Source organism: Cephus cinctus, unplaced genomic scaffold (genome assembly GCF_000341935.2).
Source record: "Cephus cinctus unplaced genomic scaffold, Ccin1 Ccin1_scaffold0153, whole genome shotgun sequence".
In the NCBI taxonomy this organism is placed as follows: domain Eukaryota; kingdom Metazoa; phylum Arthropoda; class Insecta; order Hymenoptera; family Cephidae; genus Cephus; species Cephus cinctus.
This window is the reverse complement of record NW_014332881.1, coordinates 949,568-1,019,827: the sequence shown is the minus strand read 5'-3', so window position 1 is coordinate 1,019,827 and position 70,260 is coordinate 949,568. Positions and strand designations below refer to the sequence as shown.

Below are 70,260 nucleotides of genomic sequence, written 5' to 3'. Positions count from 1 at the left end.
GCCAGGTTTTGCGGAACAAAAGAGAGACCGTAAAAGAATAGACAGTTCCAAGCGATTTTATCGTGGTGCTCGCATGGGAACCGGGCGTGCTTGAAAATTTGTAGGATACTCGGAATAGTGTATGGATAGCAATTGTAGCGACTGGATACGGTCATGGTGATGGTGGTTGCGGTATTTGATGATGGTGGTACCACTGCTGCTGGTGGGAAGTGGAGAACAAATGATTTAATGAGCGAAGGGGTGGAAGCCCGGCAGTGGCAGCCAACCGGGAAATGAGGGAGCGAGAACGCTGTATATACGATATATACATGTACATATATACGGATACGCACGCCCGTCGAAAAAGCAGCAGCCGTGAAAACTAAAATAACGAAAATTTAAACTCCAACGATGCCGGGCGTCGGTACTTTTAATTCGGAATAGCCCCTCTTCCGCTACCTTCAATTTCATTAGATGAAAACTTCATGGCTTCTTAGCTTCACGCTATCACTTTCGCAACCACGAGAGGAACCCTGTCCACCCTGGAGACCGCTTTCCTACCGATGGTATGTACTAGTTGAAACCTCAGTAGGAACAGCTTCCGGAGGGTCGAAATCGCAACGGAGCTAGGCAAGGAGAACTCGGGATGCGTGGTAAGTCAGGGAGACGAATGCCAGGGCATTACCGGGACTTAGTTCCGTGATAGAGGGCAGTTCCTATGGGCACTGTAACCGGTGTTATTTCCGTAAATTATGTTCCAGCGTTGTACGACGTTCCTAGTCACCCGGTGATATACGCTGCCCAATTAATGGACTCTCCGGATCTACGGAAATTTGTCAGCTCCAGCGGAAAATGGATTTAGATTTGGCAATCGACGGAATACATGTGCTCTTATGTGTGTATATATATATATATATATATACATGTATATATTTATATATATAGCGTACGTACGCCTATGCACAAGAAGGAATAGATATAAATTACCCATTCATCGATGCACAATGAATACGTATATCATGTATAGTATATATGTATCTATGTTATATATATCGTTATGTGATACTATAATATAAGACTGGATCAAGCAGTAGAATATTACGCGGGGTAACACCCGATGATATGCATGTTGATATCCGACGTGTCGTTTCTCAAACTAATGGGAAAACTAACGTCGTGGGGTTTACGTCAGTAGATTAAAATATGCAAATAACATGAGGTTTCCCTTTTTCAGGTATCATCCTGTGCGAGCTCTTAGTATCCGTGGAAGGGAACATCCCCTCTTCCTTTTTGTACTGTCTCGTGTTCCAGTCCTCTCTCCAGGCTTTCATCCCCTTTACGGAGGAACGCTCTTTTGGCCTTTGCCCTGTTCCTGTTGGCGTTACGTTTTAAAGGGGGTGCAATGCTCGGAGATTACGAGAACGAGATGCACCCTTTGGAATGAGATTTTAATTTAATTGCTAAAAAACATAGGAGTCGGCTCTTTTAGGAGGGTCGTTGTTTTTGTTTTTCATCCCCCTGAATTTTTCGCAGCACACGAATTAAATATTATCGACGTGGTGAAAGACTTTTTTAAACAATTTTTTAGTTATTTGGGCTCGGTAAAGGGATGTATTAGTGACTTGTTTTTTACAGCTAAAAAGTTAAAGCGTAAAAGATTATCAAGATTTGGTACAACCCCTTAATTCTCTTTTTTTTTTCTGTAACGCCCTTCGTTTCTTTCGTTCCTCTTTCTTAGCCTTACCTTTCGGTAAATACGTCAAGTTCCATTTCCACCCGCCAGAAGGGAACGTTCGACGAATTGAAATTGGGTAAAAAAGAAGGAAACCTGGTCTGATTTTCCTCTCGAACAAAGACTTCGATTAAAGGGATGGAAAGATTATGGGGAGTGAATATAGGGGGTAAAAAGGAAGAAGCTTTTTCTCCATGCTCAACATTTTCCGCCCCTTCTCCTCCATGGGTTTACCACCCTTAGTCTTCTCTGTTCTCCACTAGAACCCTCTCGGACCTACCTAGACGTACATACCTACCCTTCAGTTCTACTATCCAGGCAAACCCCCCCAACTACCCTCTGTAGACTCCGGCAGGTTATACATGCCGCCTACTTGCACTATGTTGCTATACAGACCCCAGTACCGTTGTCGGGGGGTGGACACGCGGAAGGAGTTCAAAGGGTGTCATAATTGCCAGGAGTAATGGCTTTTCTTTTTTGCCCTTTACCACGGCTAGCCAAAGCTATCTTGCATGACCGGGCTTACCTATGTAAATACATATAGTACATACAATCTTTCTGATAAATCAATATAATACACACAAAACACTGATACGTGCATGTCTATACAGAGTGAAATAATAATGACACGTGTTATTTACCTCCCCCGGCAGTTCAGCCAATAATACAACAATAACCACACATCGATACTACACTTTTATTTATACCTACAATAGCAATAAAAATTGATAACCTAGATTTTACGCTTAATAATTTTTTCTCTATCAATATCATTTTCATCTTTATCTTTCCGAGATGCTGTATTTTTTTTTCATCTAAATTGATCTTATCTTCGTAATACAACAGCCAATTCCTATTTTTCATTTTCATCGACTCGCGAATCGCGAGAGGTTAAAGACAGGTCCAGTGGGTAGATTGATTCATACAGCTACCCAATGAACAAGACGGGGATGCTGGGGCCTGGGCTTAACAACTTTATATTGTTGTGATGCTGATGCTGCCGGTGCTCTACCGTCTGCAAGCCCCATCTTTTTTATCCTCCCTATCTAATTCCCACTTTCTCTTTTACTTTAGACTCTTCAGAGACTCGCTCTCTTTGCCTCTTGATTTTCACACTCGTACCTACCAGCACGCTCTTTGTCCTCGTGGCTCCGTTAGGGAGCGAGCGAACGGAATGGACGCAATGCCTATATAGAGGGTGGCGAGAAAGAGACCGAGAGAGAATGGGTGGTACACGTAGATAGGTTCGCAGACCAAACAGGATTATTGGAATGGACGGGGAGAACGTGCGGACGGGTAAATGGTTTCGCGAGTTCGCAATCGACATATATTGGTTTTTATTTACGCCTTCCCTAATTGACCGAACCCCCCTCGATGAGCCGGAGCCCATAAAAACTATTGGTAAAGATCCTCATTCCAGACAGGATACTCCATGCATGCTAGATAGGGTTGGAACGACGAGACGGAACCCTAACTAATGTGATTTTATTGTGATCAAATCGAGCGCGCCTCCAATTCTCTTAAGTAGAACTGGGCCGTCAGGGTCAGACCGGTCGAATGTATTCATTCCTGTACCCCTTTATTGCAATATATGCGCTCGAGTAGGCGCCAATACTAATACAGTATAGCACAGATAGGAGTATGCTTGGGTAAGCAAACTGTACGGTAAACGTTAGCGGGAATCGATGCTTCTCCTATAGTACGTTTGGTTAAACGATAGGTTTATCATTTTCAAATATTACATAACCACCCCCTTATGAGATATCGGTTATAGATTGCTTGAAAATTATTCGTAAAAATCAGTTTTCCCGTATACTTTTTTTTATCTTTTTTATTATTCTTGGTTAAGTACAGCGATACGGAGTTATGGATGGGATCAAATCTCCTTTGTTTCTTTCTTTCGCAAAATTGTATTCTTCCTTGCTCAAAGTAAATTAATCGCGGTGGCGTCTACGAGAACAAAGGGAGCAACGAGAGGGTTGTTTGATCGTCACCCGCTATCCTCTAAGCAATCGACTTACCCCTGTGTAGTGGTATGGCTGGTGATTCTCTTGTTCTACCCGACGGACTAGATTTTCTTTCTTCTCTCTTGATTCCTCTTTTTTTTTAGCTTTTTTCTTCTTACGATTTTTTCCCTCTTCTTTCATATCTTGTGAAGCACTCGCGAATACTCAACCGCAGGCACTCTTTATTTGACGTTCTTCTTGGCTATTCTGATTGCGGTAAGGGTTACAGGGAGTATCGGAACGGTAGGGAGGAAAGAAGATTTTTATCAAATAAAAGAGAAAAAGAGAAAAAATAAGTATCGACAGAATCATTTGGGTATACACGGTGAGAAATCACCTTCGATAAATTTCTTGTCTCTTTTTTTCTTTTTTGATTTCCGTCGTCGAGGGACTTAAACGTGGGACGATGGATTTGCATCTCTTAGTCAGTCATCGTCCAATCGGGGATGGGAATTATTTTTATAAGGGTTAACGTCTCGAAAACCTCCTTGCAATAATTTGGATACCAGACGAATACTAACTGCATCCCTTTGTTGGGGGATGCAGGACGGCGAAATGTACAAATTTGTGCACTCCTCTTAAGGGATGAACGTACGCTTGTCGACTACGATGGAATTGGTCGCGATGCCGATTGGAGTTCAAGTATCACGAGGGGGTTGCTTTCCCTTAACCTTACGACCCTCCCTTACGAACGCGGTGCTGCAACTGAGCAAAAGACTTCCGAGTTGCGCCCTTAAAGTTGCAATTCCTGGTTTCGAACCCAGGACCGCCGCACAGGGGTCGAAGTCCCGCGGCAGACTGCAGGGTGTCACCCTTGCTCGCACCCTCGCACCGATTCCCACCCTCGCTCTTCACGAGATACCCTTTGCGCATGTCTATACGAATTCAACCCCTCTTGTACGCCACTGGAGCTACACTGTCTCCCCTTCACGAGTATACAGGGTGTTCCATTTTAATATCGTTCAACAATCATCCTTTAATTGAACGAATACCTTAAACCACATTTCACGTGGAAATTCCAGAAATTTCTGATAATAATAATAATATTATTACGAGTAAGAGGTCTCGCGGAACAAAATTATCTAACTTAATTCTGATGGATACAAATTTATCATGCATTTTTACTCAAAGCATTTCAAATTTTAAACAATCGAAAAAAAATTATGACTCTCCAGCAAAGCGTAAAAAATTATTTCGATCTGATTAGTCCAATCGATACATATGACACGTAACTTAAATCTCAATAGAGATTTTAAAAAACTGTGGTCTTTTTTAAAAAAAACTCCCTTACTCATCCACTTTGATTTATTAAAAAGTGCTTATTAAAACGCCAAATCGGATTAAAATATAGCATTAAAAAGCTGTCAAAAAGATAAAAACCTTCTGTGTCAAAATCTTCCAACATTTCATATCATCCATTTCCGACATAGTATCAGTTTGCAGTTGTATACAATTGCCCAGGGAATTTGAAACGTTATACCCAGCATGCATATTTGCACATAGATGAACGTAATGCGTACATAATGGACACAGCAGTCACAGAAACTCTCGAGAACCCGGACATACGTTTCCCCAGTAAAAAACACCTCGACCGAGGCAGCACTGCCCATTAGAATCTGACAAACCTGGAACTCACACAAGTGTGATACCGTAGATTTCCAGGTGGCGCTGGGAGGTTCTGCGGTTTCCGCAGAGTGCAGAAGGTGTCAAGTGCTGGTATGAGTTCCCTGCGGTGCATGAGTAAACCTTGTAGTTGCGTGTGTACACACCTGCAGATACGTGCAGCCGAAGCTAACCTAACCTAACCCAGCCTAAACCTTTGCGACGAGGAGGTTCACTAGGTAGCTACTACGTGTACCTACAGGGCTCCGCCACCCCTTTCCCCCCAGCAAGCCTGACCGATCTGTCGGCCGACGGGACTCGAGCAAATTAGCAAACGTGTGCGCAAGGTGTTAGCTGGGAAAATTGATAGGGTGGAGATAAATTGATCGGTAATCGATATGCCATGCGGCGTCTGGTTGATGTAAAGATGGTCGACGTAGAGGGTTCGAGAGGTATTGGTGGGAATCGATGATTTTTTTATGACGTTAGATACATTCAGATGAGATTGAGATAGTTCGATAAGGAGATGAGCGTAGAAAAGTTTGTCTGACTTCTCATCGGATTCATCCCCTTCTTATGTCTTTCATCTCTTTCTACGGCCAACGACAAACCGGAAAGTATTCGATTTACCGGATACCTTTGTGGCTCCTTCAGGACTCTCCCCCCCCAGGGAGAAAGGATGCGAATTGTTAGGAGGACCTATGGGGTTGGCAAGCAAGGAAGGGTAGTAACTCGTAACACGCATATAAGGATCGATGGTTAGGCGCGCGCACAAGACCTCGTAACAGCGTTACACTCGCGGCATGGTTTTTAAAGGGTGGTTTCTATAAGATCGGTCGACGGTGTCTTTAGAATTGGGATGGTTTAAGTAGGGGGTGAAAATGATGGAAATATTCACAGGGCGCTCGAGCTTATCCGAGCTGTCTTTCCATTTTTCGAATTCCTCAGCCCCCTTTCTACATCTTATCCTCGTTATCATTATATTTATCCTTATACGTCTTTACCCTCTCCCCCAGCCTCCACGTACCTCCCACCCTTCTCCGATCCTTTGGTGACGAAAAAATTATCTTTGAGAATAATTTATGCGCGAAAATTGGATACGCTCCCGATGACACCCCTTACGACGAGAAAAACGTAGGATAAGGGGGTGTACGAAGAGGGAATCCACCCACTAGGGGGTACCTAAAATAAGGGTGCAAGAGGACTACTCGCGGCTTTTCCCAGTCGGTCTCGTCAAGAGGAATTAAAATGAGCTATCTCAACCCTTGTTTCCCTAGCTACCCTCTACTTATATATATATCGAACCAGGCAACGTCAGCCATCCGCCATTACCGAGCGTGTCCCAATAGCTTTCGCTGAGCGTTATAAACGCGCTTCGCCATTTATTTGACATCTGCCTCGTTAATTACGCCGGTATAAGCGTCAATGGCGAAATGAAATGTAGACAATCAATTTATCCGGTACGCTTTCCGTTTTACTGCCCGAGGAGAGAATCGTTTCCAATCGCGTACTCACACCCCCTATCCGTACTTCATCCCCTTTCGATTCCCTCATTTTCCATTCATCCTTTTTTTTTCCTCCCGCGATCCTCTTTCCATATTCTCAACTCGATCTTCGTCTACGCACTCTATTCTCTTTCTCTCTCACTCTGCTTTTCATCCCCCACTTTATCCTGTAGAGGAACCTTATAACACGCAAGCTTCCATTCTTACCAATCCTCTACAACTAAAATCCTACAGTAATGTCTTCAGTGCCATTTCCCCCTTTAATTGTGTACGCTGCTCCATGATGGAGGAACGATAAAATAAATACAATCGCTAAATAAAAGGTTGCTTTTTATCGCTCGGCCGTTTATTGCCTCGACGTCACGCTTCCAGCATAGAATCGCGTCGGGTAACACTGCCGAGAGATGAGGGAGAGAGAGAGAGAGAGAGAGGACAGAAGAGGAGAGACAGGAAGACGTACGAGGTATCAAGGGTTGTACGGACCTTCTTTAGGGCGCAGAGAAGTCCAGAACGGACAGACCCGTGTATGGTCAGGAGCGCATCTTCTTTCCGGGCGGAGCCACGAGGAACCGACTACGCAGCAAAGGCATACGCGACAAGCACGGGCTTTGCCGAATAGATTTAGTGGAGGGTAACGCGACGAATAGCGCGGAACGACGTAACCGAAGCCGCCTGGAAAGGATAGTCGGAAGCGGGTCTAAGTTTGCGTATAAATTCCAGGGATACGAGAGCAACGAGAAGGGATGAAAGGGGATGGTCGGAATAGGGGTAGATTCCGCCAGTGGAAAAAGGGAGTGACTATCTCCTTCTCTCTTTTTCTTCGGCTCTACGGTTTTCTGCCACTCCGCAAACAACCCCTGATTGAACGGCCTCTGTCTATTCCTTCGGCTTTCTTTGCTTTTATCTTATACCTACTGCCAACGATTCCCTAAGACGCTGTAAGGCACCGGAAGATCTAGTATCAACTTGTGAACCTTCCTAGGTACCTACAGCTACGCAGTATAGTAATACTGCTTTTTTTTATATAGGGGATAATATCAGGTCGCGCCTTATCGATGTTCAATGTTCAAACAGCAAGAGCGGTAATAAGGGTGAACCACGTGACCTTGGTTATTTTATCAAATCGGAATTTATTATAAGGGTTCATTTCCATACTAATCCATAATCTATTGATTTTATATGCTCTCTCTCTCTCTCTCTTTCTCTCGTGAATTCATAAACTCTCTCTTCCTTGTTTCTTTCTCCTTATCATTTATCGACGCCCTCAACTATTGCTCCCCATAATCTACATCATGACGGGTTACGAAGCCCTTTTTTAGTCTTCGTAAAGAAAATTATGGTCCAGTGGTGATTTGGAATTCTTCCAAAAAAATCTGTGTGGTTATTCCGTCTAGATCATCTCTTTGTGTCTCTGCTGCTTTCCTTTATCGTTTAATCTTTTTTCCACGTTCCACCATGTTTTGTCTTTTTCTTGCACTTTAGCTCCGCCATCCTCACGATACGTCTTTCCCAACGCGAGACTAACGTAATTATTTTTTCGTCGATAGGTCACCGACAGAGACGCCGGAATAGGAAGAGGAGTGAAACGACGCCCTAATCCCAGCAACCTTTCGAAGCCCCAAGGATTCCATCGTGAAGCAGAAGGACGCCGGACGCCGCGGGAGGAAGTAAGACTTTGAGTAAGATAAATCAATTCCGCGAGATTTCCAATGGCGATACCACCACCACCACCACCAGCAACATGGGGAGCAGTAGTAACAGTGGCAGTAGTAGCGGCATCGCCATCCTCTCATTTGAAACACAGAAGAAACCTTCTAGTGAGGAAGAAAGACGGAAGAGGGATGAAACTGCCGAGTTTTACTACCCTCTCGAGTGCCGATTGGTCTTCGCGCCTTGAATCTCACCGTTTCTCTGCCAAAGCTCTGGCTAGTCTCCTGAACCCCCACCCGAACCACCCTCCGACCTCACTCTCTACTCCTCGACCCGCGGATCGCACGCACCTCACGCACTTCCGCCACACAGCCACGGTCGTGTTTTACGAGCGTTTTGTTTATCGAGGGGCCAAAAGAAGCGGCTTCCAAGCCGCATTCCGGAAGCAAAATATCCAAAGCTATGTTGGCTCGTTACTTTCATTTCTTCTTCTACTCTAGTCTTTTCTTTCTTTTCTATTTTTTTTTTTCTCTTATATCGTCCTCGTCTTTGATCCTTCTCCTAGTAGGATCTTTTTTACAGAATTTATGATCCGGAAGGAAACACCTCAGAACCCCGCAAGCAACTACCTTCTATATGGAAGCGTTACTAGCACAAATCGTAAAGCTTCCTTGGTTTTCGCTACCCCGTTGTAAAGGATCCTACAAGTTTTCCAGGATACCTATCAGGAAGTGAATTCGTTTTTCTCTCTTTCGCGAGCAACGATACTTCCACTCAGATATTTTTGCTATAGGATATGGAACTGGAAATTTTTAAGTATACCAGCCACATGGAAAATATCCATCGTACTCCTCCATACATTCTACACTCTGTACTCTCCTATACTTTATCAATTACTTTTATACTAATTCTCTGCAACGGATGAAGAGATACATAAAGTATACATTCATTTAGTTAAAAAGACAGTGCTCCAAGCGATTCTAAATCTTATGACTTTTTCCTCTGTCGCATTGTTTATTAATTGACTTAAGACCATAATAAATATACAGCCCTCTCTCGCTTCTTCTAATTCACTTTGTCGAGTATAAAGAAGGGGTGGTTTCTCTGAGAGCAGTCCATTCAAGAATTATTTACCAAGCCCAAGCCTGACCGTAGGTAAAACTGATCGTGCAGATCAATAATAACCTGCGTTACAAGGTAAAAAAGAGTCCTTGTTCGAAGGCCGATCGTTCGATTCCTAAGTAGCTAACACCCTAGGGAGTCAGCACGTCACGTAGGATACCCATTCGAGCCAGCAAGGGTTGCTGGTTTGTTGGGTATTAGGCGCAAATGAAGTTACGGGACTGCGGTTTACCCAGGCTGTGCCATAACGACGGATGCCTCTGTGTCGTCGGTTGCTCATCTTGGTCTTAAGGCTGTAGCCTACGGCACTCGACAGGCCCTATCCAAAACAGGCTTTAGTACGGACAATTCGAAGCGGCGCATTACACCGTACAATATCGAAGCAACGTAAACCGTAGAGCAGGAATTATCAACGTCTAAGGAAAGTAGCCTTAAGGAGCTACTGAAATCCCTGAAAGAGTCAAAGTCGAAAACGTGTCGCGCGGGCCGGTACAGGACGTAATGTTCAGTGCAGCCATCGCAGCAAAGTGGCACGATGCGGTTGGCACCCCTGCCAAACGATAACTACCAACCGAGCAGAGCCAGCCTAGTAGTAGGCCTACCTAGGCTAGGCGCATTAACACGGGAGTAACGTAACGTAACGTATCCCATTACACGTACGCTGGCATAATGGGCCTCGTAAGGCCTACTTAGCGGAGACACCCGCAAAATTTCCGTATAACCTGCCCTCCCAGGAAGCAGGACTCTCAACCCTTCCAATCCTCTGCTTCTATATCGGTCCGTACCCCTGTCGTCGTCGCACGGTGGGAACACGGCCAAAAATATTATTCCGGAACGACTATGGTAGGCATCCAGCCTACCCATACTCCAGGGGCCATAATGTAGTCCGGACTATAACAACGTCTAGGTCTTCCAGAATGGCGAGAGAACTAGGAGAGGAGTGAGAGAGTGAGAGAGAGAGAGAGAGAGAGAGAGAGAGAGAGAGAGAGAGAGAGAGAGAGATGACGGGATTCTAAGAGAGAAAAGAGTCACCTTGCTTCCTTGCAATTCCACCGACTGGCGAAGTGCTAAGTGCAATTTTCTTAGGGGGAGGGAGCCCTCCGCCCCCTCCTGTACACTGTAGCAACCACCACGGGGCGATAGGACGTTATTATTACGGCACTGCTGCTCTCAGATTATCCTTCTCGCAGCTTCCTTATTCTTCTGGTGATATCTACCCAATGGAAATTTTCCTTGGTATATCCATCGGACGATAGAGAAATGCCATTACTGCTTGAACGAAGGAATATTAAAGGCTGTAAGGAAAGCGACGGATAAGGGATTGAGAGTCGGACGAGGATACAGGGGTAGTTTCTGGAAACGTAGAAACGAGGTGCCATTTCGAAAAATCTCAACCGGATGCTGGCCGAGGAAAAAAAGCTTATCCTAATTGCCGGTAATAAAAGCTTTTTATCAGGCAAGAGTTATGCTTTCGTTCGCTTCGGAGCCGCCACTATCTCCTCTAGCCCCCGGCGAAAAATAATATCTACCCATACCGACACGATTTACACCAACACTCGCCGCTACTTCATCGGTAAATATGTACAGCGACGGCTATAGCGCCGCGACGCCCATCAGGACGAGAGGGTGAAAAGCAGCAAGGAACCTGGGGGCAAAATACCATAGGGAGATGGTACATACGAGTCTAGGTGAACGAAAGGGGATGAAAGGGGGTGAAAGAGAGACGGCCTCAAACAGGGGTAGAAGAGTATATTAAAAAAAAAGAGGAACTACAAAGCTGGGCCCTATCGAGTCTACTCGCTGCTACCGAAACTGACCATTCGTTCTCACCAATCACGAGATAGTCGATGCTTTATCCCGGTAAACGTACAGCACCAAAATTGCTGGCCCTGAGAGTAGGCACTTCCTATACCTATATCTACAGTATGCTATACACACGTGTTACATTTATAAACCTATGAAGTAAATGGGAGCGTTTGATTTTACGCTACGTACACACAGCTTGTATATATATATTTTTTCATATAACTCTTTTTTTATGTTATTCAGTCCCCGCACCCCTTTTTAGCCTTTTTTTCGTTCTCCGTCCTACCTGGGATCGTGGTTTTTTTCGAAATCGCAAAGGGAACCAAACATTTGAAACTGGCTAGGCTTTTGGCCGAGGAATCTCTACGCCACTTGTTTATTAAAGCTGTTACGCTTTTAATAAGCTGGAACAGCAGCCTTTCGCGTCGTCTCTATATAGAATCGCGTCTCGTTAGAGCCGCGGTTTCATGCTGACCAACTTTTATTAGATCCGCAGAGTCTGCCGGCCGTTAAGCCGCTCGAGTTTATGCTCGCGTATTAACTCGACGATGGATACGCTTCTGAACCCTTTCTGACTCTCGCCCCTTATCACCCCATATCAGTGTATACTTGTATCCCATATAATACTGGTATTCCTTGGAGAGGTGCGGAGCATCCTTGGAAGGGTTGGTAACACGATATCGTATAGTTACCGACAGATTCGATTTGAACGTAAAGGGGAAAAAAGGGAATGAAGGTTGGGAAAATTAATTTTGACCAGGGAAGCCGGCACGAAGTTAGCAGGCTAAAGTCTCGGGGTCGAATCACCCTTGTCTTATGAGTTATCATTCGATAGCGAGCAGAGGGTGAACTGTTATAAGTATTCACCTAGTGTGGCCCTGCACTCCTCGCATCCACCTCAATCCCGCCCTTTCTTCATTCCCTTTCTATACGTTCAACCCCTCAATCCTGTTCTTCGACCGAGCTTTTTCTTACCCCCGGGCCGAAACTCCTAGAACAGAGGGGTTCTTAGTCGGCCGTAAGCTGGTTTTTATTAGTTTGGCCAACAGTGTTACCGCGGTAAAAGTGTGGCGAAGACAAAAACTCCTAGATTCTTGGGAAAATTTGGACTTTCTCATCATCATCGTTCAGCTTCGCCGTGATTACGTTCAATCCGTGCTGCTCGATGACTCGGGTTATAAAAGTACATTATCCTCCGCCGCAAGGACCCTATGGAAACAACAACCCTCGTCTCTAAATGATTATTTTCTCGAGTGCACCCCTACGAAACAGGAATACAACTATTGACAAAGACGTACCACCCGCTATTACGTGGATTCTACCCTTTTGATATAACGTAGTTAGATACGTAACTAGACGGACAGACAGACAGATACGAGGTCTAAGAGATCCATAGAGTCGGCACTACCCTCTTCAACCCCTAAGTCATGCGTTTAAATTACCTTATTACAAGTCCTGCCTGTCATAATTACACAAGGGAGAAGAGTCGCGAGGGGGTGGTACCTACTCTTTCCGTCGGTAACCGAGTAAGAATACAACTCGAGGGGTGAGTCTCGACTCCGCGAAGAAAGGGGAGGATAAGGGTGTCGTGGGGATTGGTGATAGAGTAATTAACATCCAGTCAACTTCAGGCCGTGCCAATAATTTCTTAGCACGGTGGCGAGTAAGGGCTGTTACGGCCGTGCTCGGTACTCCCCGATACCGCGACATACTTTCCGCCCCGACTTGGTAATTCCTGCCCATCCAAGGGATGAGGCTGTTGGACCCTCCGTTACCCATGAGTGCGGTACCGTAAAAAGCAACGTTCACGGCGCATTAGAAGCTCAAAATCATCGTGACTGCACTACCTACCCCTAAGAGTAACCTGATTCGCCTACCGTATGACCCAGAGATGGCTGGGGGTTCTAGGTGCTGACTCGTGGTTCGCAAGAGCATCTAACACGTAAGGGTGGCTACAGACACCCCTACGTGTACGACACAGGAGCCAGGACACGTAGGTATGTCCCGGTGAGTTTATGAGGGCATAACTTAGGGGCAAGTATGCGACGGAGGCATAGAATTCCGAAGTCCTTCCATGTAACAGCTAGTCCTCTCCTCTCTCGCTCCCTCTTCCTGTCCACTGGCTCTATCCATCTCTCTCGCACCCTCGTCATACTCCCACGCTCATTGTTACTATACAGTGGCTTACGCACTCGTGTCTCGTGGATGTGCTACGTAAACGGCCCACGGAGACTTGGATGCACCCGGATACGTAGGTACCTACTGTACCGATGTGCAGATACGTCCCCGGGACGCGTGTACCTATAGGAGCATAGATACTGGGAAAGGGACAGAGACGCAGGGTGACTATGGAACAACCCCATTCACGACACGCGGGATCCAGTTCCGCTCTACCCCATCCTAGTTTCGCAACAAACAAAAGCTAATGCACTTCTGCCAGATAACTGGCGGCACCTTCCATGCTGTTCGCCATCCTTCTGTGATATAACCATCCCCACGGTAGAAGATATACCTATATAGGTACAAGGGTGGCAGGGTTAGCTGAGACCGGTGTCCCTTGAAATAGAAATTTTTATTCCGTATAGAATTTCTTATGACGGTATCTTTCTCCCTTTCTTCATCTCCCTATTTCTCTCCGCGATACTTAAGCTTACATTTCACTCAGGAGGTTTGAAAAACAATCTGTATATCTAACCTATACGTCGATGTATAGGGTGTCAAGGTTATCATGTTTTCCCATACCTTTAGCATTGCTTTTCTCTCCTCTCAGTTTAGGTAATTCCATCCCTCGCCAATCCGAGCTCTTTTTTTTTTTCTATCCAAGGGATGTTGCTCGCAACCTACCATTCGAGGGTTCATTCCGCGGGTGACGTAGCCAGTGCCATTTTTCATCCGTACTGATCGAGCGCTCCAAAGCCGACTCTAAGTGCGTATTACGAGGTGATTAATTTTACCCCGTATAGCCCTTTCCAACTTCGACAGCCAGGCTGCAGGATTTCAACCATCACTTCCGCGTGCCGTTATCACCGGCACCTACCCCTCTGCATCCATACTCCCTTTTCCTCTCTCTCTCTCTCTCTCTCTCAGATACCTCAAACCAAGCCCTACGTACACCCAAGGCCCTCCCTGGCTTTACATTTAAATCGATACCACTCACTCTGCGCGTAAATCCCCCGTGCACGTTTACACAGTGGCTACCGTAATTGAGAAAGGAGGTAAAACTGCCTGCCAGAAGGATGCTGGAGAGACAGAAGCCTGATGAGGGGGTTGGTCCCGAGAAAATTTCACCGTGTTTCCCAAGATACTCGCCCTATCTCACCAACGGAAACAACATCCCCTTCGACGTTGAACTTTCCGTCCCAATTAAATCCTGACACGATGATTTCGATGGAGAAGCCCTTCCCGTTCCACGTATACTTGTTGGCCTTTGGAATCTCGGGAACACGACGTGCGACCTCATAAAAGTTTGAGAGCATCCCTTAATGCGGTATTCGCATAGGAGGAAACTCCCTGTAGTGGCTCGGCGTTTGGTCGCTCTCAGTGTGTAAGAGAGAGACAGAGAGCTAGAGAAGGAAAAAATGTCATAACGCTCACTGCTTCACGACAAGTCGTTACGCCACGCCGCTTTTCTTAACGCTTCAGACTACTCTTGCTTTGCCTCAACATTCTCTCTTCCTCTCCCCTTATTCTCCCTCTACTCTTTTTCTTTCTCTCCGCGTCCTCTCAAGACACTCTCTTACCTTCTTTTAACCTACCACCTTATCACACACACCCCTGCCCCTCTCGCCCCACTCTTTCTCATTCTCCCTGTCACGGCTACGAATCTTCCCGGCGACGAGATAACGGTCTAGAAGCAAGATGATACACGGTGACAACTGGAAGAATCACGATCCTTAGGATGATAACCAGGGTCCAGCTGCATAAAATAAGATCAGGCTGATTCCAATAGGCCCGTCGTTCCTGTGCCTACGATTACATGCTACAGACATATCCGTTAGCAGTAGCTAGGCTATACCTATAACCCTGAAGATTTAAGCCGTGGCAGCTTCTTGGCTGGTTCCGTTCGGCCGCCTTATTTACGTCGCGATAAAATTAATCTCCGGGCGCGAAGAAGCAACAAACTGTCTCGTTTAAATATCGCCTTAATCTCTCGGGTAGCCTGAGTCCACGAGGCTGAGACTATCTCTATGTACGTACGTAGCTCTCTGGTGCTGCGACATAGCAAGAAATGCAAACTTCCTAGGTGGCTCACAGTTACCCCTGTCTCTCTATGCTTCTACCTATATACGGATATCCGTATACTTTTCGAGACAGCGAGATAAATATCCGCGGATTTGAGACTCTCCATAAAAGGCTGGATTATCCCTGGCGAAAACTAATTAGCCTGAACCCGTTGAACCCAAAGCTTCTCCATCCTCTACAAGCTGTCCATATCCAAGAACAAAAACTGGAATCGCATTACCGTGCGGGATCGCACGGAAACCGTCCCATCCTATCTAAATAGTTCCTACCATAAATTCAAAGGATAAACGTACAGTACCAAAGTACCAGTTACCTGTCTAAGAATCAGGCACGGGGTTTCTGGCGAGGCTATGATAATAATTCAAAGGTCTCCTCGTATAACTTCTTAAACCTATAATCCAATGTCTATCGGTATGATCATCATTTTTAGATATACGTGTGTGTGTGTGTATATATATATATATATATATATATATATGTCATAGGTACATTTCTCCTACCATCACGCTCCAATTCCTCGAGTATCCGTAGATCGGTCTTCATCGCGTTAAATGACCAGGAGACCAAAGCGACTGTGAGCGCGTCATTTCGCAAAATTTCGCCTGACTAGGTTCGTCCCTGGGGTGGAAATGTCGCGCCTTACGTGGACGCTTTAGTAAGGCTACGTTATTCTTACGGGCGACTAGCTCAGCCTGTACCTATACTGTATCACCCCGGTATACTGTACCGGTATCTACCACAATCTTCACCCTCTAGAGCAGCGAGCGGCACCGCCAACGCTAGACGATACTACCGCCGGGCGTTACCGTCCCTAAGCATCAACTACCCTTAGCCGCGGAGGCAAACGGGTAAGAGCGACTTAAGACGGACTTACTTCCACGAAGATTAAGCTTAAGTCTCTTGCAACAAAGTACCGCATTGTCTTGGTCTTATCTCAGCAATTGACTGAGTTGCGTGGTGTGTATCGTTGCGTGTGCGCAGCGACGCTGCGCCTCTAACGGCGTCGGACTAGAAAGAGGCCGTATTTACGGTGGCGGTTACTCGCGCAAGAAATGTCCTGGTACTTTTCCACGGGCTGAGACTCGACGGCAGATAGGGGCACTGACATAAGTAAGCAGGGCCAAGTGGCGATTACGTACAGTGGTTCCTTTGTGGGGGGGACGAGGAATGAGAGGGAGGGAGAGGGTAAAAATAAGGGACGGAGGTAAGGTCTGTTCGTTGAAAGCGATGAGCGAACGTTACGCGAAGGACAGAAACTAATTATCTTAAAATGCGTTAGGGACCTTATGTTAAGACCAAGTACCCTCGGCCTAAGTTATGCCAGACGTTATGAGAAAAAATTCATGGCCGCTATTCGCGTACGAATAGGGGGTGTCACGGACAGCACAACCCTATAATCCGTTCACACTTATTTTTTTTTAAATTTACTTGTGTGCAGAGTCTTTTATGGGCTTCTCAATCTTGTACTGGTTGAATGATGCTCTTTCAATGGATTCTTCTTGTATATTCGTCTTTTTTTGTTCTTCCTACGTTCACTCGTTTAACTAGTGGAATAACGAGATAATACTTTATTCAAGCGCTGTGCAGTTACTACGTCACGCTGTTCAGTGGATTTGCCTTTTCATGAATAGGGATTCGGTAAGGCGGCGAGGAACTTTAAAATTATCGATATCGAAGTTCGTTTCTAAAAGATTAGTAGCTCTTATTGCTTCTATTATACTGTATATCTGGAGTGCAAACTTACTTTAATAATCTAAGTGAAGCTGACGAAGAAAAGTCGTCAGTCTAGTTATCATCGAAAAGGCGATTCTGCTGCCATCTAGGTGGGAACGTTGGTACTTATTTATTTTTATTCCAGTACTCTTCTCGGAAACGAAATTATTACTTGAAATATGACTTTTTTTTTATTTGGTATAATATTCTTTATGTATAATTTTGAAAAATTCGACGATCCACAGAGACTATATTTTGTATACGGTGTTAAGTAATTATGTATATATGTACATTTTTCATTAGTTCAATACAAATTCCTAAACGCTAGAGATACCTAAGAATAAGTGTAACAAGAGTCACCCTATCGCAAATACTATAGGAAATGACGACGTAAGAGTGCCTTGAGAAGAAAAGATATTACGCAAATCTTATAGCATTAATTCTTTTGAAATCTAATCCAGGAGTAACCCAAAAAGGACATACTCTATTCACCCGATGTCGCGGAAGAAAAGGCACTCAGACTAGGGTAGTTGAGGACATTGGCATGGAACTGACGATGCCTGGGGAAAGGGGTGCTTAAAGCGATTAAGGGTGGCCCGTTAAGCGTATAACGACGGAAGGTTCCGCGGAGGAGATAATTAAAAAAGTAATGGGTAACCCGAAACCACCCCCGACGGCTCACCGAAAATAAAGTACGGTTAGGTTGCCAGGTTGCCCTGTTACGCAGAGTATGCGTTGCGAAAGAGCTGACGGTGGGGATGAAAAAAATACAAATTACAGAAACGCCTGACACAATTCGAATCTCCATGTTTCGCTCCTTTATTCCGCATTATATTACATGTATTTATAAGATATCAACGCGAGCAATCTATCCCGCACTTGGAGCACCATATTCGTGACTAATGCACAACACACATTCATTCCTCAATCTTACACTCTTATTATCATACGTAAACTCTATTAAATTCGCCATCTACGTCTCTATACACTATGTTACAGCATTTAGTTATTTTTTTTTCAAGTAATGAAATTGTTTAGCAAGCCTTTTCATTTTATCTTTAAAAAAATTCCCTAGGATGCTCCTAGTTACTCTTGTGCAATACGTGAAAATATGTACCTGATGGGCGGTAGCTCAGAGTTACAAAGAATTGACTGCGGTGGTGGAATCTAAAAATATTCGTAAGACCAGGCGAAAAGCATCGAGACCCTTCGTTAAAAGTTCTCGAAGACTCTCTACGTCAGCGTCCTTATTTGTTAGGACGTTCCTAATGGCTAACGTGAAGTTGCCGAACTTTTCCGAAAAATTCTCTGAATTTTCTTTTCTTCATATTCGCCGAATTCGTGACGCTTAAATCAGTCTGTCGTTCGGGTATGGATTAAGATTCACTGTCCTTCGTACCTTCTCATCCTTGCGCGCATTCGAATTACTCCTGTGCTTCCTTCTCGGTGGAGTAGGGAGATTGACTTTCTGATCCTGCGACTCGCCAAGATCCACTTTGTGAAGCCTACTCGGTTTTTCTGGAGGTTCGTCGAAAGGATTTGTACTGATTTGAGAATCTTTAGAGTCATTGCTCTCCAAAATGTGTACAGCTTCCTCAAATGGATTTCCAGGAGTATTGTTCATAATTTTATCAAGCATCTTTGCAGCTATTTTCTTCTCAAGAATTTCTGACTGTTCGACAGAATTCTTAATTTTCGAGACATTACCATTTCTCAGATCCATCTCCACCATTTTTGATTCTTCCCCATTAGAAGGTGTCACTTCCTGTTTCGAATCAGATAGTATCTGCTCTAAAGATATTGGACGATTCGTTGAGGTATTTTTTTTATCCCATTCTGAGGTAGACTCGGCAGCTTTCGTAAGGGTGTCTTTTATTCCCTCAGGATATTTATCCTTCTCCACAGGTACAATTTCGGGTTCGATTGGTTGCTCGACAGATTTACCGGATTCGGAATGTAATAATTGGCACGTGACTTCTTCCGCGTCATCCACTTCCGCTTGTTGGTCTTCCTTCTCAAGCATGTCCGACAGAGCTGCTTCCAATTCAGTAAGACTAGGTGTCATAGAACTTAAGTTACTGTCTTCGCCAGTTTTTTCTTCCTTCAGGACTTTCAAAAGAATCGAGTGATCGTTATCCTGAATTTCTGCCTTGATTTTTGGCTCTGGACTAGGAGGCGGTGTCTTCGAGGTCTTCGATTCCGTGGAATCTTCCGAATCCTTGGTCATCTTGTTCTGGACATCCTTGGCGAGTTTCTCCTCGAAGAAATCTTCTACGTCCAGGAGCATCTCCTGGGGCAGGGACTCGTCGGATATCGTCCTGGAGAGCTTGCTGATCGAAGATTGTGATCTGATGTCCATAGCCAATTCCTTTTCTTCATAACCATCAAACGGCTCGCTCTCATTGGACAACGTCCGCCGCAGGATCTTCTCTGATTGGTGCTTTCCACCCGATGAGTCGATCGTATCTGAAAATAGAACGTGCCACGTGAAATCCTCACGTAGTCAAATAGTAGCATCCTTGATCGGTTTGTTATATCTTATACTCACTGGAGGTCCCACCAAAACCCTCATCAGCCTCGAAGAAGATGTCGCAGTGTAGCGGTGAGCTCCTAGTGCCATCGGCAAATAAATATGGCTCTGATTCGAAATCGTTCTTCGCATCATTTTTTGATTGTGGTCTAGCAGGTCTGAATCCTGGTGTATTCGTATACTCCTCTTCGACAGTGGGGGAATCGAAGAATCTTACGGATCTAGGTAAAAATAGGATTTCCTATATATACCGGAGAAAAATAAGACGGATAAAACTATTCACCTTTCCTGTCCCAGGAACCAGTCGTCCAGGGCGGTCGGAGACTTCCTGGCATCGACCCCAGCTAATTTAGCTGGCATCGAGATTTTTCGTTTAGCTTCACCCTTCAGCGCAGACTTCAGTGCGGCTGCAGACTTCAGCGCATTAAAGGATGCACTTCTGGGAATTCCAGTACTGGATGATTCCACCTCACCCTCATTTCCTTCTTCGACTTCCTTTTTTGTATCTTGCACCATCTCTACAGTACCTTTAGACTCGTCACTTCTCTTCGCGGACTCTATACTCTCTTCGCCAATGTGAAACTTCGGTGTGCTCACCTGTAACCGACATTGTAATCCTTAATTATCTGTCTCAAAGGGAAATCCGATATCGTATAGATACCAAAGACGATCCTATTATGTCACCTTTCTTTCACGAAGTCGAGAATTTGGTTCGAACGGCGGCTGACCGTCGTGTTCGTCGTGTTCTGCAATTCCCAAATCATAATCATCTAAACCTCCCCAGACATCCTCATCCGAACTGTAACCCTCGTTGTTCAACTTGTCAAGGATCTGATGTGGCTGCAGACTTCCAAAGCTCTTGCTACGAGTCACATAATTTTCGAGTCGCTCAGCCGTTTTCTTTAGACAGATATAATGTAATAAATAACAAGGACTCGTAATAAAAATATTACTTAGACATTGGTCAATTACAAAAATTAATTATAAATACTTGTGGAAACGAAGATAATATTGACTGCACTGGAAGTGATCCTGTACTGGCATATCTATGAGGTTTCTTAAGCAAGTCCTTATCCGTAACTTCCGCATCATTCGCCCCTGCAGCATCGTTGATCCTGCTCTTCTCGACCTCGTGCTTAACGACCTCGAGTTCATCGTAATTTGGTAAACTGACGGTGCTGTGATTCTTGGGTCTTCCAGGTAATTCGAGTTTGTCTTTGTTATCGGCAGACTCTGTTATCAACATCCTGAGGTCCCTAGTGGTTTCTCTATCGGTTCGATTGGGAGTCGAGGTAACCTGGCTACTTTGTATATTTGAGAACTCCTCATACTCCGCATCGCGTATCTTGTGATGTCCCTTGGGTTCCTTAGCCGGTTGCTTGGCATCAGAACTCCTGTTGGTTCTTCGGGCGGAAACCACCACGCTCGGTATAATCCTTCCTGTTCCGTTAACCTGCGTCAGGAGTAGGAAATCACGTCTTTGAGTAATTTCCTTTGTTATTTCTTTTTCCTTCGCCTAACACGGATCAACTAAAAACATGATTTTCCTCTAAGGAAGATGACTTATCCCATGGGAATCCTTGTGTATAGGATACTATGTATTCATATATACGTAGGACATGAAATGTCATATCACGAAGGCGATGAAAATAGAGGAGAAGAAAAAGCAAGTGGTAAAAGAAGAAAAACAGCAAAGGGCTTTCCCGTTACAATGTTTAAAATTTGTTCACCTTATGCTCGTATAGATCCTTTCCCTTTTTCGAATCATCCCCTGTCCCTGTAGACGATCCAGATTTATTCGTGCCACTTCGGGACACTTTGGATACTTCATCCCGAGCATAATTGCTCTTCGCTTTTGGAGACTTCACCGAGGAATAAAGTGGTTCAGACTTCGTATCCCTGGTAGAGTTTAGGGATGGGTTCCTATGGGTTTGAGGAATTTCGTCAGGTTTCGGCGGCAGAGGTCTGCCCTTGTTTTTCCGACGATTTCTCGGGGGTGGCACAGGAGTTACATTCTTCAAATTCGAGCCTAGAATCAATACCAATAATATCAAACCCATGAGACAAAATAGATCAGGTTCTTTGTGAAAAGTTGTAACTCACAGCTTGTAGCGGGGGCTGTGGTTGGATAAAGATTAGTATCAGCTGTAATATTGGTAAGAACTGAACCAGCAGTTGGTGTACTTGGTACTTCTAAGTTGACATCCACCCAATCACTGGGTTGAAATGGTCTATCGACTGAGTCGATACTACAACCCCTCGTTAAGGCCTCTCTAGGGGGTGATCCGGCATAGCCTATTTCAGAACTGGAAAAAAAACTGCCAATCCTTGCCATCCGATCTCTCATAATTCCTTACAACAATATTAAACTACACAATAATATTATGACATTCAATCGTTAAATAATTTTTACAATTATATATATGTGTATAGGTGTATGTCATATCGTGCACATTATAGTGCATTAATTAAAATATATATATAGACACCTACTTTATCTTCAACGGTAATGACCTGACTCAGCAAGTAAACAAGAAATTAAACCAGTTTATCGTATTCACCCTAATTGCGACAGGACTTTCGATAAATATGTCAGAGGACGATCCATGGGAAAACGAAATACGCATGTGTCACTTCGTATCCCTAACTTTCCACAAGACCGTAGTCACGCAATAGTAATGCGACGTACTTTTATAATTCGGCTTTTATAAATTGCCTATAATACCATTATGCTCAACAGTATAGTATATTTGCAATAACGTAGAGGCAGAATTTATATAAAAATGGCTCAGTTTTCACTAGTAAAAAAAAATATTTTATGATTTATTTATAATTTTACACAAGACTCATTTAAACGTACGTATTAGCCAATCGTATTCGCGATCAAAAAATATACGCGCTTTCGGAATGTTGATCGTCGATCACCAGCTGACCGTAAAAAGGTATCAGCCACAGCATTCATTTTGCGTAGGACGGATGTGCGTTGTATAAAGTCAACCCACGCTGTTATGTTATACATATTATATACATAAAATATACCAGTAGAAAGTGTCCTTGGCGAAAACTGAGCCTAAGCCGAGGATATCGGTTTGACAATGGACTTGAATTCTTTTGTAGGAAATTGCAAATATCGAATGACAGGTATGAGTCTATTGACAAGTAAGAAAGTTATCGGTCGATGCTCGTGTATAACCTGAGGAACTGAATTGTGAATAAGGTGCGTTCATGTTACGCATGGTCGACGCGAGAATGTGACCATTTAAGGCCGAGTCCAGCGACGCCATAATGTTTTCTATAGTCGCCTACATTATTCATAGTCCTTGGACCATAAATTTCTACAAATCTACAGTAATAGAAAATCAATTGAGAATAATATTTCTAGACCATTACACGATATACCCTGTACAGAATAATTTCATATTGAGATCAACTTCCAGATTTTATTTATACCGCAATCACCTCATGCGAGTGGATCAATTAATTATGTATACCTGGTGACTCTTTGCGTCGCACCACCAAGCACCGATCCCTCCTCCTTCAAGCCAGGATAAATCTGTAAACAATTATAAACCGTGTTTCAGCCACTTATCAATTAACATTCCCAATCATAGTAAATAAAATACGATTTTACCCTGTGAGTTATATACCCATGGATAATATTCTCTTAGCCCAGATTCTCTACCTTTCCAAGGTAGTATCGACCTACATCTTCTGATAACGTTACCTACCAAAGGAAATTCTATTCACGATGTCACACTCTTTATCACCGAATCCCTGCAGTTTAGTACGAAGAAATATTATCTATTGTACCATACTATTTATGGACAGTCAATGCTATGGGATACCTAGAGTGTTTTCTAGTCGTCGAAGGTACCGATTAAAAAACCGTTAGTCCAGCTGTTATACCAATTAGGTAGCTTTTCGGACGCCTAGCGGGAAAAGTAGGTAACTAATGTTAGTTCCATATTTAAGATAATGCTAACCGTATACAGTGCTTCTCAAGTATTCCTCGTTGGCCCCAGGACTTACATCATCGTCACGAACCACGTCATGTTAAACCGTTGCATAACTCTTTTTGTTATACCGTGTTCGGCCTAGAACAGCGTAGTTCGAAAACAAAGCTACAGGCAAATTCTCAGTGAAAAGATTCAACGTCGTTGTATTAGTACACAGTAAAACAACACGACGTTTACAAACGAAAAGTACGAGAACCGAATTTTATGGTAATTTCGAAAACAAAATGATTTGCAGTTTACAAACAATACTCGGACGTCTATGGGAGTGTTCTCTCTTTTTCCAGGTTGACTAAGCCTGATGAAAATGTAACGTTACGTTACTCTGGACACGGTAATAGGGAAGGTCGTTTCCTTCACGGACGACTAGTTCCATTAAAAAGCAACAGCAGCGCTGCCAACGATATTCTGTCTCGTTCGTACGTTAACACTTATTTTTCACAATGAATTCACTGAAAAGTCAAGTTACACTCTGGGACAAGGCTGCGGAAAGTTTACAAGTAAAATGCCAGGGTACCGAAATACATAACGATATATATAATCCCCGAATAAGACGCTGACGGAACAAGACCACGTAAGAAGATAGAAACCCTGAAGGAAATAATGTCGATTCGCATGGAAATCGCTGCCGTCCATGACACCAGGTTGCCTCGTAAATGCATGGGATTAACCTTACTTGCTTTGAATCGCGGTGCATTTTACATATATATAATATATACAGTCTGTATTCCCAAGCATGGGATACTTACGTACGAACATACGTTCTGACGGCACACGTCGTGGCGGTTTACATTGCAAATTTCTCTCGAAACTACGTTGGGCGACACGTTGTTCGTCGTAACCACGGAAGTTATTTGTCGATTAAATTAGAATCCGAACCAGCTGGTGTATCCAAAGCGTTACGCTCGTTTGGATGCCGCGGGCGAAACAGCAATCTACCTATGTCTATCTCCTTGTAATTTCTCATCTCGTTACACATTGATTGGTTCCTAGTTCCACACGTTCTAGATCGTAGGTATCAACCTATATATATATATATATATATATATATATTTCCTTATTGAAAGCTGACGAACATGCGTCATAAAAACACATTAAATATTTATTCGCACAGTGTGAAATGAACGTTAGTATCTGTACGCTAATAATGCAGACAAGGACGCCTCTTAAAACATAGCAAATCCGATCAGGGATCGATGATCCTTATCTACGTCGTAACAAGACTGGGAAGGATTTTAGATAGAGCATCATAAACGGCTAAGTAAATGACATAGAAATCCGTATCTATAGGGAGTGGAATGTTTTTCGAGAAATAAAGTAGCAGTAATAGGTGTAAAGAGGGTCGGAGCTGTACTAAAGCTCTGTCGTGTACAGAAAGTTGTACCTGTGAATGTCGGATGAGATAAGGAGGTTGGCAAAGAACGGAAATGGGGTTGGGTCCTCTATGACGTGGCGGATTGCTTGCCATTATATTTCTAGCAATCTTAACTCGACCCAACCCTCAATTCTGATAACGGATAAATTAATGGCTGCATTTGCTATGATAATATTTTGAAGCATGGCTTGCTCCTATAGGAACCATGTTTGTACTGTAGGCCTTTATAATAACCATATTGCATATAATGTGTACATATATATATATATATAAATGCTATAAGAGAGGAATTTGGGCCGCGGACTCTTCAGTTATTATATATCTATATATAAGTAAACAGGTAGTCACGAGTGCGACGCAAAAATCTTTTTCTCGCACACATGACTCACCATGATATCCTTGTTGCGCTGTGTATAATAAACTCGATGCGCGTCTGTCTAAATGGCTAAGCAAGTCTTATTTTATCTGTAAATCTTACACGAGTCTTAAATCCTTGAAAGAACATATTGCACACTTGATTTTCGACTCATTTGACCAAGTTATCACGTAACATCTAATTTTTTAGAGTGCACGCGATCTCGGCTATTTACTCAGTGAAGAACGGAAGTTCGGACAGTGGATAGAATCGACCAGGTACCATCTGGGCCCTAGACCGGATTTATGGAGAACGACTGGTCAAGGGTGAAGAGGAGAGGTGGAAGACGTTGCGTCAGGTGCCCGTTTCTTCGGCACGTATTTCATTGAAACTACAGTTACTTTTTGATAGAGTCAAAGCGATCTACACACCCGATGTGCACAGCGCACGAAGACCCTGTCCAGGGGAGATTTTGAATCCTGAGCCTTGGAGGTTCTCTCCTTGCACCATGCGTGGCCCATTTTTTTTTTGTAATCCTTTGTCCTCTCTACCTCCTTCTTATTCACTTCCGGTTCCTTTACGTCCCCACAGACTCTCTCGTATTCTCAGTAATACTCGGTAGTATCGTATTTGGTATTTTTGTCTCTCTCAATGTACAGAACAAAAATATATTATGTAGGCCATCTTAAGACCCGTTTCTCATGACCTGCCGCAACCGACGTTAAAGCCGGTCAGCAGTACCAGCCTATGGTATAGAAATACTAGTCAGTCTGTACTACTGAGAGGAGAGTAGCTCGCAGTAGGGAACGTATAAGGTCGATAGAATAGAATGGATATTCCTTGTAACGGAGGATAGGAAGATTCTTCTTCGATCGGTGACCTCCTCCACTCCTGAAAATGTCAAGCGTGTCTCTCAGAATTTTAAGATATTCAGCCGGTATGGAGGCCAGGACGATACCTCCTTTATTCGCGAGAGCAAATTTCGATTAATTTATTTGGTGAAACTGCATCGAAATTCCCCGAGGCCTACGCCTACTGTTTCACACTGATACCGGTTTCTCGGGCCATGAATGGTCATACGCGAATTCGTTTACATCAGCTGGCCTACGCGTAAATGAGACGACACATGACAATACTACCGGGTGTCCCATTATTATATTCACGTCCTCTCTTATACAATAGTTTCACAGAGTTGCACATGCATGGCTGTGGAATTCCTACCGGCTTGAATAACAAACCGGAGTCATTATATTATATCATAATCTATTATTACCCGTATTCAAATATTATTTCAAAACCTTCCATACAATTATCTTCAGACTCTTAATGCAATCTACAGGCACAATCTGATCAGAAATTCCATACAGTAATGCATGGTCGGTAGAATAATTATTTCATCCTTATCCGTTCCAACGTGGAATTCAATGCAGCTTCTACGTATCTATTGTTCGATTATTGGACCTACCTTGATTCAAAAGATCGTAGAAACACTTATTTAAATCCAAACAAGGGAACACTTGACTCGAGAAGAACCGGACACTGATTGACGCGCGGTCAACCCGTAGAAGGTACCCGGCGGTGGTACCGCTCGGATGATCACGAGACAGATCGGCGAACGACGGGCGACATAGTGCAGAGAGCGCGTGGTATGCGAGACCGGCTGTGACTTTAGCTTAAGGCTTTCTAACCACACACCGCAGACTCCGCACTCTGCACCAAACCATCTCCACGAGTCGCTTGAGAGAATCAGTTCTCCTTCTTCTACCCTATACTCAACTCGCTCTTTTGTTACTCTCTTTCGTTCTCTCCAGTCTCATAACTACCTTTACTCCCACCATCCTTTTACTACCTATCCTTCCCTACGTCTTCGTACGTCCAGGCTCTCCTACTACCAGCACCATGTATTTCTGACTCCTCTCAGGTGCACTCTCTGCCCGTTCTGATGCTCTTCACTCACCTTGCCACTCTGGCTGACTCCTTTCGCGAACCTTCACCTGACCCAGGAACTTCCTTAGACGATGTCTATCGGATATTCTATACGATACTCCCTATACTTACTGAGTCTTCTCCACGCCAGATTCTCCTATCTTTTCAGACATCCGGCTTCGAGATGATTGTTCACTTTGAGATCTTCGGCTCTTTCGGCAGTAGGTCGACAAACTCTACGCCTACGTCTTCTTCAGGTATTGCGCAAGATTCTAACCTCCGCTTCGAACGACTCCCGATATGGTTTTCTAGGCGTTCTCTCCGGGTTTTGGAGCAGGAGCTATTTGATTGGCCTTTTTTTTTTAATTATCAGATTGGTACAACCTGCAGTATCTAAATTCAGATTTGTATCGTCATGAGACGTAAACACTTTTGTATAACTACATATGGACAGATCATAAAACGCTGATAAACAGTGAGGAGTTTGTGTACCTGATAAGGCTTTCATTTTATACTGATAGTGCAATGTGAGGAGCTATACGTATTGTGATCGTAACTTTATGAGATGATCAAATTCTTGGATTTTAGTCTGCTCAGGTGATGCATTGAAATAATATGTATTTGGGTAAAATGCACGATGAATTATTCGCTGCATGGATGGTCGTTGGTTATCTGTTTGGTTACTCACGAGGACAAAGTGCGAATCGCACGATGCAGGTACTGATGCTTGGCGAGAGTAGGTCAACCACATTCGAACCTGTTGACTCGTGCTGACTATACTTATCGCCATTCCTATTCCCCACTCGACACTCAGCGTCATGAATTTCACTAATTAAATTCCATTGAACTCGATGAATTTCAAAGATCAGAGTTTTCCATGGTAGAAGAAAATTCTTAGTCTCTCGATCGACGCACTTAACGTGTGGATGCACTTATACCTTTATAACGAGCGAAGACTCAATGCTAATCGAACATTAATTACTGTGTACTTAATTACGTAGTTATGGTTAATGGGATATATTGAGAGTTCGCATTCGCTTGATCCCTCTCTCGATAATTGTTTATGGTCAATCCTCGAGGAACCGTTTTCGGTTATTGGCACTTAGTGGAGTAACGGTTCCAGTAACGTAGTGAGACCCGAAACTTTCTTCAGCATACCTGAAATTAACTACCCTTAAATCAATAAGGGGTGTATTTGGAGGGTTAGTATAAATACTCAGCGTAAATTCTCCTTGGGTCAGTATTTCTACGATTTTGAAAGTGGTCTCGTCAGTACTGAAGAGAGTGGCTGGGTAGAGTAACGTTGAACAGTGTAAACTGATCAGGGGCAAGAAAAATGATCAAACTCCTGTGGACGATCATCGTCCTAGGTCTAGTCTCCAGTTCGCTATCCTTGAATCTGAACGGGATCCTGGGAATCCAAGAAGCTCCTTTAAAGAATCTTGAGGAGCCTGAGGTGGTGGAGATCATCCGATGGCGACAACCAGTCTGCCTGACTCCTGCGAAAGGAGTGCTGCCTTGTCTCTCAGGTCTGAGCGAAATTCAATCAAATTATAAGAAAATGAGTGAAAGCGATAACAAACCGGTAAATGAAATCAAGAATCGCAGCGCCGAGAGTAGCGAAGACGAAGACTCCGGTGTTTCAGTCGAAACCAAGCTGCTCTCTCCCAAAGTTGTAGATTCGGTATTGATCGACGAATTGGAGCCATCTTCGTTGGAGGACTCTAATGAGGAAAGTCAAGAGAGAATTCTGAGTTTAAAGTCCAGCATCGCTGAGAAGGAGAATGTTGATTCAGATAATTATAGACAAGGAAAATACCTAGTGCTGTCGGGTAGGGGTAGGAATGTCGCATCAAAACCACCACCAATCTACGTAACCAAAATTCGGGATTCTCCTGTTGTAGCTACCCTGGTCGCTTACAATTGCCTTCCTGACATTGGTATTCCTCTCTGCGACGATGCAGTAACTTATCCTAAACCATTTCAAGATCCTTTAATTTATCAATATCCCACCAAGCCTACGAATCCAAGTTATGTTTCAAACGAGCCTGTAAATGATCCTGTTGATACTTCGAGTGACGCTGGACCATATAATAACGAACCTGAGGAACCAGCTAACTTCTGGGAGAATCCAAATAGTCCTTACTACGGTGTCGATGAACCAAATGAATCGTCATCCAAACCACCGGGAATTCAGGCAATTCACGATTACATCAATAAACCGGATGTTGTTTCCACTAACGAAGAGCCTGAGGTCAAGCCTGTGCTCGTAGTAGAGCCTACCCCAAAACCAGGACTTTTTGGTGGATTATGGCGACCAGGATTCTGGGATAAATCTACTACAACAGCCAAACCAAATGTAGTAGTGATCCAGCATCAAAATCCACCGGTTTATATTGTTGAAGACAAACCATCGAAACCTACTCTTGTGGAAGTCGCTGAGAAACCCAGCTTGGGTGAAATCCTTCACAAACCTGAGAATGATATCAGCAATAGACCAGGACTCCTTGATATATTTTCAAAGCCTACAACCGAGAAGCCTGTGATAATCGCCAAGCCGACGGAAAAACCCGGAATCTTTGGCGGTCTCTGGAACAATCCAACGAGACCAGAGAATCCTGATAAACCTTTCACCTCTGTACCATCAATTTTCGATGGATTTCCAAATCTTTTCACCAGACCGACAAGCAAACCTTTGATCATCGACAGACCCGATGAAAAACCTCTTCTTGTAGAGAAACCTGTCTATGTTGTTGAGAAGCCTGTACTTCCTACTCTCACTAATATTTTCAGACCTGAAGGTACAACTGCTTTAGATAACCAAGATCACGAGGTAAGGAAACAACCTACTTTAAAATGAAGTTTTAGGAATTATCTAATAAAAATATTTATAAATATTATTTATTACTTTCAGGTTATTAAAGACCCTGTCTACGTATACCAGAAGCCTGCTCAACATCCTGGTATCTTTGGTGGTGTCTTCGGAGGAAGTTACAGTACTACACCGACAACTGCAAAACCAGGAATTTTCGATGGATGGAACATTTTCAATAATAAACCAAATAACAACAAACCTATAATTGTGATCGACGAACAACCAAGTCCTGTTATTATCGAAAGGCCGGAGAAACCAGTGGTGGTTGTTGAGCAACCCGAAAAGCCCATAGTTGTGGAAGAAAAACCACATAAGCCAACTGTAGTAGTGCAAAAGCCCTTACTGCCAACGAAACCAATTCTGGTTGAGGACGTACCAGCAAAACCTGTTGTTATAGAAGAGAAACCAATTGTGGTTAATATTCCCGAAAAGCCGAAACCTGTTGTTGTTGTAGATTATCCAACAGAACCAATTGTAGTCGTGCAAGAACCGTCAAAACCTCAGATCCCAGTGATAGTTGAAAATAATCCTGAGCTGCCATCTTTCCCGAGCAGACCAGGAGCAGTTTATCCAATTGGAGGATCTACAGCATCCGCCACTGGGGTATCCGTTACTACTGGCACTGTTACCGGTACCAGTACCGATACTTTTGCAACGTCTGGCGGATTTTCGACTTCTGGTCTTTCGACTGGGTCTACAGACACTGCAGCAACTACTTCTGGATCTGGGGCGACCGCAGTTGCTGGAGCTAACTTTGGATCATCAGGAGCTGGATCTTCTGCAACCAATAGTGGTTATCCTGTTGGATCCTACACAGAAACTGGAACTGGATCCTACACTGATGCAGGAGCATCTTCAGTAAATACAGGATCCTACGCAGGAAGTGCTAGCGGATCGCACGCTACCGCTGGATCGTCTACAACAAATACTGGATCTCACACGGCAGCTGGATCCCAGGCGGGAACAGGATCCTACACGGGAACTGGATCCTACACAGGAACCGGAACTGGATCCAACGCTGATGCTGGAGCATCTTCAATAAATACAGGATCCTATACAGGAAGTGCTAGCGGATCGCACGCTACCACTGGATCGTCTACAACAAATACTGGATCTCACACGGCAGCTGGATCCCAGGCGGGAACAGGATCCTACACGGGAACTGGATCCTACACAGGAACCGGAACTGGATCCAACGCTGATGCTGGAGCATCTTCAATAAATACAGGATCCTATACAGGAAGTGCTAGCGGATCGCACGCTACCACTGGATCGTCTACAACAAATACTGGTTCTCACACGGGAACTGGGTCCTACACAGGAACCGGAACTGCATCTGACGCTAATGCTGGAGCATCTTCAGTAAATGCAGGATCCTTCGCAGGAAGTGCTAGCGGATCGCACGCTACCACTGGATCATCTACTACAAATACTGGATCTCACACGGCAGCTGGATCACAGGCGGGAACTGGATCCTACACGGGAACTGGATCCTACACAGGAACCGGAACTGGATCCAACGCTGATGCTGGAGCATCTTCAATAAATACAGGATCCTATACAGGAAGTGCTAGCGGATCGCACGCTACCACTGGATCGTCTACAACAAATACTGGATCTCACACAGCAGCTGGATCCCAGGCGGGAACTGCTTCCCACACGGGAACTGGATCCTACATAGGAACCGGAACTGCATCCCACGCTGATGCTGGAGCATCTTCAGTAAATACAGGATCCTACGCAGGAAGTGCTAGTGGATCGCATGCTAGCGGTGGATCATCTACAACAATTACTGGATCTCACACTGGATCTGAAAGTGGATCCTACGTAGTACCTTCCAGTGAATCTCATGCTACTGCTGGAGCTGCAGTAACCGATGATGGAGCCTATGCAGCAGCAGAAACTTCAGCCAGTAGTGGCACCGCAGGCATTGGATCCACTATTGGTACCATGACGGATACCATTACATTCACCAATGGTGAAGCAGTACTCCCTACCTTGAAGGGTGATTTTAATGTAGAAACTGAAGATACAAAGAAAAACACCTTTAAAACTAAAGCTGAAGATATTGAAAACGAAGCCTAAAATCGTTTCACACACTTTAATTTATTAATTCATCCTATCATCTTAGCACTATTTATTTATACCGTAAACATGTTGAATTAAAAAAAAAAGTATTAAAATAAAATAATCTGCAATTAATAAAATCTATGCTTCTTGTGGCTTACCTGATGAACTAAAAATTATTCATAAACATATATTGCAACAAATATGCAATAATTAGTTTAAGAAAAATCGCAATAACCGAACTTTTTAATTAATATTTTTTTAATATTCCGGACAAAGGCAAATAATTAAAAAAAGTCAATCAATATTCTGCTACTAATTCTTTATTACACTCATTACGTTATATATTATTGTACAGAAATTATGGAAGTTGATGTAACATGATTTATGAGATAAAATAATGTTAAGATATCACGATCTGGTTAAACAATAATGCAATAGATTCATACAATAATCGAGGACGCTATAACAATAATATATCTAAATGTAACGCATGAAATTTGCTAATAAAGGAGAATAAAGTAAATCTTTCATAATGATTATACAAGAATTGCATATGTCTATATTATTCATTCTTCGACCTCGTTATGCTTAGAAAATTCGCTATAAGTTTTGCACGGGTACATACATTGCATACATATAAAGAACAATTCGATTCACACTGAATAATCACAAGACAATTGACTATAATATTTAGTATCTTATTATACGTATCACATTAGTTCGGCCATTAAAGACCGCACGGATCAGACTTCGGAACTTGTTCCGATCCGACGACTCAGCGAATCCTTGACGTTATTATCCTTGACCATAAACATGATATGATAAGACAATCAATTATTCCTAGGATGGGTTCATTTTTTAATAATGACGGATATCCTATCAATTTTCAATATACCAACAATATTTTTATATATAATAAAAGATTAATAGATTGTCTTTCCTGTCAAGGATTGGCTGAAAAACAGCTGATCCAAAAAACAAAAGATACAAAAATAAAAGTATACAACTGTCAAAAAATTCTAGTTTTTCCCCATTTTTCTGACTTATTCTCAGTTTTTTCGATCGATCGTAAGAACGATGGAATATTTGCCGACTTTGATTAATCACGGTATGTTATATTGGTAACGTAACATAACCTTTCTTCCGATAATTTTTATAAAGTCGTATCCTAGGACTACTCAGTCCTGGGGACAAGGACTAGGAATCTCACGGTAGCATAAATGACTCATCCTTATCAGGTAACTTATCTACTCCTGGGGGTACATATATCCAGTGATTCCCGTAGTCTTCTTAGGCCTCTCGGTGGGATAAAGTATAATCGTATTGTGAAGAAATGACTCATTAGTTCCAAACTTGCATCTTGAGGATTCGTAAAGCTTTCTGGGGTCATAAGGTATTGCTTGAGAATATGGGAAGTTAATGGTTGTTCTCAAGTTCCTGTATGGTACTGGTTTATGATGATATGGAATTTCACTGGGAATTAGCAATTTCCAAGGATTTAATGGCAGGGTCTTCCTATATTGAAGTTCGCTTGTTTTTTGAACAGGATGTAAATTCCAAGAGTCGAATGGAATTGCCATGGCATATGGGAATTCACTTGGTTCTCTTCGTACTGCTGTCAGTTGCCAAGAATTGAAAGGAATCGCCTTATAGTATGGAAACTCGCTACCTTCTCTAGCTACTTCTAGTTTGCTAGGATCATATGGAATTCCTTCGGCGTAAAGAAACTCAATTCCTCTATCTGGTGTATACGTACATCTTCTCGGAGTCATATGGAGTTGCCTTATGGTACACAAAATTATATTCTGATTCGGCCATCTTTAGTATGCTGGGATCATATGGAATCGCTTCAGCATGGGGAAACTCTAATCCTCTACCCGGTACATGAAGATTCCTGGAATCATATGGAATTGCCATGTGATATGGGAACTCGCTCCCTTGCTTTGCAACTTTTAAATTCCTTTGATCATACGAAATTGCTTTGTCATATGGAAACTCAATTCCTCTTTTTGGTACGTAGAGCTTTTCAGGATTGAATGGAATTGCCTTGGTATAGGGAAACTCAGTTCCTTGTCCGGCAACCTGAAGTTTCTTGGAATCGAATGGAATTGCCTTGGAATAGGGAAACTCACTGCCGATCTTGGCTATCTCTAATTTTTCAGGATCGTACGGAATTGCTTTGGTGTATGGAAATTCCATCTCTACCACGTACACCTTAAAAGGCTTCTGTTCTTTCGCTTCAATTGTTTCTTTGACTCTTTCATCAGCTTGAATATCATTCTTTCCCGCATGATAATATACATCAGCCAATTTCTCAGTTATTAATGATTCAATGTCCATAATGGAATTGAAGTTTTCAGTCTCAGGTATTTTTTTTAACACTCTGCCATTCTCATTTGTAGACTGTTCCTCGCCAGAAATGGGATTGGATTCTACTGTACCACCAGATGTATACGCTTTGGCCATTCCTGCATTGTTTATAACGCTCTTCCTTTTTGGCGTACTGATATCCAAACTTTCATCTTGAGGATTTTCCTCCGCCTTGACCTCCTCCGTAAGTTTTTCCTCCTTTAATAAAATTTGGCTATACCTACCGCAACCCCTTTTGCTTAACCTCCATAATTTTACTTAATCAAATTTCATATCTTCAAGGACCATTAAAAATATTAATATCCACAGAAATACTTACATTTTTCGATTTCGAGGAAATAGAATCTTCAGCAGGACGAATTGTGGTCGAAGTTGTACCGGAAATAGGCTTGGCGAACGACGGATATCTAGGTTTGTAAGAATACAACGTGCGTACTTCGAGATCTCGTCGTAGAGTGTCTTCTTCTTTGCATATTGGTAGTTTAAATGGTACACTGTAAAAAAAGACATATGAAAAATCAAAACTCGTTATTCAACCTGTACAATAAATTTTTCAAAAATGTACCTGCTCGGAAGGCAGCCCACTAGTTTATAAATAACAGTAACCTTCTCGCTCGTAGCTCGACTGACAAAAGCTTCAATCTTCCCTCTGATCTCATCCGCAATCCTGGAAATGAATTTGCGTTAATTAATTCAATTTAAAGAAATTATACTTGAATACAGATATAGTATCAAAATTCAACATTAAAATTTTATAAAAATTTATATAGTAATTTTTACTCGTCATCATTGCAGGGATGCAAGTCTATGGGAATATGAAGACAATTATGCGGAGTTTCTATGAAAGAGGAATGTTCCACGTTCCTAGTACTTCTATCCAGAGGATGAGCATATGTCAAGGCTAGCATCAACGGCAGTATCTGTATCAATTTCAATTTCATTTGGCACTTCATGATATTTCAAAGTAATTCCTGAAACAGTCAATAAGCGATTCGTAATAAGCAATTAAAAAGTTTAAATAAACATAGCACATTTCCAATGAAAATTATCAACGCTAAATTATCTCTCAACAAATATTTCTTCGTTTGTTATATAAATTGTTATGCGAACCCGGTGGACTTTCAGTTATTGACAGACCAGACAAAACGACGCAGAGCGATAATATAAAATATGATGAAGTTGCCTTTTCTTCGGCAAAAACATTACATAAAATATAACAAGGAATTGTTACTACATTAAAAATATCGTCTTCCCTCTATGGCAAAATTTCCAAAAATATCTCGCAGATGAGATACAATAAAACAAATTAATATGATTTAGTTCATGGTACCTTACAACTGGTAAAAAAATTAACCCTATTTTCCAAAAGGTATATAGTTGTGCATGCTACCTTCTTAGAAATCCGAAAGAGCAAGATTATCCAAGGGAACTGATAATATATATTGCACTAGAAAAAAAATTAGAAATATATTAACAGAGCCACTGACAGACTTGCAAAAAATAAAAAGTCGTTCAGCAACTTCAAAAACCAATAATAGTTCCTGAAGAAGAAGCTTAGTCAATCGCCAAGCAGAGCTCGAAGAACACTGACTGCATCGTAGCCCTAGAAGTCCTTAAAAACTGTTTGCCACGTGTTCCCCCCTCTGTCTTCTATTTTCTATACCCCGCTCATCAGGCCCTAAATTCATAAACACTTTATATATCCCCACCACGTGGTGACCAGGACCAATGGATCTAATGGACTTTATACCAAAGTTTATAGACATTAAAAATAGATCATTCGATATTTCGAAATTTTATCATCTCGGTGTCTCCTCCGCGTTGAAGTCCCTTCGTGACTTAATCGAAACTCGGACAAACATATTTTCAACCACTCAGACCTCTCGCTACTGAGATTGACAGTGCTATCGAATAATCATATATCTTCAGCACTGAAATAAGGCCGATTATTCATATTTGATTCATTCTGCTCCTAATCGTTATAGTAAGTCACCTTTAGTAGGGATATACATCGATACCTTTACGTACTCTGTTAAATGTAAAACTGAATGATATATATAATACATTCTATTATCTAACCCCAAAATTTAGAAGGTAGTATTTTTGGATAAAAAAGACAAACGACCAAAAACAATCTTCAAGACAAATAAGAATCCCTTCTTGCCTTGCATTGTTCATTAAATCTTCATTATTCTAATCAGAAATAAGGCCTCTGGTCGGTTGACTAGTAAACAGAACCATTATATCATCTACCGGCAGCTACTAGGTACTCGTACATTGCAGATCTTTATAGCATCCCCGTCATTCCCCTTGGCTACATTTCATCGAACCTCTAGCGTCGTCAACTACCTCCAGATTATCCGATTAAATGCAACGACGGTAACGAAGAAAAGAAATGACAAGTAAAATTGAATAAAAATAAATACAATGCTAAAATCTACCAATTAAAAATTGACACCTAGACGTCATCGACACATAAGACAAGTGTAATCGGAATGAGTCTGGATGCACGTAATTCTTAATAAAAATGAGTAACAATAAGAAGAAATGAAGTCTGAACGATTGCTCACGATATATCGTAAGGGGATATTCCTCGAATAACAATCCTGTTTACCCGATTCTTAACGCCCGGGTGGAGACACCGTCTACGCGTATGATAATACAATATACGATGTCTTGTCGACGTATTGGAGAACGTGCAACTGGGGAAACAAGTGTACCAGAGTGCATTGTCCACTACTGATCAAGTAGCACTGAACATAATTGTCAGAGGATTCTTAGCCTATAAATACGTAAGATCATAGTTACTACCTGGATGTATATAGATTGTCATTGAATGTATAAAGTACAGAACAGAAAATGCATTAAAAATTCAGACTCTATCAAGACCATGTGTCATATGACTGTAATCTGGGAGGTCGTATTTAGAAAGGATTGGTTAATCAGAATAATGTCTGGCAACGGTCTGGCATACTACGTGTGCATGATACGTGAACTCTATGTACTATATTAGTAGCAAAATCTCGTATGTCGTTACCCATCATAATACATGATAGGGACAATGATGATATCGACACTGCTCCTTGTAAACAACCAGCACGACCTGGAGTATTGTAGCGCCAACAGACAGGGTTATCTGACAATACTATTTATAAGTACGCACCATCGTGATTCAATAAAAATACATTTGCGTTGGCTTGTAAATAATTATCTGCATTATTAATACAGGCAATTAGCATCACCGTAAATCAATGAGAGCGCCTATAAGCGTTTGATAAGGGATATCGATAAATTAAATATAACTGACAGTATAAAAAAAATACTAATACATAAGAACGGCCATGAACAATTCAAAAATAAACTTTCAAATCTTTTAGATACCAAATTTCAACTACGACCCCACAAAATTATCTAATCTTTTATCATGTTATCAGAACTAAGTTTGAATATATTTCTAATAAAAAATATTTAAATATTGACTTACCAATGAAGAATCCAGACTACAGTGAATATCTGTTGTCCTCTGTCTGTTATCAATAATCAGTTTCTTTTCGATTATCTTCTTTGAGTTTTATGAGTGGATAGTCCAGGTAAAAATATACCGGAAGTCGTCACTCTCGTTCACCCCTTTACGTTAGCGTGTGAGTTTATAGTGCACTGACCGAGGGTGGACGGATAAAGGGTTAATCGTCAGATGGACGGGATAATTGTATGCAAGGGAAAAAATACTCGACTTTTCAAAGGGTTTTAATTCAAACTGAAATTATATTGGAATAAATATACATTTGAATTAGGTGAAAAATTCTTTCTACAGGCTGATGATCGGTAGGGGTTGTAGAGAGTAAAAAAAATTGCAAATCTTGTAGCTACCACCTCGATAGTAACGTCGACCGTAGTCGACTGTACTACTACCGCGGACTCGCAATCTTCTTTGCGAAAGACTATCTAACAGTGTCAAATCCCTACCACGAAGAACTCAGTCACCGAACTCATTCCGCACCACACGATACTTCGCAGCTTCCTCGCGATAGATCAGCCGCTTTATAAGAATCTCTGAAGAATTCAACATCGCAGATAAAAATTCACGTGTCCCTCAGACAAATCACTGACACAAGATTAACTTATTTTAACACGAAATCACACAAGTATTTGCTTCATTAAGCAAAATTAACTTCTCTTCAAATCACACACGATAACCCTACCCACGTAGACTTATATGATTAAACACAACGTTCAGCAAACTTGTGTCTCATGGTTGCTCACCTGACAGTGATATTTGCTAAATTAAATGATGGCATAAAAATACATTCATCTTCAATGTTGATTACGTGTTACGCTTCATTCATCGTGCTAAAATGGAGATAAATATTATTTCATTTATGTTCTACCAAAGTATACGGTAGGTACGGTTTGAGTTTACCTCATAGCATGATGAAAATTGTTATTATTAATATTTTATAGGTGATCTTACCCAGTGATAGTTTGCGGTGTTAGTCTTGTTATTATTACTATTATCGAGGTATCTGCAGATACCGAATAAAAGTTTTTCCTAGTCTTCGTATCCATTGCACTTCCTTCAAACGTGAGAGTACCAATCGAATATAACTAGGAACGAGACGCGCTAGTACAGATTTTAATAGGGTAAGTAACGGACAATTGAGAGAGCTTTTACTTTCCTCGTGGTCATAACAGCGCAAGACCGAGTACACGTGCACCCTGCACGTGTCTTGATTGCCTCTGTGCATGCACTCATCCCACTTGCTTCATTCTCTTCTCTCTTCTAGGATAGAGCGTCTGGCTATTTATCAATGTACATATCTTATACATATAACAGTCTACTCTTGCGTATGCACCAGAAGGAAGGATAGGATTGAATAGAAATAGGAAGATAGAAGGGGAACCGTACGTACGTAAATCGTGTTGTCTAGTACAGAGGGCGCCACGAGTTTTCGTCTAGTACAGTTTCTTTCTGGGTTTTTGTCATCGTTTATTGACTAAGGTATTTGTGAATGACTGGAAATAAAATTTATGTGTAGATGACCATGTGTCGTGTATTTGATATTTCGGATTATTATTACCTTAGAGATATTCGAAATTTGTATGCTGGAGGGTTCTTAATTGGGAAATAGAGACTGGTCGAGGAATTTATCACAGCTTGTAGCATCATTGGCTAGATGACGAGATAAAATTACCTAAAGACGACCTTAAACGTGAGAGAGGAGAGAGGATGGAGAAGGAGAAAGAGAGAAAGATGAAAAGCATGTCTGAGAAAGAAGAAATGAGATGGATCAAACTGAATAACAACATAAACAGATTGGTTAACCCAGAGATCCAAGCTGGCTTGACGACCCATTATAATGTCGATCTGTGATGACCGACTTTCTACGTGTGGATATCATTTCTATATTATTATCTTGTACAGGTTCTTATGATATATTGCATTGACTTCTTATCTGCAGGTATCTACGCGTAGTTTGAGAACTGTTAAAAGATTGCGAATTATATTTGATTGGCAATTTTCTAGATCTTTTGCCGGAAGACTATCCTCCGCGTGTAGTTATTACCTTGGTCAACTACTTAGGCTATCTTAAAACCTTGGTAACCCCTTTAGGGTGTATGAACTCTATTGGAATTACTCGGGTTCAAGGGTGACCGTGAGGTCACATAAAATTCATTAGCCTGAACGATCTAACTTCATGAGCTATCAACTACATCTACTTAAACTATTCCATTACCCATTTATACCAACTTCTAAATACTTCATTCTGTTATTTTATTTAAATTTTTACTTAAAGTATCTTATATAATGTTTGCAAGATTATATAATATAATATGTATATTGTATTTCGAATCGTTTATCATATATAGCTACTTAAAATTACCCCCACAAAGCCGCACAGCATTATGACTTCTATGCTTATAGGCCTGTCAGTCGAGCTTTAACTCCCTACCACGTCGCATGTAAAGATATAGTTCATTACACAAAAAAAAAGAAATTTTCAATCACAACGATAAAATTACTATTCTCTATGTGTGCACTAAACAGTTAAATGTTAGCTACCATGGCCCGATGTGTACATACATACATACATATTGGACGAATATAAAAGAACTTATAGCGTGCAATACAGATGGCGCAGATAGCATCACGTACACTTAACGCCATTAAGGCCTGGACTTACCGACCGAGTTTCCCTATTTAAATTACATGAGTGGAAGAGAGACCGAAATAGATTTAGGGGCCCAAGTATTAATAAAGCTGAGTATATGTACATTTTCACAAGTATTTACTAATGACCACTTTCTTCACTTTCAGTTAAAATTTAACCTGCGAATAAATTTCCAACTAATCAATCATTTTAATGCTTTAGGAGTTTATTCGCAGGCACAAATTTTTACCTAATGTGAAAATCACTGGCCATAGATGTACTATACTCCATAATTGAACCATGTTTCCGGTTATTGAATTTCAGCTAATAATCGAGTGATTTTTGTCTCTGACAGAAATCAGACAATGCACTTGACTAAAATTAAGAAACCGGACATGATTAAATTATGGATTATAATCCTACGGTATGATCCTACTTTATATCTGCATTTCTACGCATAGAACTAAACATCTCAAAAATTGTATCATTAACATTTCTCACTTTTCTTCTTAAGTAAAGATTAAATTTAAAACTAGACATCCTGTATAAAAATGAAGCTCGCAATTAAACATATGCTACACAGATGAATCAAACAAAATAAAAGTCCCCTAGTAAACTAGGCATAAAAAGGTCTACAAAGAACGTACATACGTATCCATCCTACACCACGATGATGTTTCAAAGTGATACGACGGGCACGACGAATCATCCACTAGATGTCATGCAACGCAAGTCTAAAATCTTGGCTAGTGCGCATGACTGAAGTTCCCAGTTCTACAGTTATCTACACGGAATAAGTGAAGTCTATGATTTCTTCGGCCCCTGTACTTGATAATTGTTTATTATTGTATTTTTTTACGGGGAACAAAATATTATATGAGGCTCATTGCATTGATCGCTATAGTTTTCGAGAAATACAGTGTTAAAGTCAAAAATAAATAATATGAATTTTCACATAATACTTCGGTTTCCGAAGCACTAATTTAATCTGACAGCTATTTTTGGTAGTATCTTTCAGTTGGAAAACAATGATGCAATAATTATGTTAGCATGTTTGGTTAATAAATCTTGACAAACATGATACAATTTCAAACCAAGATAAATATAACCACGAACAGTATTGTCATATCAAGGGGCCGAAAAAATTATAAACTCCCCTTATTCTGTGTAGAGTTGACCGCGTAAAGTTTTTCGTGTAGAGTTCGCCCATGTAGAACCGAGTCCCATTCGCGCACGACACTTTCTTGGCCGAGTGTCTTCGTGTTCGTCAAGCCACAGAAACCTTCCGTATTCGTTCGTCATCGAAGGCGTCGATTATCATAGTGGAGAAGTCTCACTCTTATCTTTCTTTCTTTATATCATATCTTTATTTCATTATCGTAGTATTAGTTCACTTATAACGATACGCATAATATTTAAGTTTATTCTATACGGCATCTGCTACTGGAGCAAGACTGATTCCTGTATAGATAAAAAGGCAGAGCGGAATGAAGGACATACTGTCACAGGTAAGATAACGGCATAAATTTTAGAAATGCAATGGCAAAATCAGATAATAATTCAACGACATATACTTTTCATACTTCCATACTTCGATGATTTTTTCTTTTAACAGGTGCTTTGATGTGACCTTTTATTTATTTAATCTTTTTCCGATTTCACCCCATAAGTTTCCCACCGGATTCCATGTCCAGACTTTGTAGTAGTGTTCAATGTGTATAGTGAATTATATAAAAGCCACTCTTTAACGATCCAAGCTTTCTGCTTGGGATTGTCATCTTGTTTGAAGTGGAAATCTAATAATCCTAGTTTACGGGCACCGTCTAAAATTATTCCTTAAAATGTTTTGACATACAGCTGCACACCATGACAAAACTACCTTAGTGTTTTACCGTTTGATATAAATTCTGCATCTTCAATTCTGCATCTGGTGTTCTCCATATACATATGTTCAGACTTTTATAATCTTACGAAACCTCCAAAACACTATCTGGAAGTTCAAATATACATATATTATGTGTTATTTTAAGTGATTGACTAAATCATATTCAGCAGTCTTACTGTCTTAATAATGTTCGCAGTATCTATTTTTTTAATTTTGGAATACATTTGAGATATATTTTAATATTCAAAATAATATACACATATATAATAAAAGACAATCAAAAAAAATTATCTTCACGCTGGACTCTGTCGCAAGCGTAAAGTTAGCAAAAGTTACATCGTCGATTGTAATCTTTCTCTTACACGTTCCTAAGGAAGAAGTTATCTTTGAAGTAATAACCACTGTTCCTCACTATGTTTTATTATGTAATTTATTTTTTTGATGCTCTGTATTTAATTATTAATAATAATAAGCTGCGAGGTTTATTTTTGTGCATCGCGTAAACCGTCAATGTTTTCGGTTTGGCTATCGACATCATCGCCGTCAGAGTACTATCTCTGAACGTCCATTCACCAATGGATTCCTGGCATGTGCACTAGAGCAAAGTTATTTTCACGACGCGGATTCACCGCGCTCGAAATTCGCTGGTACGTGACAGCGACGTCACACATACGTACCGCCCTTGTCGACTTCTTGAAAACGACAATAACGTAGGCGGATATCCGCCACCCACTTGTGTATCTCTGATTATTCTGGTCTCTCTTATGTCTACATACAATGTATTTTTTGAGATGACAATGCAGTGTAATGACAACTCAGGAAGTGACGTCTTAGAAAATCTTAAAATGATTCACCGCCCAAGACATGTGACAGGTATAAAGAGTTTAAAACCTAACCAGTAAATTTATGACTGACAGGGGCTTCATGGTATACTATTTTTCCATTGACAACTAGACTCCCAGAAAAACTAAATTGCAGCCACGTGTTCAACATATTTCCTACGAGAGTCGCAGGTCAGGCCCTTTTATGATAGGGAGGGACCACCAGCGATTGTCTAGTCGGATCCCTTTTTCTCCCTAATAAATAAGTCTCAGTACCACTTTTTAGAACGTCTTACCGGACGCGACCTGTTATTAGCAACCGATAGTGCATCTCAAAACATCATATTTCTAACAAGGAAACCCCCCCAACCCGACCCCACCGATTTCAATAATTTTTTGATATGTTGTAGTACTCGACAAAATAAGAGACACGTATTTTTTTTTGTGCTGACATCCACTTTAAAGGGGTGAAAACGACCCCTGAAATTCATCCCCGAAAATCGTTTTTTTATCATATCTCGACTTCTAATTAATATTTTTTAATAAAACCAAGTGGAAAATATTTGTCATAAGAATTCGAAGATATGAGGTGTGTTTATGACCCAAGGGGTTGCAACCCTTATTTTATATTTTGAAAAAACTATATTTTTTATGCTTTTTTCTGCATAAAAACCGGGGTATGGGCTCAAAAAAATAAAGAAGTGGGTCATAAACACACCTCATATCTTCGAATTCTTATGACAAATATTTTCCACTTGGTTTTATTAAAAAATATTAATTAGAAGTCGAGATATGATAAAAAAACGATTTTCGGGGGTGAATTTCAGGGGTCGTTTTCACTCCTTTAAAGTGGATGTCAGCACAAAAAAAATACGTGTCTCTTATTTTGTCGAGTACTACAACATATCAAAAAATTATTGAAATCGGTGGGGTCGGGTTGGGGGGGTTTCCTTGTAAGTGCCAGCAGGTGGACTCATAAGTAGCTAAATATGACAGTTTTCGAATATTTTTTTTAACTATCCTTGACATTCCTCAGATTCCTCGTGCTTACGATATATTGCACTAGTAGCCATTACCCTAGGCAACTATATTGACCTACTCGAAATGTCGCACCAGATCGTTCCGGGTCTTGTAAGAAATGTTTGACGGATTGAAAATAGAGCGACATTTGCGTTCGAATCGTTCGCGAGCCTCGTTAGCGAATTTGGCACGTCATTGGCATCGAACTTCATTCTTCGAGCTTCTCGATTAGATTGTTTAGATAAACTGGTTTCCGTTTCTTCTATTTCTACTCGACTTGGAATGCGCTCCTCTCCCACTGCGAGGCATTTCGACGATTCCAATAATTCCTTAAGGTCGTTCATCTTGAGAAGCAGGAATTAGAGACAAGCTTGCATAGCTCAGCTATTCCATGTATAACTTCCGGGACCTGCTAACAGGGTCATCAAATTACATGGGAAATGGCTCTTGGAATTGAAGTTATGCCAGACTATTTAGAACACATTAATTTCAACTGGAGTACCCGAATTTGTAAACTTGGCACGATTTCCGCAAAGAATTTCTTGCTGCTTTTACTATCTTGTGACCTACCTTCTTTACAATGAGTCTTTTTTACAGTTTCAGAAGGATGGCTATGTAGTCCTTCAGGATTTCTTCAACGAGCAGGAGGTTGAAGAACTCAGATCAAGCGGCGAAGAATTTACGACGAATCTTCCACCAGAAAATGAGAGAAAAATTTTTAATGCAGTAGAACAGCCGCAGGTAATATATGTATATAGTATATACCATTTAAAAGATTTAATATCAATCTTCTACGGAAATTAAAATAGTATCGTGTCTGATATAGAGCAAGGACCATTACTTTTTGGATAGTGCCAATAACGTGAGCTTTTTCTTCGAAAAAGAAGCTCTAGACGACGATGGTAAGCTCAAGGTACATCCTAGAGTCTCCTTGAATAAAGTGGGACATGCTCTTCATTGGCTACATCCAGTCTTTAAAAAATACACCTTCGATGAGAGAGTGAAGGAAGTAGCTTTCCAACTGAATTTGCAGGAACCAGCTATATGTCAGTCAATGTATATCTACAAAAATCCTGGACCAGGTTCAGAAGGTAATACAAACATAAAATATACATTCCTCTTAAGACTCTATATTCTTCATGTTTAAAATTTGTAGTTATAACACATCAAGATGCCACCTATTTATATACGGATCCAGTAAACCTTGTGGGATTTTGGATAGCTCTGGAAGATGCTACCATAGAAAATGGCTGCTTATCAATCGCACCAGGATCTCATCTTAGTGGCATTCATAGACGTTATATCAGAAACAAGGATCCTGATTCTAAAGAATTATTAATTTATGATAGAGCCGCACCCTGTTACCCCACCAGTAACTTCCGGGCTGTTCCAGTACGCAAGGGCACGTGTATTCTTCTTCATGGTCAAGTTGTACATTTCTCAATCAGCAATAAAAGTGAGAAATCTAGACACGCCTACACCTTTCACGTTATTGAAACGAAGAATGTAACTTATTCCAAGGACAATTGGAAACAACCACCCGTGGAAGGCTTCCCACTTCTTTATAGAAATTAGTGTTCTTCTTGCATGATAGACGGTACGAAGACTTCAAAGAAAAATTAAAATTAAACTCATGGGAAAATATATATAAGTTGACATTTTTTTGCAGCTATACAGCTTTATTTTACACAATATTGTATAAAAAATAAACTATATTCACTGTATCTCATTAAATTTTAATATAAAAAGGTTTTATATTAATCTGTTATTTATTCCTTAAGCCAACAACAAAACTATATAATAGTTTCAAAAAACAAAGCATAACGTATTTAAAACAAAATAATTTTCTTTGTTAAGAGAAAGCACTGCTATCGCAGCAATAACTTAATAACATTTTAGCAATTTATATGTACATACCTAATATTAGTATACAAGATATACATACCAGTATACTTTTTCACAGTATCACCAATTATTGAAAGCATTAGTTTGTTCTAACCACTACTTGCACTAGCTATACGACAAAAGTGTATACTTAGATTATGCAGCTGTGCCAAACCTATTTTCAAGGATGATTCCTTCCTCTTGAGACAGTAGTACAGGTCTAGAAGTGAGATATCTGAGTAACTCTGGTCGGATTCTGGTAAAAAGTTTACCAATGCCTCGCGTAACAGGATCAGCGCTCCATGTTTTATATGCAAAGCGTTCACCTGTTGCAGGGCGCTGTAACATCCAAGAGAAAACGATACATATTTTATATCCTGGAAAATGAGTACACTAACTCCTAAGTAAAATGTTACTCACGAGCTCAGAGCAGTCCTTAATCTGTTTACATTAGCTGCTAACTCCGGTTGAATCTCTTTTATGTGTTCAGCAGAAGGCATGGGATCCGGAGTTTCATATGCAATATCACATGGTATACGTTTCAACTTCGCAGCTAAACCACTAAAAACATAAAACATTTAATATTAATACTTATGTTCATTTTTATTAAACAAAACATCATAGTAAATTCTCCACTTACCATCTATTACAAGCATAGGAATAAATATCATGGAAATATTTAAAAACAATTTCTGCACGGCGTTCCTGTTCCTCCGCTTCAATTTCCGGGCCGAATTCTGTTCGGAACTGTTCCTCATTTATTTGTCTGATAAATTCCTGACAAGTTTTCTTCAATTTCTGTAAAATTCATAGTTATGTTTTAGGAAAGCAATAAGTCGTACCAACAATGGAAAAGGTATATGACATTTACCATGATATTTGCCATAGTAGTTTGTACTAGCTGAGGATACTTGTCTTGCTTGGCACATTGCACCAAGTCACTGCAACGTTCCAGGATGTGACTGACATCGCGCAGTTTTCTACCTTGATCTTAACAATAATTATTATTTTATCAATTGTTTTCCCACATGCACTAGGAAGAACTTACCTGGAGGTTGCTTGAAATTCTCTAACAGTTCTTTGAGTATATTTTCCGCTCTCCTGATAAAGGATTCACTGACTGCAGCCATCCAATGTTTCACGGCGCATTTTAGTACATCAATTGGAGACCAAGGTGGATGAATGATTGTATGTTTTTCCCAAGGATCACCGTATAAATTCTGCATTTCCTTTGCGACGATCTAAGAGAAACAGTTATTTAAAAAAAGTTCTAGGCTTTTGGATATCTTCGTCATACTGTACTTACAATTGAAAGAAATTTTTTCAGTATAGCTTTGGCCTCCTCAAGAATTTCATCGGACATTTCTTTTTCTCTATCGAAATTTGAAACGGGTTCGGAATAATATTCACCATTATCATTTAAGTCGTATTGTAACGTCCGAGTCTCATTTATACTTTCAATAGCATTTAAAAAATCTATCTTTTCCAGAGGATCATTACGTCCAAGGGTGAGGATGTCATGGATCATTGCTTTATTGCAAAGATTTATGTCATAAGAAAGTAAAACCTAAAATGATAGAAAATTTAGAAGACAAGAATTCATATATCGTTAGGAATTTTAGTTTTTTAATGAAAAGCTTACCACAGTATGCCCTGATTGTGCAACCTGAAGGCATGTCTGTAAGATTTCATCATCTGGACAATCAAAAGCAAACTGTGCTTTATTTCTTTCAAAATCTGAGGCTGTTTGACCTTTAACACGAGGATGTTTGTCTGAAAAGTGTTGGTAAAGGAATCTAATAGCTCGTCGAGCTTTCGCTTGCAAAGATTCCGAGTTGTTATCTTTTATGTAGTCCAATTCCTAGAACGTAAGAACTTAATAATAATTTGTTAACTAATCAAAAAATGTTTTGAACGTACTCGAAGAACTGTCCATGGTACTACAATAATCGGTCTGCCATAGCTCTTAAAGACAGCATCTCTGGCTTGTTCTACTGCCTGTATATTCGAGAGGAATACATTTGTGTCGATAATGATATACAAGTCTTTATTATTCGCATCTCGAGTCATTGGAAATTCCAAATCATTTTTTGGTGTATTAATTGTAATTTCATCCCAAGCCTGAGTTCCCAGTTGCACTCGAACATTTTGTACCTACGTCAAATCAAATTCATTAAGGTGCTAACACAGTAAATCATACATTTTAGATTAAAGATATACCTCTGACATTATTTTTTCATCTTCAATTGGTGACCATTCCATTTCTTCATAAAACGATTGCTCTTCATGACATTCCCTTAACAAAGCACCTATCCCTGTCACTGGTTTATTATAACTATCATTCGCTTCCACCGATTTTTCTTTTTCAATGAAGTCTTGTTTAATTTTTGAGGATCTTAATACTTTAGATCGCAGGGATTTATGGCGTAACACTGCATTCTTGTAAATACTTGGTGGTGAATCTGAAAAAAGTTATAATAATGAATGAATTGTAACAGAATTTTATCAGACGTACTGTTAGTACTATTAAGTACGTGGGAATTAGGAAATAATTTTAAGTGTTCAATTTTATTACCTAAAATAGATATAATATTATCTGATTTTTCTTTTGCTGATTTCATACTCATTGCCAATTTTTGTTTCTGTTGTTCCATTTGCAAAGAAGCATTCAATATGTCAAGACGATCTTTTGCTATGTTTTTTTTTATTTTTTGAGTTTTTGTTACATTATTAGAGGTGTTAGAAAGCGTACCTATACTTTGGTCTATAACGTTCAGGAAATCATATTTAAAATTAGATGAATTCACATTATGAAAATTATGAAATTACCTGTAGAATCAGAGACAGTAGATATATTCTTTCTCGTGCGTAACGAACGTCCTTCAGGTTCTGCATTATTTTTAACGTTTGAAAGAACTGTATTCGACAGTGATGTACCACTAGTACCACTACCATTTCTAGCAGTATTTCCACTTTTAGTAGAATAGACAGTGGCTGATGAAGTATTAACCTTTTTTGGAATAGATGCATTCTGTACGCTCGTTGAATTAGTATTAGTAGTACTTGTACTATTTGTATTACTACTTGTAGTACTTCCTGTACTGCTGACCCCAGTCAACAAAGATTGTTTAGTTGATTGACTTTGCTTATCTGAAGATTTGGACGAATTCGATTTCTTTGAAGCAGAACTTTTAGACTGTCTCTGTTGCATTTTTTCATAAACAGCAAGCATTTCTTCATTGTAAACCGAAACCGTATCTTTTTTGGATTTTGTTTGTGATTTTGATTTTGCTGTACCTGGTTTTGGAGCAACTTTATCAGTTTTTTTTACAATGGGTACAGACTTCTTGTTTGCATTCGCAGCTTTTGCCTGCTTTTGAAGTAGCTTTTCTCTAATTTCACGCATCTGAGGTGTATCCATTGGTTCCGTAGGAGCAACTGTCCTTTTAGCCCGGAGTTTCTTTCGTTCATGAGGCTTTGTCTTAGATTCAACATCATTTTCTGGTGTAGTTGGCCTAAGTAGACCATCCTCATCACCCTGTTCAGTTTTTCTTTTTTTTGACTGTAATGCCTGTTTAAAAACATTTCATGAAAACCTTGCATAAGTGATACAATGTAACAAATAGACAAAGAAGGTACACTGACGACGTAATAATACGTCATACATGCATATTGAAACGATGTCATACCTTGTTTGCTTTGTAGGGTAATGGTGACTCCCACGATGACTTGTTTGTACGAACATTAAAGTAGTAAACTCTGTTTGGATGTGTTTTAGAGGTGACTACTATCCAATCTTTTGGTAAACTAGGCTTCACATTTGTAGGTACAGCGGGCGACATAATGATTTTGATGTGCAATCCGTTATTCCTTATGTATAAGAAGTAAATAAACCTTCTTGATATTCGGTAATACACTTCTTTAATCTTCCAAATATTTTAAATTGAAATTCAATTCGAGAAGACACTATTCGACATTACTGTTCATCACTTCTGACGATTTTATCACATGCGTCATGGATAATAAAAACAGGAACCGCTCTTATTCCTATAACAAACATTTTCGTGTTCAGTTTAAGTAATGTCTCGCTAGTTTCTTGCTATATCAAACTGCTGAAGACAGTATCAATTTGTATTGTGAAAATGTATTCGATGATAAAAAAAAATTTCTTGTAAAACAAATTATTTAAAAAACTTGAAAAAATCATAAAATTATATTGGTTACGTGAACGTATTCGCTTAATACGTACCATTTTGAAGAGAAAGTGTGATTCACATTATTTATCAAAAGTTAAATTTTGTAAAACACCCGGTATATATAATTATCGCATGACGGTAAACACGTGGCCAAGATATGGGAAAGAATGGCCAGGTCGCGCCATAGATGAAGTTTTCCTTGTAAACTACAACATGGCCGTGTGACTTCTAAATTGTGGAACTCAATGTTTCCATGGCACACAAGTCTTGACCACGGGCTCGTTGATCGGGATTGTCGATCAACTGCTAGTTGAGTAGTATAACTAACAAGTTTTATCTATTGGTTTTGATTTGTTATATATTCGCATAAAGTGCCGTAGCATCTCAATTATTAGGTAAGACCACATAATTTATTACATGTTGGAGTACTGATAACAGATTATGGAGCACAATGTGTTTCTGTCATGAATGACAGTTTTATTTTTAACTTTGAATTACAATATATAACTGTTTTGGGCCTATGTTCCAGAATTGTACTCGAAAACAAAGAATGGCTCATTCTGATAGTGGTGCTTCTGGTTCTTCAGACTGCCAGATTTCTTATAAACAGGAATACGATTCTGATTTAGCACTTTTTACAGAAATAGATGATCCTACAAAATTATGGTTGAATTCACTTCATTACATCTGGGGACTGTGTATGTATATGGTGAAAGAAATGGTCATTCCATTATTTGAATGTCAAGAATTAAAAGGCGTTTTCTTTTGCAGGGAAAAAAAGTGATGGAATCACAAAAACATTAACGGATTACTTTGACTCAGCACCTAATCCTTATTTGAGCACTCTTAGAATCGTAGTGAATACTTCAGATTTCAATCATGTGAAAACTAAAGCTTCTCTAGCTTTCACAGGTTCATACAATCCATTTATTACTATTATGTGTTGTGCAGTGTGAAAAACCAATATCTTTTCTTTTAAAATAGTAATGGAGGAGTTTTGCAAATGGATATCCGTACGAAGAGACATATACACAGAATGTTTAGTTCCCGATTTAAAAGTAGTGGCATTCAAATTAGTTAGCAGACAAAAGAATATGCAGCTATTAAAAGTTGTCTGTGATGCTTATCAAGTTGTTGAGCATAAAGAGTTAATTCTTTCCATAGTACAGGTGCGTCATTTTCTCAAATTCATCTGGCATCAAAAATAAATTTGAATACTTCACTAACAATAATTATTGTTACAGGATGTGGTTAAAGAGAAAAAGTTCAAAGAAGCTGCACAATATGCAGCCATGTTACATCTCCAGTCATATTTTGCTGATCCCGAGACGATTCTTATGGCATTAGTTTTACAATGTAAAGTAACTGTGGTGGAGGATTTTCTTGCTGGCTGTCCAGACATACAAAGAGCTTTGGTAATGTACTTGGACAACTTAATAGCTCCTGGAAAGAACATGCAAAACATGTTAGAACGATATATCTGGTAAGTATACTTAATATAAAAATTATGTAAAATCCGCAAGATGTTAATCAGATAATTATTTCATAGCTCTCATGACATAACTGGTGTAAAAATGTCAACGATACAAGTCCGCCCAATGACTAAACTAGTTGCTCGCCTAACAAAAATATACAATCTTCCACCAGATGTATGTCCAAATCTAAATCAAAGGCGAGGCGAAGGTGCTCTACAGTTTCTCGTACATAAACGATTTATAGATGGTACTCTCAGTAAGTATATTTTTCATTATATAATTGTCCAATTAGCTTGGCATAGCAAATGCTTCTAGTGCGTATGTTACAGGCGGTGAAAGTTGGAGAGAAATGGTCAGAGAAGCCGTCGGGACGGACGAAAAATTACAATTAGAATTAGTGAAACAAGTGACACACATGGGCGACTTGGAGGAAGCGTTGTACTGGGCGAAAACTTATAATATACCTAAGCAAGAGTGGCCTTGGTCTCTCTCAGACATGGAGGAACAGAATCTCGGCCGTAAGACGATTGTGTATTTCGTTATCGTTAGATTTACGTGGCAAATTTGAATTTCTAGAATTTTTATCGGAACGTTTAGATGATGATATGGCAGCTAGTAATAACACTGAAGAGAATTGGGATATTCAAGAGGAATCGCAATATCACGTTTTAAGTCTACCACGAGACTGTATCAAGTTAGTAGACAATCCAAAAGCGTTTGAAGAATTTTTGGATGAGGGTTTAAGAGGTGTGACTACGGTGGGGATAGACTCTGAATGGAAGCCTAGTTTTGGTACATATATCTTCGAATACGTAGACCGATAGTAGAGATATTGAATCAAGCCAACAACTTGATTATCTTTCAGGTACAAAGCGAACAGAACTTGCCCTAATACAAATAGCTACAGAGTCCGATATTTTCATTTTGGATGTAACCACTATGGGCAATAATTTTACGGAGATGTGGACAGAACTCGGATTAGTTTTGTTCGAAAATAAAAGTATTGTGAAACTTGGTAAGAAAAAAAATTAAATGCGTTATCGCATTTAGTTGAAGATAACAAATTGGGCAGTAGAAAACCAAAAACTTACATTGCAGGCTTTGGTCTAGCACATGATGTGGCAATGATGCGAGAGAGTCTACCGGCTTTGTCTAATGTAAGGGCATGTGGCCAAGGTTATCTGGATCTGTTACACCTGTGGCGGAAACTAGTCCAGGAATATAATTTTCAATTCCCGTACAAAGGTGACGAGACATTTACGAATGAGAGTCTCAGTAAACTCGTAGAATTGTGTGTCGGTCACAGGCTCGATAAATCTGATCAGTTTTCCAATTGGGAACGCAGACCCTTGAGGGAGAGCCAAATTACGTACGCTGGTAAATAATACTATTCTCAGCAAACAGGTAACTTCAAAATTGAAAATCATTCGTTTATTCACTTTTAATTATAGCTTTAGACGCATATTGCCTGTTAGAAGTATTTGCTGCTCTTGGAACCCAAGCAGAACGAAAAGGCGTACCGTTTCAGGAAATCTGTGCCGAAGTGCAACACATCGCTCACAAATCTCCAAAGAAACAGTCAAAAAAGTCATCAGGGCACATGGTAAATGATTAAAAACGGAATACCTAGGATTAATCATGACTGATCCTATTATTTTATAATAACAGTCCGCTGCTGGAAGTTCTCATACATCTGGAGACGGTGTTGAGTTCGTTAATGAAACTCGTAATCGCAGAAGGTCAGATCATCGTTCCACTGCCATACCAGCTCACGAATGGCACGTTGTCTGTGATTCTATGCTAGGCGGGTTGGCAAGACAATTACGTATGTGTGGCTGTGATTGCATTTATGTAGAATATGATCGAGGAGGAGATCAATCTGCTAGGTTAGCAATGCAGGAGGACAGAGTTCTCCTAACTCGTGGTGGAGCATACCATAGAGTGAGATATTAATATTTATAGTAGAAGAGGAGAAGATATATCTATCATATACCTTCTTATAGATATACAAAAAAATAAAATTGTCTTATTACAGTTTGTACAATATGTTCCCCCTGGCAATTGCTACAGGGTCTGTTCGGATAGACCAGAAAATCAATTAAAAGAGGTTTTAAGTCGCTTCAACATTTTGGTTACCCGAAGGGACATCTTTAGTCGCTGCCAAATATGCAACCACGACGAGTTTGTTCAAGTTTCAAAAAACAGGATGAATGAGCTCAATAGAAAGTTAGTGAAAATTCCTAATTAGTCAATGATTATGCGAAAAGTCATATCATAGATTCTGTAACACTGTTATTCATTGATTGTTCAGTAACTCAAGGACCTTCCAAAGCAAGTTTTATCGCGTACCAGGTAATTCATCAATGAACATGAATACGAACGTGAGCACGAACATGAACATGAATATGAATTACTGCAGTCCTTCGGTATACGAGGTGGTAACTGATTACGAGCAGATTCCTAATGATGACTTTAGACCCCTCAAAACGAATCCAATACGCTACAATAACGATCGTACCTGGCATCTCAGTATCGATACAATAGACGTGGTAAACTGTACCACAAAATATGGAGTCCGAGTACAAATTGACCGAGTGCCAATAAATGTACTGAGAAACGTTCAACGTTTCTACGTTTGTGAGTATTGCGGTAAAGTATACTGGGACGGTTCCCACATGGAAAGAGCACTCAGCGTCGTTCTCAGAGACGTTATTGTTCGCGAATGATTTACGGATAACGTTTTTCCTTTTTTTTTTAATCATATCGAAATACAGGAAGTGTTTAAACAGGTCTGTCGCAAGGCACGATTGGACCTAAACACCAATTCGTTTTATTTAACGTGCCGAAGACGATTTATACGTTCCTGAAGTATGTATTACATTTTTTAAAAAGGTACATTAAAGAGGATGGAATGTTGAAAATAATTTATGAACTCATTACAATGTTTACCATGATTTAAAGAAATACTGTGCTCTTTACTGTACTAGTAGTGCAATTCATGTCATATCGCATTGCTGCCCGATTAGGGAAAATAATAAAAACGGGATATCGATTATTTCTACCAAGCTTCTTTATTTTGTTTATTGTGATCCGCAAAAGAGAGATGAATACGCATCTTCTTGATTGTTTGTAGTTCCAATTTTCTTTTCTTTCTTTTCCCTGCAAGTCATGACACAACGTCATAGATGTGTGTAGGAGAAAAGCATGATTGATTCTAGAAAAGACTCATAAGCAATCACATTTTTAAAGTGAAAAAAGCGGTCAATGAAGTTCTTGTTAATGCCCCATAGATATCAGTGAGTATTTTAATATTTGTTGCTGATGTGAGAATAGCTTTGGTATTTTAGAATATATGCTAAGTATGTATAGAAGCAGGGTTACTCGATGTATTAATTTTCGAACATTAAGTTTTGTACGGTTTATGGTCTAACCAAATCCCACATATGTTTATGAGAAGAGACCTGCGTTTAGAGTACAAGATCACGTTACTTTGATTTTTAATGAAATATATTTTAGTTACTCGAGTAATATATATGTATATATACATATATATATATATATATATATATATTATATATATGCAATTGTATCGAAATTCAATTCGGACACTTCGATAGAGCGATCTCGTATCGAGGCACGGGATAATCGAAACGTACCGTTTGAAATTTGTAGAATCGCAATAATGAATATTACTTTTTAATTAAGATATAAGGTCAAGAGATTTTTTATTCTCGCTGTTTTCGTATAGCGATAAAGGCATGAGAAAAAATTTCGTGTATACTGTCTTCAACTAGAGATTCTTAAGATGTCTGTTTTCATCCAAATAAAACTTCAATTCTTCCATTTCCTTTCATTTTTTATATTCTAATCGACCTACACTTCTAGGTAAAAAGGCGACACCCACGACTAGAATCACGCTTAACTTATAATTTTATTAAAATAACAAAGTACTACACGGTTGTCGGTTGCTCTGCTGGAGGTTCTTGTTCTAGAATTGAACTCTCAAAATCGGCTGGTTCCACAAACTTTTTGTTTTTAAATGGCGGTGGCCCGATTAGATTGACAACGTCTTCATAGTTTAGGGTTTCCTTCTTCAGTAGAGTCTCAGCAAGCTGTAAAATACAGAGCAATGGTCAAACGGAACAAAGAAGATAATATAAGAACTTACCAATTGCAATTTGTCTTTATTTTCCTGAAGAAGCTGCTCAGTTCTTCTGTAAGCCTTGCCTACCAATCTTCTAGCTTCGCCATCCATGAGGTTGCCTAATCTCTTGCTGTAGGGTTTTTTATTTTTCTATGAATTTCAACAAGTGAATATCTTAATTAGCTTCCAAAAATTTTAATATTATACTAGACCATCATTTTTAAGGTATTTTCGGTACATACGGCATTAGTAACTTCCTCGTCGAAGGAGAGTAAGCCTACATTCTCATTCATTCCAAACTGTTGCACCTGAGAATACGCCATCTTGGTTACTTTCTGAAGATCATTCTGAGCTCCTGTGGTTATCTTATTGAAAGTTAGACTTTCAGAGACGCGACCACCAAGTGCCATACACATCCTTTCGAACAGCTGCTCTTGGCTATAGAGCTTCTGATCTGTTGGTATATACTGGGCAAAGCCTAGAGCCAGATTAGTTCTTGGCACTATGGTGACCTTCAAGAGAGCGTCCGTATGCTCCAGTAACCATCCTACCAGAGCATGGCCAGCTTCATGATAGGCGACAATGCGTTTTTCTGCTGGACTCATTGCGTGATCTCTCTTCTCGGTACCACCTACCATTCGGTCTACTGCGTATGATAAGTCGCTGGAATCTACCACCTTCTTCTTGTACCTAGCAGCATGCAAAGCAGCTTCGTTGCAAACATTAGCTATATCAGCACCTGAGGACAGCAAATGTACATCAGGAATATTTATATTTTAAATCGACAGGTAGTTTCAGATTCAATACCGCTGAATCCTGGAGTGAGATAAGCTAATCTGTAAGAGTAGAATTCCGGTTTCTGCTTGAGTGCGATTCCTTTAAGGTGACGTTCAAAAATTTGTTTCCTCTCTTCCAAGGTAGGTAGGTCGATCAGTATGTGCCTGTCAAATCTACCAGGCCTCAGGAGAGCCTTGTCTAAGACTTCGGCTCTGTTGGTAGATGCCAGGAGGATGACACCCTCTTTTGATGCCATTCCATCCATTTCGACAAGAAGCTGATTTAAAGTCTGTTCAGATTCTCCAGACGAACCATCCATGGGACCTGATATTGTCCCGGAGCGTTTCTTACCAATCGCATCGATCTCGTCGATGTAAATAATACAAGGTGATCTGTGGTAAAGACAAGTTGCATACGTTTTGTCTAAGGTGATATTCACATGCTTTCGTACCGTTTTTTGGCTTCTTTGAACAAGTCTCGCACCCTGGCGGCGCCTAAACCACCGATCATTTCAATGAACTCAGAACCATTCATTGAGAGAAAGGGAACATTGGATTCGGTAGCCACAGCTTTGGCTAGAAGTGTTTTTCCACATCCTGGTGGTCCCAGAAGTAAAGCTCCTGAAGTAACGGTCAAAGGTAAACGAGGATTAAAAACTGTATTCACTGTGCATCAATTATTCTTGACGTACTGATTACGGCTAGAGACCTTTGGGCACTTTAGCGCCAAGAGATTTGTAGTGCTCAGGATGCTTTAGGTAATCAACAAACTCCATAACTTCTATCTTGGCTTCCTTGAGGCCTGCTACATCCTCAAAATGCACACCTTTTCCACTACCCGTTAACGGATCGACTAAGGTAAATTTGGCGCGAGTCATCTGACCCAAAAAGTCAATCGGTCCTCGAAGTCCACGAGAACGCATTAATACAGTGATGACAACACCCAACGCTATGAGATATAATACCAACTGCGCAAGAAGTTCTTTCTTGCGTTCATACACAATTTGTACGTATTGATCTACAAAACGAAACTGTAGTAAGTGAACCCTGGGATATGAGTGAGTATTTTTTAGTTTAAAAGAATCTTACCTGGTTTTATACCCAGACTTCGCTCAGCTTCCCTAAGCTTCTCTTCGAAATTAACTACATCCGATACAATCATATGATATATTTTGGACTTGCTTCTTTTACCTTTAATAACAGCACCATCATATAAGACTATTGTCACCACATCATATTCTGGTCTTACAATCAATTCTTCTACTTCCCCTTTAGCTAACATGTGATACAAGAATTCATTCCAAGATACAAATTTCGAACCCTACACACAATGAGAATAGGATATATAAAGATGTATGAGGAAGAATTAAATATTGAAATATGTTTCTACTGTACCTCAACGTTTTGGCGATTTGAACCTATGAAGAACATTAAAAATGCTATTGTTATGTACATAAATAATGTCCACATTGATAACTTAATAAAAAGTGCTTTTAATTTTTCTTCGTTCTCCTTTTTTTTCTTATCATTTTCAGAATCATTTTCGGGTGTTCCTTTTGCAGACTTCTCTGCATTGGATGGATTTTTAGGCTTATTTGCAGGGGTACTAAAACTTCTTTGTCCTGTGATTTTTGAAAACTCTGTTACAATTCCAAAACCACTTCTTTGAAGTAATGAGCATACAGCTCTATACTCCCTATGAAATTGTTTGTATGCCTAAAAGAAAAATCTTTTACCTATAATCTCCGCAGTAAAATAATGCATAGAAAATTACAAAAAACAATCAAGTATTACATGGTATGATACTGGATGAATCAGTTTATGTGCTGGACCATTCCTCAAATACTTCAAACCTCTACTCAGCAGTGCTCTATGCTGAATCGCTGTTCTAGCATGTGTACCACAATTCAATAACAGTCGAAATATATTTCCAGGAGCAAGCAAATGTCGATTAGAGCACGTGGCCAAGTTCTGCATGATGCTCCTAAAGTGACAATACTTAAATATAAATAATCAGAACAATTAACACTGTCCATGGCACACAGAGGTTAGGATCAAGAATCACTTACAACACTGACTTTTCAAATAAATCACCAATGATACTTTACATCTCATTTCAGAAATATAACTCGACAATATTCCTTATATTGTTGATGCAATATTACGTCTCTTCATGCAATTCGTTACGTAAATTTACTTATGCTACCCGTTATACGGTTCTCTCCAACATCCATTGTGGAAAAGCAACGCAATGGTAAACGCGCGAACGTTCGTTCACCTACGCGGAGAAGTAGCAGAAGTATCTCCCTTCTGCTCTACCGCATCCAACGAGAAATACCTACAGAGATAATATTTGTCACTGTAGTTATCGATAATCGGAAAAAAACTAATCATAAACCATCGATAGAACAAAGGCAACGCAATAATTGCATCAGTTGTAAATACGAGTAGTCCATTACATATATCTGTTCAAAATAAATACTATAGGCACCATGATATTTATACACGGTAAACTCAAAATCTTAAATGAAGTCACAAAATATCTAATCAATTAAGGTGGTGGATTAATCTATAGCCTTTACAGGTAAATCTTTAAAAGTATAAATTGGAGTTTAGAGTAATCCCATAACCCTTAACTAATCACGTATCATTTCTTATACAAATTGATGTGCTGCAAGATCTTTTATTTTGCAATCCAGCTATACAAAAACAAACGATCTTAAAATGTACAAATGGATTTATCTTAAAAACATAACTTATAAATGTTCAGATAGCACCGCTTGGGCATGAAATATATCTAGCATTCAGAATTCCAATATAGAAGTCGCAATCTACAAAGATACATTTAATAAGGAAGTTACAACTATAGTCAAAGGGTTGTTGCCTTCTCAGTCGATCAGTATCGGTAAAGAATAAGACCAAACAGAAAAAGATATGGAGAGAAGTAGAGAAAGACAAGATATGGAAGCCAGCAGGAATATTTTTACTCCGAGCCTGTTAACTACACTCTGTTATTCTATCTCACGTACGCGGCTTTCCCACTACCACACTCGTAAACTCGCTGGAATATAAGTTTTAAGGCGTGTTTTGATAGCGTCAGGGTGTGTCAGCCAGGGCTTCCTACCTAATGGATCGCTTCTTCGTTGCGTCCGCGCGTCCCGAAGTGTATACCGTCCATGATACCCCGAAAACATTAAATTCACAGGGCGACAAGAAATTCCCGTAGACAACGCCATTCTAGTATGTCATTTTCATGGCAGGATTTCGCTAGAGGATAACGCAGAGCGACGTTTTCATTTGAACAACAGCGTTCCGACGCCTATCAAAACACTCTGAGGTCCTCCTGAATTAATTGCTTCACGATGGTCATCCTATAGCACTGGACACCCCAGACAACTTTCCGCGAATCAACTAAAGATGATAAGCTCGGGAGTGTCCAGAATGACGATGAGATGCAAGCCTTGTCAAGGTACCCGAGAAATTAATGACTTCTGGTGGATGATGGTACGTAGTGCTAAGGTCAAAAAATGTACACCCATACTCTCTTGCAGCGAAACGAGCACGGTTCTCGCGCAAGTCGAAAGCCTCGAGAGAGAGACGGCGCTTCCAAGTCAGAGTCTTCGCGGACGTGTATTTATGTGGAACAATATTTGTGTTGGCTTTAAAAAGCATGAGCGAGATCTCACCGTGTTCCTATTGCCAGGGCGAAGCCGATGCGCGAGGACGTTGTCCGTCGTCAGTTTAGCATCCTACATGTCTTTGGCACACAGTTACGTCCTCGACCTGGGCTTTGGACATTGATTCGTCTTCGCTGAGTTTGCATTAGTTTTCAAGATTTCGTTTCTAATTATCTAAATTAAAATCTAAATTAAAAAAAGTCTTAATTTTTTATTTTCTAGAAAGCACAAGGTGATCAGCGTTTTTTGACTGTTCTTTCATCTCGTGAAACTCAAGACAGAATCACATGAAATTGTCGATCACAAGTGATCCTATCTAAAGCAAGCCGAATCCGTCCAAAGAATTTCAGTAGGTATAAACAAACGAATCGAACAATTTGTTTTTATACGCTTCCTAAGTAGCTGGATGGCTGGCACGCGTATCTTACGAGCACACAAACAGAAAAGCGCCGCCGCGGAGCGAGACGAAGCGACAAAATCATTTATTTTGTTAAACAACAAGCTATGTTGTGTTAGGTTTGCCAAAATAACCAAAACAATACTCGTTCGTTTCGTCGCGTACGCGCTCATTCACGGGCCAACGTTCCAAACCCATTCATCCTTTTGCTCTATGACCGTGAAAATCTGCTATGAATCTCCATGACACGTAATACTTAAATAATTTCAGATCTTTCATAATCGGAGACTTTTGTCTGTGTATTCATTTCCATGGAGATGTCATACACACCCTTTTACCGTTGGGACATGCTCTAATCGATCGACTCTAACGAAGCACCCTAATTAAAACCGTCCCCTCAAGTACAGAGGTTCTCACCTCATAGATTGTTATGCTCCCATAAAATGTACCTATAGGACAAAATCTATAGTAAGAGCATAGGGGAAGTAACGGGCATCTCTTGTTATTACAGATGCTGGTTCATTCGGGTATACAGGGGTGTATTTCAGTCACAAAGAAGCCAGGGAGCAATCCGGAAGAAAACGGCTAATTTTCTTCAGCACTCAACAGACATCCAATCGGCAACGATCGAGATTGGTTGTACGGATTTTCCAATCTGCCAAAGAAAAGTGAACGGGATAAGATTGTCTGAAGAAAGGTGTCGGGATATAACAGGGTGAATGCGTGGCAGTGCTGTCATCGTCGTCGTCCTCGTCGCCGTCGGCACCCATAGTACGTGGGTCCGGGAAAATCCCGAAAAGCAATAATTTCGGTGAAAGAGTGGGATGTTTTCTTTACGGGCGGGAATGTGCGGTACGCGTATACTCAAGTATAGAGAAAGGGCAGGAGAAACTGAAGGAAAGCGAGAGAACGGATTGAGAAAGAGGGTGGAAGCTTTGAATAGAGAAGAACGAGGAAGAGAGATATAAAGGGAGTGAGAATTCGAGCTGGAATAACATTGGGTGACGGTGGCATTGTCACTCCCTCATCGCGTTCCCCGTGCAAGCCAGTCTTCCTTGAGTTTCTCTAACCTATCCCGTCCTAGGCTTAGATACTCGAGAGAGAAGTAGACGGTTCGAAGGGCAGAGAACGAAGGACCGAGGGATGAAACAAAACCCCGTTCTCACTGGCTCCTGCTGGCTCCCTAAATGCGGCCAATAAAAACAACACCCCTACGCGCACACAACTGTCCCGGTCCACTGTGCGGACCGACATGCTGAATTATAAAAATAACAGACCGACCCGATCGAACAATTGGCCGATTCAATTCCTGACGCTCCTCGTGGAAAGGCGACCCATTGTCGGCTGCAAAAATCCCCACTTTTCTCGCACCATTCCGATGTCCTTTACACGTCTATTCTTTCATTTTACGTTTCCTGATTCTACCGTCGCCTCTCGTTTCTCCTGTCGACCTGATATCCTTTGAGAATTCGACATCTTCCGTTCTCCAAAAATTCCAAAGCCCAGTGGAGCCCTTCACACTCTTCTCAAATACCATAGCCCCACTGTTGTAATTAACATATAAAAATTTCGTTACTGCATTTACCAGGACGTTAAAGTGGTTATAATTTTCAGGGTCGCACCCGTTAAAATTCGAACGGTGCAGTACTGATGTGACGTCTAATGCTCTTGCTGTCTTTATGGGTCCTATATGGTATCCCATGATTTCCCGAGACCCTCGTCACCACGTACATCCTCTGGAGAGACGGGACTGCGAGGAGACGCGAGCTCGAGGACTCGAATGCGTCCGCACGGTGAAGTCAAAGAGATAAAATCTATAAATATGTGGGAGGCGCACGCGACCCATTCCAGTGTTTGTTCAACCAGGAATAACTCCGTTTCTTCATCGAGCCAAACCGAAAGAGTCTGGTTTTGTGGCTTAACGCAGTCTAACTCCGCCATTACTTGCATCCTTCTTCGGTACTCCTTGCAGATCTACCTGAGATCGATTTATGAGGTAACAGCCCAAACTTTTAACAAAGGCATATGAGTATAATCATACAGAGGGTAGTTTTACATACTAAACATCCTACATTCCAGGAGGATCTTCTTCAAAGTCCTGTGGAATCTAGTTCCGTTCGAGATGCAATCAAGCCTGGTAAACCATATGGACACAGCAATCCTTAAAGTCCTTCACCGAATTCTCCTAGTGCATACTCGAAGCTCGTCTATCAAAATGCCTAACAGGGAACGGCAGATCTTCAGGAAGAAGAACCCTAACGACGCGTGACATCTGAACCCCCAAGTGTTCACGGTTCTCACCCAAGTTCGTCCATAATATTAGCTATTAGTAATTTAATTATCAGCCACTGATAAATCTTAAATATTATATTACAGCTATACGATCATAACCTGCAGGCATCAGCTATAAAGAAGACAATCAACTTCCATGAATCTTATATTGTCAACCATAACCAAAAGCCATAGAAGATCGAGTGGAATTCGGGCAATTTGTCGGCAAGTCCCTGGCGAGACTGGAACCAAAGTTAGTTAGCCGCTTGGCCGTCACCAGGATGCAAGTTAGTTAGCGGTAAACACACCTCATCAATCTTCCGCGCTCGCTCGGCCGTCGTCGTCGTCATGTGGGGGGCCCCGGTTCCGTCAGTGCGGGCATCCGAAATACACTCTACACGTGTATCCATTAAACTGCTAGTATCCATCATCCAAAGAGAAGGTATTTGAAAAATTGCACTAATATGAAACATGATTATTATATAAAAATTTATCTTAATTTCACAGAATTCATAAAACCACATGCTTCAAGCAAGCATAAGCACACTTGGAAATGCATAGAGAAAAAGCAGATGATACTATGATAGAGAAATCATGATAAAACTCATGGAAAGTTCGTAGAAGCTCGTATTAAAGAGGCCGCCATACTTGACATCCAACAGGCAGCCAATGGAAGGGAAGTGAAGGGTACCGAAGGGTAGAGAAGAGAGAAGGGACGGAAGAGAAAGCTTTTGGTCCTCGAATGCCACACCTCCCCATTGTGACCACATATCGACCGAGTCACGGTGCTCCTGGCTGGGGATACCCTCGGGAACAACCCCACGTTAGGTACCCCTTCGCATTCGACATAGTAGGGATGCTCTACTAGGTGGACAGGTACCTGGTGTTCAGTGAAGTCGTATATCGAGACTATGGAACGTTATACGTGGATAGCCGACACCTCGACACACATCCACTCGAGTTTCCTACGCGAGAACGTGAAGCTGCCCCACGCACATCCCTTGAATAATATTTTGATAGCGTCTCCGCCCCTGGTTTACCCTCTTTCACTCATGTGCCCCACTCTCTCTTTATAGCTCTCTTTCTCTCTCTCTCTCACACACTCTTTCGTCGGGGCGACCCACATATCTGCAGGAAATTATTTCTCACAATCTTATTTCCTTCCTTTGCAATATCCGCAATATATGTATCTGAGTTACCCTAAGGGTAGTCAGGGATATAGATGGGTACCTAGATAGATATAGTAGCATGAAGGAGACTGGGCAATGGCGCTGCAACTTCGGGAAGTTGAATATATTTGTACAGTGGGTGTTTATGTATTTATTAGGGATGTACAAAAAAAAAAGGAAAAGAAAAAAGGCGGTCGGGACTACTGCTCGTAATTTTACCACAAAAGAAAAGTGGTACACGTTAAGAAGGAAGGATTGACAAAGAAGCAAAAAGAGAGAGTGGCGTATAGTGTAGAAGAAGAGCTCTTTTGTTAAGATAACACTGTCTCGGGTATGACTATGGCTCTAATAGTCACGTAATGGGTAACCTATGATTTTGGAGTTGAAAGTTAACACGGTAGGAGAGTAACCGTGGTTGAGGAAAGGGTGGATCAGCTCTGTCGGATTGTAGGGATACCTACAGGTACGCTTTAGGTCTACATACATAGGTATACGAACCCGGCCTAAATGTTATTTCATGCGACACAGATTGCTTTTTAAGACAACACTCCTAGGACGACAGGGTAGCCGAATACCAAATATGTAGATAAATACCGGGAGATTGACAAAAATAATACCGGCAGTCTATATAGGTTCACCTGTTCTCTTCACTGATTGATACTCATGCCTTTGCAAGAATAATTTTGCCAATTCGTGATACTGCCACTGATTTAAGATATCTATTGATAAGAAGTGAACTATCGTTAAATGATAATATACAGTGAGTGAAGAGTCTGGTTAGACCGGGTGTTCTTTATGGTTTTGTACATGCCTCACTGGCTGACAACCCATCAGCTTCAGAATGTCATTTTTTTTCTCTTCGAGCCATCCAGTCTGTTGAAGAGTACAAGACAGACATAAGTCTAACGTATCTACACTTCATAGAAAAATGCTTTTAATGGATGCCCTTGTCCTTCTGATAATTGATTTTAGTAAAAATAAATAATAATCATTAATTGAGATCAAGTTAAAGGATGCTGGATCACTCTCGTGCAGCTTAGATTATTCAGTGTGACAGTGGATAAAAATAATCTAGTAAATAAATAAATTCCAAAACGATACAGAATCCCTTCAGGATCATCCTTGGATTCTTCCAGAGATTTTCCGTAAACTAGATCCTCTCTCATTCAATGCCAAAGCAATTCGGACAAGTAGAACTGGCAATCTGACAAATCTCCCATCAGGTTGATCCGACAAGTGCACCCAGTGAGTTCTTTGTTACGTCGGCCTATTGTGGCACCGCGTCCTCGCGCACCTCCTTACGTGACACAACGTTAACGCGCATAATAGAATTTCTAGAATGATTGTTACATTATGAACTGACCGAGAAACGGCCGAGCTGAGTCTTTATTGAGAATCGATAATACCTGGTGTGACGGATTATGGTCCTGCATTTCACCAAATATCTGGTTCAGTCATACAGCCACGTAAGCAGTGGCTTCGAAACCTTTAAGGAGAGTTCATTCGTTACGGGACTTAGGCCGGACCACCGGAAGAGTCGACGGTGAGTCTAAAGATATACCTAACGCCTGAGTGCCGAATGCTCGTGGCTATAAGTGCGCATTTAGAGTGCGCAAGAGTGCAATATCTTGGGGCAGGGTGAATTAGAGGAGTAGAGAACGATGGGATCGAAGGAAGAAGGAGGAAGATGCAAGAGAGGAGAGAATCAAGAGCGCAAGTTCTCTCGCGTATTTCAGCATCGCCATAGCATGCCGAAGTCGTAAAGGCGTCGGGATGACGATAGGTGAAAAAATTAGAAGCCTGATTCAAGATGTTTTCCCAAGCAGTTTCGTCCCTCTTAATTCATACGTTCTGTTGTTCCAGCTTAGCCAGAGGCAAATTTATTAAAATCGTTAAGGCGCGTCTTCATGGCATCCACGGTGGAGTGAACCGCTGACGCGTACCCAGACGTCCTGCATAAAATTACCTAAAAGCAGAATGGAAGTAATAGAGTACTGAGTATTTCACCTGTATTGCGCATGTGGTAGCCGAAGTAGGAAGATCCTGAGGATACCGAAAAATCGTCTCGTGCGAGGGAGTACGCGTTCAAAAAATTCCAGAGTCTGTTTGCTCTGCCTAAGATAACACCAGGAACAAAGAGCTAGATCAGCAAAAAGGAGACAGCATCCTGGAAGGGTTTCCTAGGTCACAGGTGTTATTCGAGGCCAAAGGACAAGGCCACGAGGGCAGTCTCCTATCCACATATGTGCACAATACCATTTCTGTTTACTGATCAAATATATGAATTCGTCAAACCGAGTTCACGTGCCGCCGCCTTGAGCAAGGTATGAATCCTGGTTATCCACGTACCCTAGGTTAATTTCACATTTCTGAAGATCCTCTTCGTATTGATATCTTCATGCAATATGCACATACCAAATTGATACTTGTAATAAATAGTCTGCATTATATTCCGCAGAGAATATTGATGGCGAAACATTAAAATCGCATGAGAACGAAGTTGGAAACGGCTGCCACTCGTCAATGGGAAAGCTTCGTGTAAACACTCGAAGAGACGAGTGACAGGACGGACAGAGGGACGAACGGATGGATGGATGGACGTGCATACCTACACATGTACATGGATATACTGAGGTTCTACTGGTCTCATCCTCGTTTTAGGGCAGGATGCATGGACGCGAAACGTGACGGAAAGGCAAAAAGATAGAGTTTCACGTGGGCGTAGGAGCCACCGCCATCGCGCCAAGAGAAAAGACTTTGCCACACAGGACGTTCCTCTGGCGTTAGTTCTATGTAAAAGCTGAAAGGAAGGGCTGGTGAGACACGGTTTGAGGAACAGGGCGAACGAGGAGAAGCGGATGAATTGTACACGATGGGAAATGGGAAATGGAGGCATGTGAAATGGTCCGGTGTTTCGTGAGGAATCGTGAGTGCATTCGATGTGCAAATCCGTTTAACGAACATTCTCCACTGGCTTCATCCCTCGTAAAACAACATTAGACTCATCACCATACGTTGGTTTATTCGTGGCACATTTGATGGAAACACACCCTAGTTAAATATGGAATCTCTATTGGAAACACAAAGCGCCAAAAAAGAATTAACAATATTCGGTATAATTATCTCTCTTCGTTCTAATATGAGTTTCTACGTCCGTACGCAACTATTCGTACGAGGACGTATATATATAATTGATGTATATAATGAAGATGTACCTAGGAAGGTTGCATACCTCGTACACGTATGTAGAAGCGTATACACGTGTGAACCGAGTGAAGGGAGGCAGACGAGCGTACTGTGCGTACGCCGAGGACTGTTTGTTCAGCCGCAACTTCTCTAAATCTTTTGTGCGCCAGAGGGTTGCGCTTGTCTCGTCCGCGGTTACATATGTGGCCAAGTAGGTACATACCTATATGCGTACGCACCCCGTATGCTCCATGTTTACGCGAGATAGAAGACTGGCTAACCAGTAGTATATTACCTATACGATGGTAAGGATGTTTTTGTCTATAATACAGTGACAGTTAAAGAAAGAGATCTTTGCCGTAATTAGATTCCAAAGGATGAAAGGAAAAGTAGACCGAATATAAGTAAAACCTAATCGAATAATTTTTTCTCATCAGGGACGAAGCAACTGGATTATCAATGTTCTTGATGACGTCTAAGCCTCATCACCTCGTCACCTCGTCAGGATAGTTTAGCCTCCATTTCGTTTAGTCGGAACACAGATCGACTGTCTAAAAGACACGAAGCAACGGCCAAGACAAACCTTAAATGCTTGCTAACCAAACAGTCGGAATTAGCCCTGGGTACCCAGCCTACCAAAACTAAAGCTTTCACCGTTTACAGCTCACTATGGCCATTATCTATTATAGGTGACGATCTTCATGACATTTACAACTTCCTGACCTGTGATCTAGGCGGATCAATGGCTGATTGAGATCCTGTAACGCGGAGGCGCTTTTTCGTCTTTATATGGCGGATCATCAAGCTGCAGAAGATCCTGAGGACATTGGACGATACGAAACGTCTGGATCCCGGTTGGCAGCCGATTTATTTCTTTAACCAGACAATGAGGAAGGAAATGCGGCTGATACGTTTTCAAGAAAAATAAACCGACACGCCTTGTCGGTGAGTACGAGCGGGTGTCGCCTTAGAGTAGCGTTTGTTTTTGTCTGGATCGAATCGAGACGAGCGACTTGCGTTCTATGTCGACTCGACGACTATTTCGCTTCTACTATTCGAGGCGCATGTCCGTTACGTTATAGTTGTATATACACGAAATGTTGCCCATTGCGCATACGCAGCTAGAGGATTGTGGAGTTTATACTGCGCGTGGAAGATGGTGCCTTGGGGGATGGTTTGATAACGTAGATATTTTTCATAAAATTTAAATCGGCACGGTGAATGTAACGTCATTTTGAAGGAAAGATGTCTCGCAGTGTTTGTGATTGCAATATTCATCTGGATAATCTTATGAATTTCGTGTTATCGGTGTATGTCTTGATCTTGGAGTTTAGAATACGATTAAAAGAAAAATATTATTTTTAATCTCGAGATAGGATCCTGTAGAAATGTTACTGAGAATCACGTGAGAATAATGCAGAGGAACAATATGATTGGTGCAGTTATGAAATATTTCAAGAAAAATATCTACGTTTTATTAAATAATCTCTGACTAATACATACAGCTGTATCATCTATTAGTAAAGAAATCAATAACGTTCATAAGGCTATAGGATCCGATCGTTTATACTATTCTCCTGGTTATAAAAATGTCGAGGTTTTAAATAACCAGAACTGTCAGTCTACTATGGCGCCTGACGCCTGTAAAAAATGTTTGAAAAGTTGAACGAATTCTTGACAGCATACTTCCATCCAGTAATAGTACACTCATATGCCAGTTTGAATGGCTATCTCGGAAACCATCGTTTATCCAAAAATTCAACACAGAAAAAAACGAGAACCACGCGTAAAACACTCAACGCCTTCAAAAGAGAATAAACCAGCTAACGAACGATTCCATATAGATATATAAGATCCAAAGGAGTAAACATGTTTATGGGAAAATAATGAAGCCGAGTATTGGTCCCGGAGTATCTTAATCGAAAACTCACCCCATTGACAAGGGTGCTAGTAACGTTAGCGCTGAAATCGACGCAACCCTATCTGTTCAGAGCCAACCACAGAATATCGCAGCACATCCAGATAATCCAGCACAGTCCCCATTGATATGCTGATGGGAGGACTTGTCGCGTGAAATTGCCACCCGGTATATACATTGTTCGTTCGATTTTCCGGTAGCAAAGCATCCCCCCGTTTGAATCGTATCGTCGGCTGGCAGGTTTCGGCTGGGCGACTGAGCTAATGCGTGATTGTGGCTGCTACACGAATTCATAATGGACGACGGCATCGGGCAGAAAAAATTGAAAGGAAGTCGTTGACGTTACGCAGGAAGGATTGTATCCTTGAAAATGTATAATTTTAGTCTGGTCAGTAACGCTCGAGGACAGGAGGCGCATAAC

At 40.8% G+C, this 70,260-nt stretch overlaps 7 protein-coding genes across 14 annotated transcripts; 3 read left to right on the top strand and 4 right to left on the bottom strand.

Annotated features, from left to right (window-relative positions):
- Positions 1-18,152: 18,152 nt before the first annotated feature.
- On the bottom strand, positions 18,153-27,314 carry LOC107263532. 4 transcript variants are annotated; one of them, XM_015730852.2, is made up of 10 exons: positions 27,096-27,314; positions 26,062-26,521; positions 23,379-23,440; positions 21,991-22,205; positions 21,618-21,916; positions 20,879-21,340; positions 20,572-20,787; positions 20,171-20,484; positions 19,906-20,108; positions 18,153-19,823 (listed from the first exon to the last, which is right to left on the bottom strand). In XM_015730852.2, exons 2-10 carry the CDS (start codon positions 26,149-26,151, stop codon positions 18,706-18,708), a joined length of 2,979 nt encoding a protein of 992 aa, XP_015586338.1. In that variant the 5' UTR covers positions 26,152-26,521; positions 27,096-27,314; the 3' UTR covers positions 18,153-18,705. The 4 variants fall into 4 exon arrangements, with proteins under 4 accessions (XP_015586338.1, XP_015586339.1, XP_024936577.1 ...); XM_015730853.2 differs by having other exon boundaries at positions 21,991-22,193; XM_025080809.1 differs by lacking the exons at positions 26,062-26,521; positions 27,096-27,314 and adding an exon at positions 24,654-24,794.
- Positions 27,315-27,529: 215 nt separating this feature from the next.
- On the top strand, positions 27,530-32,690 carry LOC107263294. Its single transcript, XM_015730313.2, has 2 exons — positions 27,530-30,389; positions 30,471-32,690. Exons 1-2 carry the CDS (start codon positions 28,893-28,895, stop codon positions 32,514-32,516), a joined length of 3,543 nt encoding a protein of 1,180 aa, XP_015585799.1. The 5' UTR covers positions 27,530-28,892; the 3' UTR covers positions 32,517-32,690.
- A 1,071-nt stretch (positions 32,691-33,761) lies between these two features.
- Positions 33,762-39,666, bottom strand: LOC107263504. Of its 4 annotated transcripts, XM_015730789.2 has the most exons (6): positions 39,343-39,666; positions 38,356-39,221; positions 35,652-35,842; positions 35,437-35,538; positions 35,191-35,365; positions 33,762-35,069 (listed from the first exon to the last, which is right to left on the bottom strand). In XM_015730789.2, exons 3-6 carry the CDS (start codon positions 35,822-35,824, stop codon positions 34,239-34,241), a joined length of 1,281 nt encoding a protein of 426 aa, XP_015586275.1. In that variant the 5' UTR covers positions 35,825-35,842; positions 38,356-39,221; positions 39,343-39,666; the 3' UTR covers positions 33,762-34,238. The 4 variants fall into 4 exon arrangements, with proteins under 4 accessions (XP_015586275.1, XP_015586278.1, XP_024936580.1 ...); XM_015730792.2 differs by lacking the exons at positions 38,356-39,221; positions 39,343-39,666 and adding an exon at positions 36,262-36,464; XM_025080812.1 differs by lacking the exons at positions 38,356-39,221; positions 39,343-39,666 and adding an exon at positions 36,202-36,222.
- A 2,122-nt stretch (positions 39,667-41,788) lies between these two features.
- LOC107263505 (phytanoyl-CoA dioxygenase domain-containing protein 1 homolog) lies at positions 41,789-46,501 on the top strand. Its single transcript, XM_015730795.2, has 4 exons — positions 41,789-42,528; positions 45,344-45,487; positions 45,573-45,837; positions 45,903-46,501. Exons 1-4 carry the CDS (start codon positions 42,508-42,510, stop codon positions 46,319-46,321), a joined length of 849 nt encoding a protein of 282 aa, XP_015586281.1. The 5' UTR covers positions 41,789-42,507; the 3' UTR covers positions 46,322-46,501.
- A 109-nt stretch (positions 46,502-46,610) lies between these two features.
- Positions 46,611-50,679, bottom strand: LOC107263501 (transcriptional protein SWT1). 2 transcript variants are annotated; one of them, XM_025080811.1, is made up of 12 exons: positions 50,320-50,679; positions 49,460-50,201; positions 49,206-49,394; positions 48,851-49,092; positions 48,551-48,784; positions 48,273-48,491; positions 47,937-48,197; positions 47,679-47,871; positions 47,502-47,620; positions 47,271-47,428; positions 47,051-47,191; positions 46,611-46,969 (listed from the first exon to the last, which is right to left on the bottom strand). In XM_025080811.1, the coding sequence occupies exons 1-12, from the start codon at positions 50,470-50,472 to the stop codon at positions 46,741-46,743; spliced, it is 2,880 nt and encodes a 959-aa protein (XP_024936579.1). In that variant the 5' UTR covers positions 50,473-50,679; the 3' UTR covers positions 46,611-46,740. The 2 variants fall into 2 exon arrangements, with proteins under 2 accessions (XP_024936579.1, XP_015586272.1); XM_015730786.2 differs by lacking the exon at positions 49,206-49,394.
- Positions 50,680-50,798: 119 nt separating this feature from the next.
- On the top strand, positions 50,799-56,144 carry LOC107263502 (exonuclease mut-7 homolog). Its single transcript, XM_015730787.2, has 14 exons — positions 50,799-51,221; positions 51,356-51,524; positions 51,598-51,738; positions 51,811-51,995; positions 52,071-52,309; positions 52,376-52,557; positions 52,631-52,819; positions 52,899-53,093; positions 53,167-53,316; positions 53,400-53,678; positions 53,753-53,904; positions 53,970-54,242; positions 54,337-54,527; positions 54,613-56,144. Exons 2-14 carry the CDS (start codon positions 51,377-51,379, stop codon positions 55,025-55,027), a joined length of 2,739 nt encoding a protein of 912 aa, XP_015586273.1. The 5' UTR covers positions 50,799-51,221; positions 51,356-51,376; the 3' UTR covers positions 55,028-56,144.
- Positions 56,145-56,213: 69 nt separating this feature from the next.
- LOC107263503 (paraplegin) lies at positions 56,214-59,483 on the bottom strand. Its single transcript, XM_015730788.2, has 10 exons — positions 59,291-59,483; positions 59,016-59,205; positions 58,617-58,937; positions 58,311-58,542; positions 57,931-58,239; positions 57,674-57,842; positions 57,253-57,614; positions 56,688-57,184; positions 56,470-56,595; positions 56,214-56,413 (listed from the first exon to the last, which is right to left on the bottom strand). The coding sequence occupies exons 2-10, from the start codon at positions 59,196-59,198 to the stop codon at positions 56,252-56,254; spliced, it is 2,361 nt and encodes a 786-aa protein (XP_015586274.1). The 5' UTR covers positions 59,199-59,205; positions 59,291-59,483; the 3' UTR covers positions 56,214-56,251.
- Between the last annotated feature and the right edge of the window lie 10,777 nt (positions 59,484-70,260).

Coding starts and splice junctions, on each gene's coding strand:
- LOC107263505 (XM_015730795.2), top strand. CDS start 42,508: ATGAAGGACATACTGTCACAG. Junction 42,529..45,343: donor TGAAGGACATACTGTCACAG/GTAAGATAACGG, acceptor TCTTTTTTACAG/TTTCAGAAGGATGGCTATGT. Junction 45,838..45,902: donor TCCTGGACCAGGTTCAGAAG/GTAATACAAACA, acceptor TAAAATTTGTAG/TTATAACACATCAAGATGCC.
- LOC107263503 (XM_015730788.2), bottom strand. CDS start 59,198: ATGCAGAACTTGGCCACGTGCTCTAATCGACATTTGCTTGCTCCTGGA. Junction 58,543..58,616: donor CAAATCGCCAAAACGTTGAG/GTACAGTAGAAA, acceptor CATTGTGTGTAG/GGTTCGAAATTTGTATCTTG. Junction 57,615..57,673: donor TTCAAAGAAGCCAAAAAACG/GTACGAAAGCAT, acceptor TCTTTACCACAG/ATCACCTTGTATTATTTACA.
- LOC107263294 (XM_015730313.2), top strand. CDS start 28,893: ATGATCAAACTCCTGTGGACGATCATCGTCCTAGGTCTAGTCTCCAGT. Junction 30,390..30,470: donor TAGATAACCAAGATCACGAG/GTAAGGAAACAA, acceptor TATTACTTTCAG/GTTATTAAAGACCCTGTCTA.
- LOC107263501 (XM_025080811.1), bottom strand. CDS start 50,472: ATGTCGCCCGCTGTACCTACAAATGTGAAGCCTAGTTTACCAAAAGAT. Junction 48,785..48,850: donor ATGAAAAAATAATGTCAGAG/GTATATCTTTAA, acceptor GATTTGACGTAG/GTACAAAATGTTCGAGTGCA. Junction 48,492..48,550: donor TACCATGGACAGTTCTTCGA/GTACGTTCAAAA, acceptor CTTACGTTCTAG/GAATTGGACTACATAAAAGA.
- LOC107263502 (XM_015730787.2), top strand. CDS start 51,377: ATGGCTCATTCTGATAGTGGTGCTTCTGGTTCTTCAGACTGCCAGATT. Junction 53,317..53,399: donor TAAAAGTATTGTGAAACTTG/GTAAGAAAAAAA, acceptor CTTACATTGCAG/GCTTTGGTCTAGCACATGAT. Junction 53,679..53,752: donor GAGCCAAATTACGTACGCTG/GTAAATAATACT, acceptor TTTTAATTATAG/CTTTAGACGCATATTGCCTG.
- LOC107263532 (XM_015730852.2), bottom strand. CDS start 26,151: ATGGGCCACGCATGGTGCAAGGAGAGAACCTCCAAGGCTCAGGATTCA. Junction 23,441..26,061: donor TCGTGCGCTGTGCACATCGG/GTGTGTAGATCG, acceptor AATTGTTTACAG/ATTTATCCTGGCTTGAAGGA. Junction 21,917..21,990: donor CACAGCCCCCGCTACAAGCT/GTGAGTTACAAC, acceptor TATTGATTCTAG/GCTCGAATTTGAAGAATGTA.
- LOC107263504 (XM_015730789.2), bottom strand. CDS start 35,824: ATGAAGTGCCAAATGAAATTGAAATTGATACAGATACTGCCGTTGATG. Junction 35,366..35,436: donor GTGGGCTGCCTTCCGAGCAG/GTACATTTTTGA, acceptor CTTTTTTTACAG/TGTACCATTTAAACTACCAA. Junction 35,070..35,190: donor TTTCCTCGAAATCGAAAAAT/GTAAGTATTTCT, acceptor ATTTTATTAAAG/GAGGAAAAACTTACGGAGGA.